This window comes from Equus asinus, chromosome X, assembly GCF_041296235.1.
Source record: "Equus asinus isolate D_3611 breed Donkey chromosome X, EquAss-T2T_v2, whole genome shotgun sequence".
Taxonomy (NCBI): domain Eukaryota; kingdom Metazoa; phylum Chordata; class Mammalia; order Perissodactyla; family Equidae; genus Equus; species Equus asinus.
The window spans coordinates 37145972-37218060 of record NC_091820.1 but is presented as its reverse complement, the minus strand read 5'-3'; the positions used below and the strand labels follow the sequence as shown (position 1 = coordinate 37218060).

The following is a 72089-nucleotide window of genomic DNA, read 5'->3' as shown; positions in this document are numbered from 1 at the left end:
CCACTAGCCAGACTTACAAAGAAAAAAAGGGAGAAAGCTCAAATAAACAAAATCAGAAATGAGTGAGGAGAAATAACAACAGACTCTGCAGAAATACAACAGATTATAAGAGAATACTACAAAAAACTATATGCCAACAGAATGGATAACCTAGAGGAAATGGATAAATTCTTGGACTCCTACAATCTCCCAAAGCTCACTCAAGAAGAGGCAGACAATCTGAACAGACCAATCACAAGGAAAGAGATTGAAACAGCAATCAAAAACATCCCAAAGAATAAAACCCCAGGACCAGATGGCTTTCCTGGGGAATTCTACCAAACTTTCAGAGAGGATTTAATACCTATCCTTTTCAAGCTATTGCAAAAAATTAGGGAAGATGGAACACTTCCTAACACGTTCTATGAGGCCAACATCACGCTGATAGCAAAACCTGACAAGGACACCACGAAAAAAGAGAACTACAGGCCAATATCACTGATGAACATAGATGCAAAAATTCTAAACAAAATTTTGGCAACCAGAATTCAGCAATTCATCAAAAGAATCATACATCAGGATCAGGTGGGATTCATACCAGGGACACAGGGATGGTTCAACATCCGCAAATCAATCAACCGGAGCGGTTTTTTCTCACGGTGGTAGAATTCGGTTGCAGTTACAGCCTGTGGCCACTAGATGGGGGGTCGAGAGCGGCGTGTTGTGAGCTCTCCGCCTTGGGGCAAGATGGCTGCGCCCACTGGCTTTGCTGGGGGGGAGGGGCTGTTACTCACAGGCGCAGGTCTGGGTTCAGATCAGTTCTGTTCTCTGGTCTCCCAAGGCCCTTGATTTATGGGGTCCCCGTGGACGGAAGCTTTCCCCCCGTCAGCGGGTCTCCACTGAATCAGCGGCAGGAGTCCTGGATGATCCCCCGGTCGCGCGGCCCCTGCCCCGCTCCTTCCCGACCCGCGCCGCAGCGATCGCAGACTCTAGCGGAGGGAGCGATGTTCTCTCCTACCGTTCCAGCGCCTCCGAAGGTGTAAGCAAGGTTTATGATCTCCGCCTTCTTGGTATTGTAGGTCTCTAACGAGCTGGCATTATGTTTATTCTCTGAAATTCAGTTCTTCCAATCTTTTGTTGTATTTTGGAGGGGAGAGAATCCCGGGTCAGCTCACCCCGCCATTTTGCTCCCTCAAATATCATTTTAAGCTGATGAATCTCAATTTGTGTATCTGCTCCCATCTTTGTATACCAGTCATGTATATCCAGCTGTGGGTTGACTTCTCCACTTGAGGTGTCTGATAGGCATCTCGGACTTCAGTAATACGAACTTCTGTGCGGTGGAAATATAATGCTCGCCACACATGTAATTTGCAGTTTATTCCTTTAGAAATGCATGGAAAGAAAACGCCTGGGATTAACACTATTGACTGGGTCAAATTACTAAACTAAAGCAATGTAGTAACGAGTTTGGTGTCCTTTATTCAAGGGAAGACAATCCATGGACTAGGGGAGCACTCTTCCCGAGGATTTGGGGCAAGAGCGAGTTTGTAGCGCATTAGACGAGGCAGCGCAGAAAGGGCACAATTGGCTGGGAGGCTGGGGTTTTCCTTATAAGCCTAACAGGACCTACTTTCCAGGGTAAGGTAAGCTAGCTACACCTGAGTTGGAGGACTGGGAGTGGTGCATGTTGGGTTTCCTGGACAGGTGTTTCCTGTAAGTGCAGGCTTAGGTTTAGATTTGTGAGGTGGGCCAGGCCACTGGGGCGGCCTCTATTTGAGGGTCCTGGTAGACAGATTAACATTATCAACTGCAAGTTGCCTTTATGCATTACATGGCACGCAGATACGATAATATGTAAAGATTATGGTATGTTTATATGTAAGTACTGTTTTATGGTTTAGACATACTCATTTAATATCAGAACAGTCTTAGTAAGCAGGTGTTCATTTTATAGCTGAGCAAATTGCATAAAAGAGAGTACATAAAATGTAATATGAAGGAAAAACAGAGTTGTGGACTCTGTCACAGCCCTTTCCAGCGTTATAAACCTTTGCTAAGTCAAGCTGCATGATATGCCCCTGCACAGAGTACTGCTGTTCTGTCAAGTGTAAAGGTGATGGTTTGGACACCCTGATCTACTGCTGTTCGTTTTGAGAAAAGGTATTATTTTGGTATGTGTAAAAGTAACCACTCAAACTTTGTGCAGAAGGTGAAAAATTCCGGCTCAGCCACATTAACTCAAAGGCACATGTGAAAATGATCGCAGCAAGCGATTATAATTTATTGTGCAGGGAAGATTAATCTACCTAGAATCAGGAGCAGGGCATTTAGAACATGATAGCAGCATGACAGGGCTCTTCTTGGGAATTTCTGTGCCCTCTCTAGTAGGATGAGAAGGCGTAGTCTCCTTTGGTGTCCCTGCCATCTACGTGGTGTGCAGTCCCCAGAAACAGCTGTGAACTGGGAAAGGGGAGGTGCGTGGCCTATCTCAGAGTCCGGCATCACTCACAGCTGGACAGAGCTTTCACCCCAGGGTTCCATGGTGGTGGGGGACCAGGAAATAGCAGAAAGACCTTCCGCAGTCTGTCCCTGGAAGCTGCCTGCTGATCAACTACTATAGGGTACAGGGCTGGCCTTAGGGTCAGGTGAACTGTGCAGTCGCACTGGCCCCTGCTTAGTTTTATGACGTGCTGTTGCCATCTTAAGATTTGTAATGATTTTTGAACAAGGGCTCCCACATTTTCATTTTTCACTGGACCTCACAAACTATAGGATTAGCTTATCCTCATACTGTATGTAGTAGATTTAAAAAGACACTTCCTGGAGGCAGAGGCTCTGAAAGTGTAGCTGGTAGCCAGGAATAAAAACAGATGACATTGTCATAGGAGTGAGCTCACGGTAGTACAAATTGCATTGGCACTGGGGCCACACAAACCTGGGGTTGGAAACTAGCCTCATATCTCTGTGTTGCTGTGTGACCTTGAGCAAGTTATACAGCCTCTCTGACCCTCAGTCTCCTCATCTGTAAACTGGAGATAATAGTATCTACTTCATAATCACTTCCTCTGAGAGGAGCCTTTCCTAATCCTGCCCACTCATCCTTCTAGCTGTGGAGGAATGGTCTTCACCTCTGTTCCTAGAGCCCCCTGCTCTTGCTGTTTATCTTCCGGGTGAAAGGCTCAGATGCCCTTCAGGGTTACACTGACAGAATCAAGAATGTGAACCCAGAGACTGGTGGAATTGTCGAATACAGATGAGCTCGTTCACACACACAAGGAGATGGCTCTCTCAGGTATCCTGTTTCTTCTTTGGCCACTCATGCCCCAGTCCATCCCAGTCTGCAGCTTCTTCCTTTATGTCTCTCCTTTACATTCTCATGATACCCCTAAAAGACTGCTCATTCTTCCGGTTAAGCCCTTTCATGTAATTTGTCTGTTTGTGTGTCTGCCTGCTAGACTAGACCGTGAGATGCTGGCTTTTACCAATCCAGCATGCAGAACGATTCCTAAAAGAAAATAAAAAAAACCTGTGAAAATTAACTCCACACCAGGAAAACATTGAAAGTGAAGTTTAAAATACATGTGGTAAAAAACAAATGAAGGCCCCTGACCCATGCCACTAATCCGCTTTTCTCAAAACACCAACTATATTGTACACCAAGACGCATTTCACACCTAACCCTGAGAACACCTCAGCACAAACGTGGAAATGCCTTCATATTTTAAAGTGAATATGATAAAGAATATCCCTTTCCATTTTTGAAATGGCCAATTTGATTTCTGAAGTATTGTTGCTTGAGAAAGATCCGTAAAAAATGTTAAGAGTCTAGCTGTTTAGGTCAGAAATATCTGGGTACATGTTCATATCCTTATCAGAATACGAACCATCTTTACTGGGCACTCACTGTGTGCCAGACACTGTTGGAAGCACTTAACACGCACCATCCATTTTAATCCTTACAACAATCTAGGAGGCATGCACTCTTATTGTGCCTGACAAATAAGGGAACTTCGGATCCCAGGTTACTGAACTTGTCCAGGAACACACAATGAGCCAACAGGAAACCGCAATTCAAACCCAGGAATTCTGACTCCAGCAGCAAGCCCTCCTAGCAATGAGATCTCAAAAGCCACAAAATTGCTCTGAGCCTCAATTTCCACATCTATAAAGGGGGAATAAATGTAGACCCTCTGACCGGAAGTTGTGAGACTGGCTTCAGTAAAAGTATCTACCAACTTGTCCTAGTCTTGGACATCTGTAGAATTATTCAAGAAAAGTAATGTGACAAAAGTAGTATGTTTTAAAGTGTGTCCTCAGAAATATTTCCTTTAGTTCTGTTTCTTTAACGAAGACGAGCCCTGAGCCAACATCGGCCACCAATCCTCTTTTATGCTGAGGAAGATCTGCCCTGAGCTAATTTCCGTGCCCGTCCTCCTCTATTTTATATGTGGGTTGCCTGCCACAGGATGGCTTTGTAAGCAGTGCGTGGTCCCTGTCTGGGATTTGAACCGGAGAACCCCGGGCCACGGAAGCAGAATGCCTGACCTGAACCGCCAGGCCACTAGCTGGTTCTAACATTTTGAATGGCCTTCCCAGTAGGTTTTTGGTCTCTTTCCTGAATTTAACTGTTTTTACCATTTTGGTCTGTCAGTGCAGATGACGAATCCCTTTGCTTTCTTTTGAGAGCTATGGAAGGCAGAGACACTGCTTATCATCAGATGGTGGGGAAGCACCTAAGCAGAGGGGGCACATTTTCAAGGAGTAAGGTACTAGGTGAAGGGGATTCTAGGAAGATGGTGGCAGTGGTGGCTGCATACGTTTTCAACTGAACAAACACATATAAACAGAGAAAAACTAAAAGAGCCCCCGGAAATGCATGGAGAATATTTACAACAATTTGCATGAGAATTTATTGCTGCAGACCCACAAACACAAGTGGAAAAGGAAAAACCACAAAACTTTTTGCTTCAATAAAAACCCACAGTACATTAAAAGAAAGAAAGCCAACATTTTTATTTTATTCATCAAATATTCATTGTATAAGAGGCGACCTGGAAAAGGGGAATCTCAACTCAGGGGCAAGGGCAGGCCCTTCGGAGGGAGAAGGGAGCCTGCAATCAAGGGCCAAGAGCAGGTTAGTGCTGGGTAGTCCAGTCTTGGGGAGAGGCGGCTTCAAAACTCCTAACTTTGGTTGCTGGCTCACAGAACTCTTGGAAACCTCACAGGTAACTGCGGAGCGGGCAGCCCATTCAGGGCAGTGGGTGGATGGTGATGCCTTTTGTGGGTCTTAGGCGGATGCTCACGGAGGGTCACAGCACAGGAGGTGTAGGGGGGCGAGGCGTGTTCCCTGTTTCAGCCCGCTCTCATGGAGAGAGAGGGCTCAGCGCCTCAAACTGCAGCAGCAAGGAGCGCCTAAGGGCATCAGGGCTAGCGGTGGAGATGGAGCCCAGGCCAGAAACCTTAGAGGAGGAGGACAAGGCGCTCTGGCCAGAAAAATTAGTGAGGGAGGAGGAGGGGCTCTGGTCAGGAGACCCAGTCGGGGAGGAGAGGGACAAGGAAGAAGTGGAGGAGGAGGAGGAGGAGGAGGAGGAGGAGGAGGAGCTCTCACCACACTGCGCAGGTAAAGGAAAGAACCTACCAGGAGGTGAGGGTGAGGAGGCGCGCCTACGGACTGCACGCCAACGGGGCTGGGGAGCAAGGCTTGGGACCTCAGCATCAGGAAAGCTTGAGCTGCTGTGCAGGGCAGGCCTTCGAAGGGCGAAGCCCGGGGAAGAAGGAGGACCCTGGCCAGCAGGCCCAGGCAGAGAGGGGCGGCTGCAAGCGGCTGATCTTCTCTGGGTGGCGCGGCTCCGAGGGACAAGGCCTGGAGTCGTGCTGCTGCTGCGGAGGGCAGGGCCTAGCCGGCCGGTGCGGCTTTGGAGGGCAGGGCCTGGCCCGGATGCGCGGCTTTGGAGGGCAGGGCCTGACCCGGATGCGCGGCTGCGAAGAGGAGGGCCTGGCCCAGGAGCACGGCGGCGGCGGACAGCAGGGCCGGGGGAGGGTGCACGGCGACGGCGGACAGCAGGGCCTGGCGCGGGTGCAGGGCGACGGCGGACAGCAGGGCCGGACGAGGGTGCAGGGCGGCGGACAGCAGGGCAGGCCGAGGGTGCACGGCGGCGGCGGACAGCAGGGCCGGGCGAGGATGCACGGCGACGGCGGACAGCAGGGCCGGGCGCGGGTGCAGGGCGGCGGCGGACAGCAGGGCCTGGCGCGGGTGCAGTGCGGCGGCGGACAGCAGGGCCTGGCGCGGGTGCAGGGCGGCGGCGGACAGCAGGGCCTGGCGCGGGTGCATGGCGACGGCGGACAGCAGGGCCGGGCGAGGGTGCACGGCGGCCGACAGCAGAGCCTGGCGCGGGTGCAGGGCGGCGGCGGACAGCAGGGCCGGGCGAGGATGCACGGCGGCGGCGGACAGCAGGGCCTGGCGCGGGTGCAGGGCGGCGGCGGACAGCAGGGCCGGGCGAGGGTGCACGGCGGCGGCGGACAGCAGGGCCGGGCGAGGGTGCACGGCGGCGGCGGACAGCAGGGCCTCGCGAGGGTGCAGGGCGACGGCGGACAGCAGGGCCGGGCGCGGGTGCAGGGCGGCGGCGGACAGCAGGGCCGGGCGAGGGTGCACGGCGTCGGCGGACAGCAGGGCCTGGCGAGGGTGCACGGCGGCGGCGGACAGCAGGGCCTGGCGCGGGTGCAGGGCGGCGGCGGACAGCAGGGCCGGGCGAGGGTGCAGGGCGGCGGCGGACTGCAGGGCCTGGCGCGGGTGCAGGGCGACGGCGGACAGCAGGGCCGGGCGAGGGTGCACGGCGACGGCGGACAGCAGGGCCGGGCGAGGGTGCACGGCGACGGCGGAGGACAGCATCGCGTGGCTCAGATGCAGGGCTGCGCACAGCAGGGCCGGGTGGGGTGCGGCGGCTGCGCAGAGCGGGGCCGGTTGCTTTGGCCTGGCTTCGAAGGGCAGGGCCAGGCGGCGGTGCGTGACTCGGCGGAGAAGCCCGAGAAGGGCGGCTGCTGTTGGGCTGCGACTTGGGAGGAGATGGCGGCAAGGGCTCGGACCACTGAGGCCCGGGAGCCCCAGGAAAGAGACAGCGCTCTGGAGGCTTCGGAGCCCGGGCAGCCTCGTCGCGGTGGCGGCTGGGCTGCCTCCTCCCACGGCCGTCCCTTGGGCTCGTGGTGTGGGTCGGACGCCCGCGGGCCTGGCCAGCGCCCCTCGTGGCCCGCCCCATGGCGGCCGCGCTGCCCGCGTGCGCGGCCTGGATACCTCGGCCCGTCTCGGGCACCACGCGGCTCGGCTCTGCGTGGGGACCACGGCCGGCCTGGAGGGCAGAAGGCCCCCTCTCCTGCGCACAGTCCATGGAGGGCAGCCACGGGGCGTCAGCAGTGACCGAAATGGCGCCGGCGGCCGTGGCGCAGGAGGAGGAACCTGCTGTGCCGCCGCGTGGGGCGCCGCCGTCCGGCAGAGACCCGTCGCTGCAGACTGTGGGGACCGACGCACGGGGACTGCCAGTCCCGCGGGCGCCGCCAGGGGCAGGGGCGACCTGGTTCTCCTCACCCTGCTGTTGCTTCTGCTCCTTCTCCCAGCACGACTGGGTGGCCATCACGCCCAGTTTTCCCTCAGAGACGGCAGAGCTCGGCCGCGGACGCTGCCTGGGTGGAGCCCGGAGCTGGAGGGGTGGGGCGGGCCAGCCCCCCTCCCCCCCCCTCCCCCCCCTCCCCCCCCGGTCGAGTCCTCACCTCTGATTGGTGAGCTGGGTACCACGTGACTCTCGTCATCCCAGACCGCGCCAACCCAGCTCCCTCGGGGGCCAAGCGGGAGGGTGTGCTCCGCCCGCCAGCCGTCGGCCTGGCCAGGTCAATGGTCTGAATTGCCCGTCCTTCCCCGGACCCCTACGGGTGTGGGGGTGTGGGGGTGTGGGGGTGGGTGTGTTTCGAGGCACAGGCCGGGACAGGAAGGCTGTGTATATAAACCGTTTGCGTCACCTCAAATCAGCTTAGCTTGTCAGCACTGCTCTGGTGGCTCAACCTCAAGCGATGGCTTGAAAGAAATACCGTGCTGGCCAACAGGAGCTATCCCCGAGCCAGGTGTCCCTCCTGGAATCTGGTCAGGACACTGGGCCCGTGTGGGATCCCAGAGGGGACGGCCCCGGAACTCCTCGGGGCATCTGGGTGACGCCGCACCGGGGTCTGGTCGGCCGTAGGGTCGGAGGGCGGCCGGAAGGTGAGAAAAGGGATGGGCTTCGGAATGTTCACCACTCCTGCCACGCGCCAGAGGGGGATTTAGAATTTTCCAGTAAGATGCGTCTCCCTGCCTTGCCGCCTGAATACACACTGGGGTAGCCTGGGAATAAGGGTGATACTGTCCTTAAATATGCGTCCTCATTTGTATGAGCTGTGTAGTTGTCCATTGATGAATGTGCATTAATTCGTTTGACCTAGTCTCCATTCTTGGTTCCCGTTCTGCCTTTGATGTGACTATAAATATGCTGTGATGCACAGGGGTGAAGTTCAATATGTGCGCACTGATTTTTAGTCACTGTCACAAACGTCGTTATTACTGCATGTTTAGTGCCCAAAACAGAAAAGCAAAAGCAGGAAAGCTAGAACCTAAGTTCCCACGTTCTCACAGGCAACTACTGGAAATGTTTAATAATTTTTTGGTACAATGGCCAGTCATAAATAATGCAGAGTTCTTTTGTTATGTAAAAATGAAATTATTTATGCATGCATACTGTTTTGTAACCTGCCTTTTGGGTCCAGGAAACACTCTTTCCATGTCAATAAATGTATTTCCACAAGATCATTGTGTAACTCCAAAACATTCCTTTTATGGAGGAAGCTTACACTTTCAAACACTGCTATATTGATCAACATATATGTTGTTTCTGACTTTTCACTCTCTCTGACACATCATTGTGAGACATAGCCTTTTGGCTAAAAATTGTTCATACCCCAAAATGTGACCTTGTTTTGGATAAATTCCCAGTAGAGGAAATTCTCGGTACAGCCCATGCACATTTGTAATAAAAATATTGGTAAGTGCTTCTCCTGAAAGTTGCTGTTAAAGCAATTTTGGCAGAATGGAATGGGATATTTAGTGGAATGGATGAACAACTGGACTGAAATGCAACTCAAAAATAGAATGGAATGGGGCTGGCCCCGTGGCCGAGTGGTTAAGTTCGCGCGCTCCGCTGCAGGCGGCCCAGTGTTTCGTTAGTTCGAATCCTGGGCGCGGACATGGCACTGCTCATCAGACCACGCTGAGGCAGCGTCCCACATGCCACAACTAGAAGAACCCACAACGAAGAATACACAACTATGTACCGGGGGGCTTTGGGGAGAAAAAGGAAAAAATAAAATCTTTAAAAAAAAAAAATAGAATGGAATGGTATTTGGGGCATTAAATAATATGGAGTGGAAAATGGATTTGAAGTGGAATGCAGAATGCAGTGAAATCAAGACTGATTGTAGTGGAAACTGGAATAAAATGGAGAATGGAATACGGACTTGAACAGGATATGGAATGGAAAATTGAATGGAATATAATGGGAAAATGGAATGGAATGCAAAATGGAAATAAATATCTAATGCATATGGAATAAAAGAAAAGTATAATGTTATATGAGAAAAGGAGTGAAATGGAGTATAGTGTGAAATAAAACATTGAAGATAATTGAAATTGAAGTAGAAACGACTATAGAATGGAATAGAATGTGCAACGGCCTGAAATAAAGAGACTATGAAATATGCACTATAAATTTTAAAATACCACAAAAGAATGGAATGAAATACAGAATACAAGGTTATGAAGGATTGAATAAGAATTGAATAAATATGGAAAATGAAATACTGATGAAGTACAGGATGGCTTAAATGAAGAATAAATGAATAGAATGCATTCTGGTCATCCACCATTCCATAATAGAGTGTCGTCAGAACAACATCCATTTGATTATGCTCATGGACTTTGTAGAGCTAGAATTCAGATAGGGTCGAGCAGGCATGGCTTGTCTCAGATGTCTGGGGCCTCAGCTAGGAAAACTTGAATGACTGAGAGGTCATGAGGGAAGGACAGTAATCAGTGACCGCTCCTAGATTTTGGCCACAGTATCTGGGTGGATGGTGGTGTCACTTCCTGGAACAGGGGAGGCTTGAATATCAGAGACACAGTGGGAATCAGTGATCCTGTTCTGACCATGTTAGCCACTACACCCTCTGTAGTTGTCCTAGTCATTTAGGGGTATGGACCCCAACTTACAGCCATTCTCTTAATTCTATAGGTCAACTTTCACCAGTTTCATGGATCCAGTTTTCCTCTTGGGAATCATTTCAGTTTACTCTCTCAGATTTTTCCTTTCCTCCTTTCTGGAATCTCTGGGCCTTAGTCATGATCCTTGACTTAGTAATAGCTAAAATGCCCCCATCTATCTTTGCTCTCTTTAAAGGATATGTACGCGTGTGTGTGTGTATAAAATCTTCCACTTATTGATTTGCTCTTCTCTAAGATCTCAAACTTTATGCTAAGGAAGTCCTTCTCTTTAACTCCATTGGCGTGTCTTCAGCGCCCTCCCCTTTTTCTTTCCCAGAGCTCCTGTTTGAGAGAGAGTGTTTATGGATATATGTGCTCATAGAGAAAAAAATCTGGAAAGGGTGAGTTTTGTCCTCTCGTACTTTATCTTCTGAATGTCTTCAATGAGCATACATTATTCTTGTATTCAGAAAAAAGTACAGGTATTTGAATTTTTAAAACAATTTTAATGTTTAATTAGGTTTTAAGCTGTTGTAAAACAAACAAACAAAAAACAGGCTAGCTTCTATACTACTAGATGGGGTTATAAATTCATAGTGTCTTTCCAGATGGAAAGGTGATGATATAAGACTTATAAAAAGTCTTAAACATGTTTATTTGACGCTATAATTTTTCTTCTAGGCATTAAATCTAAAGAAATACTCATATAGACTCACAATGTTATATGCTCAAAGGTGATTATTATACTGTCATTTATTTTAAATAATCTGAAACAACTTCAATTTCCAGTAGGATACTGAATGTCCATAGAATATAAAGTTAAGCAGCTTTTAGAGGATGTTTTTGAAAAAAATTTAAAGCTGTGGGAAAATGCCTATGATATTACCTAAAAAACACATGATATACTCTTATCTACTGATCTATATTTACATCTGCCTAGCTTTCTACATATATTAGAATTACATTTACTATAGCGGAATTGTTCTCAACCAGGGGCATTTTGCCTGCCCCCGCGCCCCTCACCCCACTCCGGGGAGGGAAATTTGAAAATGTCTGGAGACTGTCACAACTGGGGAGGGAGAGGTGCTACTGGCATCTAGTATGCAGAGGCCAGGGATGCTCTCAATCTTTTCAGTGCACAGAAGAGCATTGTCAATTCTGACAACACAGAATTATCTGACCCAAAATGCTGATGGGGCGAGTTTGACAGACCCTGCAGTAGAGCATTTAGATAATTCAGAAAAGGTTAAGACAAAACTTAAATCACAATCAATCCTACCAGTGATCGATAACTATTGTTAAAAGTTTGATATGTGTATGTGTTAAATTTTCTATGATAATTTTGTGCTTTATAAGCAGCAAAAAGGGTATTTTTTGAAATGAACTAATTCATTCTAAAGGTTCATTCTTCTTCAACACGCTACAAATATTTATCACATATGAAACATTTTAGTCATTGCTTAAGAAATTATATAACTTAAGAATTGTAATTTCAACTCATTTACACGGAAGAGCATTCCACAAATACCAGTCCATCATCTTCTATGTCCTGATTCTCAACCATCTAATCAAAACGTTAATTTCTAAATATTTATATATTTGGTTAAGATAAAGAAAAACTGTGGCATCGTAATCATAATGCAATGTATCCGATATACAAAGGGCGATGTGTTTGACTAACCAGGTCATAGTAATCTCATTACCACTCCAGTGACTGGTTTGCCAATGGACATTTCCCAGTTGTAGCTAATGAGATATAAATCTTAAGTCCCTTTGAGGTCTTTAGGGAAAGGTTTCTCAGCTTCCTAAAAAAATAAAAGAGACACAACAGATTGTTTACATAAAACAACTTAAAGAATGTATATATCAAATATTAGAATTACTAAATGAATTTAGCATGATTGCTGGATATAAGTTCAAAGTTACGAAATCCAGTTGTATTTCTAGGTATCAGCATCAAAAATTATAAAGAAAGATTTTTAAATGCCATTCACGATAGAATCAGAAAACATCAAACACCTAGGAACAAATCTAATAAAAGATTCAAAAGTCCTCGGCCCAGAAATCTACATAACGTTTCTTAGAAAAATTAGAGAAGGCCCAGATAAATCAGAGATACATCATGTTCATGGATTAGAAGACAGTATTATAAAAATTAAAGAGAGATTTCTCATCAAAATGATGTATGGATTCAACCTAATCCCAGTTGAAATCCCAGCTGGTTTTTTGTAAATGGAAATTGGCCAACTGATTCTAAAATATGTATGAATATCAAAGATCTAAGAACAGCCAAAGCCATCCAGAAGAAGAAATTTGAAGGACATTCACAGCCAGATTGCAAGGCCAGCTATAAGGCCATAATAATTAAGATAGTGTGATTTGTGTACAAGAATAGACAAATAGACTAATGGAACAAAGAAGAGAGTCCACAAACAGACATATATATATATATATAGATAGATAGATAGATAGATATAGATAGATAGATAGATAGATAGATAGATAGATAGATAGATAGATATGTGGCCACCTGATTTACACCAAAGGTATCAATGCAGTGCTCTGGGGGAAGGATAGTCATTTAAGTAAGTGGAGCTGGACTAATTGGATATCCATCCATATGGAAAAAATAACTTTGGCCCCTAATTTACATCAGGCACACAAATTAATTCCAGATGATAAAAGCTTCTAGAAAATAGTGTATAAGCATATCTTCGTGACCTTGGGGTAGATGATGATATTTGAAACAGGACACAAAGAGCATGGATAATAAAGAAAAACATTGAAAAAAGTATATATATCTCCACACACACACATCCAACAAATATTTTATGTACAGAATAAAATCAAAGGAAAAAAAGTAAGTGCAATTAAACATTGGTACAATATTTCAATAGGTGCTTCACGGAATGGGACATCCAACTGACCGATAAACAAATAAAAGATTGCCCAAACTCAGTCATCAGGGATATGCAAATTTAAATGACAATGAGATATCAGTAAACATCTACCAGAATAGCCAAAATCACTACTAATATCAAGAGTTGGAGAAGATAGAGAGGAACGGGAACTCTAACTGCTGGTGAGAGTGTAGATTGGTATTGCCACTTGGAAAAGTTTTTGGCAGTCTCTTTTAAAGCTGAATTTATGCATTTTCTATAACGCAGCAACCCCACCTGTAGTAGTTTTCTATTCCTGCATAACAAATTACCACAAACTTAGTGGCTTAAAGCAATGTCCATGCATCAGCTCACAGTTCTATAGGTTCAGAAGTCCTTGTGTGGCATGGCTGCGTTCTCTGCTCAGTGTCTGACAGGGGGAAATCAGTCTTAGAAATCAGTCGGCCAGCGCTGTGGGCTGGATGCTTGTATCCCCCCTAAAATCCGCAAGTTGAAACCCCAATCCCCAATGCGATGGTATTTGGAGGTAGAGCCTTTGGGAAGTAATTGGGTTTGGATGAGGTCATAGGGGTAGAGCCCCATGCTGGGATTGGTGCCCTTATAAGGGGATGAAATGAACAGAGCTCTCTCTGCCATGTGAGGATACAGGAGGAGGGCGGCCACCTGCAAACCAGGAAGCAAGCCTTCACCAGATACCAAATCTGCTCGCACCTTGATCTCGGACTTCCCAGCCTCTAGAACTGTGAGAAATAAATGTTAGTTGTCTAAGCCACCCAGTCTATGGTAATTTGTTATAGCAGCCTAAGCTGAATAAGACAGACAAGCTGTGTTTCTTTATGGGGGCTCTTCGGAAGAATACATTTCCCAGCTCATTCAAATTATTGGCGGAATTTAGTTCCACTTTTAGCTCCTAGAGATTTTCCACAGGTCCTTGCCACATCGATCCCTCCATACAGCCTCTCACACTTGAGTCCCTCAGGAAGTACACAGGCCAGCTTAAATGCACAGCCACCTGATTAGGTCTGGCTCACCCAGGGCACCTCCTTATTTGAAAGTCCACTGATTTGGGACCTTAATACATCTACAAAATCTCTTTTCCCATATAATGCACCACAATCACAGCAGTGATATGTCATCATATTCACAGGCTCCTCTCACACTTAACGGGAGGGGACTATACAAGGTCGAGTGTCATTAGGAGTCATCTTAGAATTCTTCCTACCACAATATGTCCTCTGGCCCCCAGTGATTCAGTCCATCCCACATACAATATTCACTCACCCCATCCCACAGTTTCCAAATTTTTCATGGTACCTTTATAGTATCAGCTCAATTCCCAAAGCTCATCTAAATCTCACCATCTCAGTCATCTAAATCAGGCATGGATGAGGTTCCTGGGTATAATCCATGCAGCACAACTCCTCGGGCACAATCCCTCTCCAGCTGGGGGCCGGTGACACTAAAGTGACAAGCTGTCTTCCCCCAGCACACAATGGTGGGACAGGCATAGAATAATAGCTATAAACATTCTGGTTTAATACAGAGGGGAAATGGAAGGCCGAAAGGAGTTTGAGCCTCAGAGCAGTTTGGAAATTCAGCTGATTTCTACTAACAGTCTGTCCATGGCAAGTGAGGCTTTCTTCTAAGGTGACTTAGGCTTTCTCCTGCATGCGCTCAAAATTCTTCTAGCCTTCGCCCACCACCCAGTTCCAAAGTCACCCCCACATTTTTAGGTGTTTGCAATGGCAGCACCCCATATCAAGGTATCAAAATCTATATTCGTGTTCTATTGGTGTGGAACAAATGGCCACACCCCTGGCAGCTTAAAATAGCACCCATTTATTAGCTCACCGTTGTGCAGGTCAGAAGTCTATGCCCAGTGTGACTGGCTTCACTGCTCAGGGTCTGACACGGTGAGGTGGTGGCGGACTTGCTCTTTGCCTTTCTGGAGGCTCTGGGGAAGAGTCCCTTCCAAACTCCTCCATATTGTTAGCCGAATTCAGTTCCCTGCAGCTGGAGGACTGAGGCCCCCAGTCTCTTGCTGGCTGTCAGCCAGGGGCAACACTAGAGGCTGCCTGGAGTTCCTTGCCATGTGGCCCTCTCCAAATGCTCTCCCATGCTTCGAATTTCTTTTTCAACAAGGGCCTAGGCCCTCTTAAGTGCTTACCTGATTAGGTCTGGCCCACTCCGAATAATCTCCCTACCTTAGGGTCAGCCCATCTGTGACCTCGATTACATCTGCAAAATCCTTTTTGCCATATAATTTAACATAATCATGGGAGTGATAGCTCATCATACCCACAGGTTCCATCCACAACCAATGGGAGGAGATTATACCAAGACAAAGATCGTTGGGCATCATCATAGAATTCTGCCTACTACACAATCAAAGTATACATCAAACAGAAATGCATGAACATGTTCTCCAAAAGACATGAATAAGGATGGTCATACTAGTATTCTTAGAAATAGTCACAAACTGGAAACGATCTGAATGTTTATCAACAGTTGAACGAATAAATACAAGTGTGATGTCCATATAATGGAATACTATGCCGCAACGAAACAAGCAAATATCCCCACATGCAACAAATCGGGACAGATCCCCAAATCAGAATGTTGAGCAAAGGAAATGAGGCATAAAAAAGGTACATGATTGATAATGCTGTTTGCATAAAGTTTAAAAGAACAGTCAAAATGAACATATACTGACATAGGTCAGAATAGTGGTTAACTTTCAGGTGTACTGACTAGATAGGGGCATAATATGGCTTTCTGGGGCACCAGTGATGTTCTAGCTCTCGGTCTCGGTGGTGGTTGCATGCATGTGTTCGCTTTGTAAAATGTCCTCAAGTTGTTGCCCCTTATGATTTATGCATTCTTCTCTTTGTTCTACTTCAATGGAAAAGAAAAAGCTAAACTAAAAGAAACAACCTTATAAAAGGCAAAAAGATTTGAAAGAAATATTCTTCAGACTCACAATGCCTTATAGGCAATTTTAACATAAAAAATGCTTTGAAACCGGAACTTACTTTTCCTGACTCATTTGCCCACTACGCCAGCGGGCCGGCCCCTGGTCCCAAGAGTTTGAGATAAGGGGTCGTGGATGTGTAGTAGTAGAGGACATAATTCTGTCAGCTGATGACAGGCCAATTAAACAAGAACTGAGAAAAACCGCAGAGTCTATCAGATTGATTGAATTTATCGAATTCTTGTTCAGCACTTCAGATCAGCATATGATTTTTCTCCTTTGAGTTATTGATATCATAGATTATTAAAATATTTCCTGATATTACACCATGCTCTCATGGCTAGGAGACTGCCGGGATGTGGTAGATTTTTTATATACTGTTGAATTTTATCCATTCAAACTTTATTGATAAAAAACTTAATCCATGCTAATAAGTGAAGTAGATCCATATTTGTATTTGTGTGCGTGTGTGTGTGTGTGTGTGTGTGTGATGCTGTCTCTTCTAGGTGTTGGAATCAGGGTTTGAACTTTCTTCATTAAATAAATTTGGAAGATTTCTATCTTTTCTTCTAGCTTCTAAAATCACTTTTTTATTCTTTTAGGAATTTGTAATTTCTTAAAAGAATGGGATGATTGTGTTCAACTTTTCTGGTGCATTCAACAGGAATTTTGGTTCCAAAACCTAGTGGAAGAAGAACACTATTTTCTGACAAACGTGTGGCTATTCAAAAATGTGCATTCTAGGGAAGGGAGAGAAATATACTGTAAATAACATGGATGCTGATATCAGACGGACTTGAGTGACTGCCCCAGCTCCACCACCTACTTGGTGTATGACCTTCGGCAAGTCACCGAATCTTTTGAGCCTGAGTTTCTTCATCTGGGAAATGGGAATTTAGTCCCCTCCCTTGCACTGTTTACCCCAGATTCAGCAAAGCGCAATGTTTACATTATTACTCAAGTCAATTAATGTGCAAACCTGCTGGGATCAAGAGGAAAACGTGTATTAATTTACAAAATAGTCACAAGTAACATCAACAAGTGGGAGGCAATAACTGTTTTAGGAACTGTATGTATCTTTGAGCATTTATTTCATCTTCGTGAAATTAAGCTTATTATTTCTATGTATTTTTCTACATAGAACTTCTACAGAAAATTCATCACTTATTCTTTAATTTTCTCAAAATAACATACAGACATGATCTTAAAAGTTAAATAGTAACACTAGCCTTTAATGAAATCAGAAGTCATTTCATTCCAAATTCTCTGTCTCACACACACACCCTACCGGTACACTTCTGCTCTGGCTCCCTGAGACAACTTTCATCTTTTCTGTTTCTCTGGAACTTACCATGATATTCCTAAATCATAGCCTTATACTGATTGTAGCATATCGCAAAAAGTGCCCACAAGTGAGAACTTGTAGTTTCAGCGCTCTCGTGTAAAGACGTTAGAGATCGTCACCCCCGTCTTGTAACAAGAAGACGCCGGAAAAACTGAATCAACGTGGGTTGGTTTCTTTGTTTTTGAACTCATTGGTTGGAGAACTGAGGTTGCAGGGCAAACCACCACCCGAAAGGCAGATGCAGCGAGTCACAACCAAGATCTGCTTACCTGGCACAGATGCTTCTCGAACCATAAACACAGAACACCTAAAGGGTAAATTTGCTAAATTGCTTACAGCTGAGCGTGGACTGGTACGCGCGTAAGGGGGCCTCCACGTGTTCGTGGGCTTTACCTCCAGGGAAAATGTTCCCTGGCCCAGGCAGTGCGGAGCGACGGCGTAAACCCCGGGGTCAGAAGCAGCTGCGTGGAAACTCTGCACCCCACCCCTGCCGCAGAAGCTGTGCAGCGCCGGGCGGGTGCGTGCGGGGTGGATCCGTGACGATGCTCTCGGCGCCCAGGAGGAGCGTGAAGCGCGAGGCCAGGACGAGGAAGTGTCGGTGCTGCTGCTTCCTGCACAGCCTGCAGCTGCGATCCGGAACTCACAGGTGTGCAGGGGCCCCGGCTCAAATTGAACCGCGCCGCAGTGGCAGCCCCCGGTGTAGCGCACGGGGCCTGGGTGCTCGAGGGTGTCCAGCAGGAACGTAGCGCTCCCCTCGCAGCTGAGGCTCCGCGGCTTCCTGAACGTCTCCCAGCGCTCCCGCTGCGCGCCCAGGTCCATCTCCTTGGGGGACAGGGCGGTGCCTATAGCTGTGGCTCTTTGGAGTCGTCTTCCTTGGCCTGCTGGTTTTCTTTCAGTAGTGCTCTCTGCCGCCGCCAGGCTTCTGACCCCGGCATGGACAAGGGGGCGGCCCTGCGCACCTGGCGCTGTGACCCAAGTGGCTGCGCTGGAGGGGGCGGTGAGGGTGAGGCTGAGGGTGGGGATGGGAGTCGGGGGGCAGGGAGCAAGGGGAGCAGGGATCCCTGGGCCGCTCTCCACTGTGCGGTTGGGCGGCAGTTCTCTTCCTCACACTGCCTCAGTGTATGGCATCCTCGGCCATAAACGCAAATCTGGCTAAATCTTCACCCTGCAGTGCAGATTGGGTGGGGGCGGGGGGGGGGGGCTGCTCAGGTTCTAAGAATTTACCGGGCCACCCTTTTGTCTGCACTACCAAGACTGGCCACTTGTTGAAAGTGAGGCCAAGAGACGCCCCCCCAACCCCACCCCCACCCCCAACCCCCGATCCTAAAATAGCTGTACTGGCATAAAATATTGGCGAACTGTATCTGTAGCCCTTTCTCCTAAGAGATCTTTTTACGTCGTCCGTCGACACCTGGACATTGCCTGTATCCATGCTCATTCTGTTACATACCTGCCCTGCGACCATGGAAGTGGTCCTGGAGTTCTCTCGGTCCCAGTAATCTCATATGAGAAAAGGAGAATAATATGCCATATTCCGAGTGTAGTGGGGAGTAAATTCAAAGACATGTTTGAAGTATTTAATACAGCAGAAAGGAATGGGGTTTGTTATATTATTGCTAAATTCATTTTCCAATAATTTCCTAAGTTTCTAAAATTTTCATTGGATTTATTTTTCGTTTTCTTCTATGCCAAGACTCAGGAAGTGTTCTGCATGCTGGACGGGTAAAAGCCAACTTAACTTGATTCTTTCCCTCAGGTATCTCACAGTCTAGTGTAGCAGGCAGACAGACAAACGGACAAACTACATGAAAGGGCTTAACGTGGAGAATTAGCAGTCTTTTAGGGGTATCATGAGAATGCAAAGGAGAGACACAAAGGAAGAAGCTGCAGACTGGGATGGACTGGGGGATGAGTGGCCAAAGAAGAAACAGGATACCTGAGAGAGCCGTCTCCTTGTGTGTGTGAAGGAGCTCATCTGTACTCGACAATTCCGCTAGCCTGTGGGTTCACATCCTTGATTCTGTCAGTGTAACCCTGAACGACATCTATGCCATTCACCTAGAAAGTTAACAGCAAGAGCAGGGGACTCGAGGAACACGGACGAAGGCCACTTGGAAGTATTACTAAGCTTATTTTTCAAATGAGGGAACTGAGGCACAGAGAGGGTCAGAACTTCCCATGGTCACACTGGGAGTTAGTAATAAAGCTGATGCGAACCAGGCAGCCTGAGCCCAGAGTGTGCCCAGTGAGTCACTTCACTGCGTGGAGGAGGACACAGGAGCTTGGCTGGGCCCCTCAGCTATGAAGGTGGCAGCGGAGATTCGAGCCCAAGTCTGTGTGACTTCAAAGCCCCCTACTCTAAACGCCCCTGTTCTTCTGCCTCACTTATGCTCAGTTAAATGGTAGCTGCTTTTCCCACTCTACTTCATTGACACTGTACAGCGCAAAGTTGTTTATTAAACACCTCCTGTACAATGGGGCTAGAGAGAATTATTAGAGACAGGGAGTGGGAGGGGAGTGGGAGGGGAGTGGGAGGGAGGGAGGGAGGGAGCAACACGGAAGCAACTGTTATTCCAACAAACACTACTATCACTGAGGTCAGTAGCCACCAGGTGTCCTCCAGACAGGTGGGGCAGGCAGAACTGCTATACTACTCTCAAGGCCTTTAGAGGAGAAGCAGCTGAATCCTGCCCCCCTTTCTAAGATCAGTTTCTCTCCAGATGAGTGTCTGGGTTTTCACACGCTTGATAACTTCACAACGTTCACTGAAGGCTGAGTTAGGCCTCATGGTCAAGAAAGAAATTGGGATTCTGTGATAGTTTCCTACAGCAGCTGTTGTGCAATAAGAATAGGTTCCTATTGTGATAACAAATTATCGCAATCTTAATGTCTTGAAACAACACAAATTTATTATTTGAGAGTTCTAGAGGTCAGAAGTCTAAATGAGTCCACAGGGCTGCGTCCCCTTTGGAGGCTCTAGGCGAGAATCTGTTTCTTGCCTTTTGCAGCTTCTAAAGGCTGCCTACCCCTTCCTCCATCTTCAAAGCCCAGTAGCATAGCATCTTTTCTCTTTCTCTCTCTCTCTCTCTCATCTCTCGCTCTCTTGCTCTCCCGCTCTCTCTCTCATTGTCTCAGCCAGACTGAGATCAGACCTCTCCCTGCCAAGCCTTCCCACAGCCAAACCCTGACCCATGGGGACAGATGTGGCCTACGGAACAGGGGAAGTTTACCCCAGTGAGATAAATAAGCCGGACAGTCTAGGTCGTACCTGAAGGTGGGCTATTCTGATCCAGATCCTTACAAATCCTGCCCCACCAAGAGGCAGAGTACAAAAGAGAAATACTGAAGGCAGACTATCCCTTGTGTGTGGGGAGTCTTGCTAACTCCTTCCTGGGGGGCCCCCCTTTGCTTTTCTTCCTCTTATTCCCCTTTCACGTCTAAGCTAGGATGTCATTTCCTCTAGGAAAACTTCCATGGCTCCCCACCTGAATCTTGGATTGCTGCCCCACCTATTGTTCTCATAGTACCCTCTGTTTCCTCTGTCATATTCCTAATATCTGTTACTTATATTTTTAAATGTAATTTTAAATTATGACATAGTTTTATTTTCAGAATACTTATTTAACTATATATTTATGAGTTATCTGGTTTTTTTTGGTAGGCGGTTAACTTGGCTGAAGTCAAACTGAAAATTCCATCTCCCATGTGGTGTAGTCACTGCTCGAATAGCAGTTCAGGCTTTTTGGCCCTTCTTTTTTGTTTCATTTTTATTTATTTATTTTTGAAAAATACAAATTATGTATATTTAATGTGTACAACGTAAACTTTAGACATATGTATACATTGTGAAAAGATTACCACAATCAAACCAATTAACATATGTCACCTCCCATAGTTACCTTTTTTTGCGTGTGTCTGCTGAAAACGCCTGAGTTCTACTCTCTTAGCAAGTTTCACGTATACAATACATTATTATTACCTATAATCTCCATACTGTACATTAGATCACCAGAACTTATTCATCTTATAACTGAAAGGATGCACCCTTTGATCAATATATTCCCTTTCCCTTTCCCACCTACCACCCAGCCTCTGGTAATGACTATTCAACTTTTTGTTTAGATTCCACATGTAAGTGAAATCATAGGATATTTGTCTTTCTGTGTCTGACTTATTTCACTTAGCGTAATGTCCTCCAGCTTCATCTATGCTGTCACAAATGGCAGGATTTCTTTCTTTTTTAAGACTGAATAATATTCCAGTGTGTGTGTGTGTGTCTCACATTTTTTTATCCATTCACCTGTCAATGGACACTTAGGTTGTTTCCACACCTTGGCTATTGTGAATAAGGCTGCAGTGGACATCAGGGTGCAGATATCTCTTCGAGATAGTGATTTTATTTCCTTTGAATTTATACCCAGAAGTGGGATTGCTGGATCATATAGTAGTTATATTTTTCACTTTTTGAGGAAACTCCATACTGATTTTCATAGTGGCTGAACCAATTTACAATCCCACCAATCGTCCACAAGGGTTCACTTTTCTCCACATCCTTGCCAACACTTGTTATTGCTTGAGTTTTTGATAATAGCCATCCTAACAGGTGTGAAGTGATATCTCATTGTGGTTTTGATTTGCATTTCTCTGAAGATTAGTGATGTTGAGCACCTTTTAATGTACCCGTCGGCTATTTGTATGTCCTCTTTGGAAAAATGTATATTCAGGTCCTTTGCCCATTTTTAGTTGGCTTATTTGTTTTTTTGGCGATGGAGTTATATGAGTTCCTTATATATTTTGGATATTAATGCCTTATCAGATATGGTTTGAAAATATTTTCTTCCATTCTGTAAGTTGCCTTTTCATTTTTATTTTTATTTTTTGGTTTGATTGTTTCCTTTGCTGTGCAGAAACGTTTTAGTTCGATGTAGTCCAACCTGCTTATTCTTGCTTTGGTTGCCTGTGCTTTTGGTGCCAAATCCAAAAAATCATTGCCAAGACCAATGTCAAGGAGCTTACCCCCTATGTTTTCTTCCAGGAATTTTAGGGTTTCGGGTCTTACATCTAAGACTTTAATCCATTTTGAGTTGATTTTTGTGTATGGGGTAAGGTAAGGGTCCAATTTCATTCTTTTGTCTGTGGATGTCCAGTTTTCTCAGCACCATTTGTTGAAGAGACTATCCTTTCCCCATTGGGCATTTTTGGTTCCCCTGTCAAACATTCGTTGACCCTATATGCGTGCATTTGCTTTGGGGCTCTTTATTCTGCCCCATTGGTCTGTGTGTCTGTTTTTATGCCAGTGCCACATGGTTTCGATGCCTCAGGCTTTGTTATTCTTGCTCAAGATTGCCTTAGCTACTTGGGGGCTTCTGTGGTTCCACACAAATTGTAGGATTATTCTTTTCTATGTCTGTGAAATGTGCCATTGGAATTTTGAAAGGGGTTGCATTGGATCTGTAGGTTGCTTTGGGTAGAATGGACACTGTGGCAACATTAATTCTTCCAATCCATGAGCACGGAATATGTTTCCATTTATTTGTGTCTTCTTCAGTTTGTCTCATGGATGTTTTATAGTTCTCAGTGTACAGATCTTTAACCTCCTGGTTACATTTATTCCTAAGTATTTTATTCTTTTTGATGCTCCTGTAAATGGGATTGTTTCCTTAAGGGCTTTTTGTATAGCTCATTGGTAGTATATAGAAATTCAACTGATGTTTCGTATATTGATTTTGTAGCCCGCAACTTTGCTGAATTCATTTATTAGTCTCAACAGTTGTTTGGGAGAATCTTCAGGGATTTCTAGATATAAGGTTGTGTCACCTGCAAACAGAGACAGTTTTACTTCTTCCTTTATGGTTTGGATGGCTTTTATTTCTTTTTCTTGCCTAACTGCTCTGGCTAGGACTTCTAGTACTATGTTGAACAGAAGTGGTGAGAGTGGGCACCCTTGTCTTATTCCTAATCTTACAGGAAAAGCTTTCAGCTTTTCCCCATTGAGTGTGATGTTAGCTGTCATATATGCTTTTATTTTGTTGAGATGCATTCCTTCTGTACCTAATTTCTTGAAAGTTTTTATCATGAAAGGATGTTGAATTGCGTCAAATGCTTTTTCTGCATCTATTGAGAGGATCGTGTGATTTTTACCCTTCATACTGATAATGTGGTGTATCACATTTATTGATTTGCATATGTGGAAGCACCGTTGTATCCCAGGGGTAAGGTCAACTTGACCATGTTATGTATTGCTTTTAATGTGCTGTTGAATTTAGTTTCCTAGTATTTTATTGAATATTTTTGCATCTAGGCTCATCAGGGATATTGTCTTATAATTTTCTTTTCTTGTAGTGTCCTTGTCTGGCTTTGTTATCAGGGTAATGCTAGCCTTGTAAAATGAGTTTGGAAATTTTCCCTCCTCCTCTTCAAGTTTTTGGAAGAGTTTTATAAGGATTGGTATTAATTCTTCCTTAAATGTTTACTAGAATTCACCAGTGAAGCCATCTGGTCCTGGGTCCTTCTTTGTTGGGCGATTGTTGATTGCCGATTCAATCTCGTTACTGGTTATTGGTCTGCTCAAATTTTCTATTCCTTCATTTTGGTGTTGATAGTTTGTGTGTTTCTAGGAACTTGTCCATTTGTTCTAGGTCATCCCATGTGTTGGCATAAAGTTGTTCACAGTAGTCTCTTATGACCGTTTATATTTTTGTGGTATCGGTTTTAATGTATCATTTTTTATTTCTGATTTTATTTATTTGAGTCTTCTATCTTTTTTTGTTTTTTGAGTCTACCCAAAGGTTTGTCAACGTTGTTTACCTTTCAAACAAATACCTCATAATTTCATTGATCTCTTCCATTGTTTTCCTAGTCTTTATTTCATTTATTTCTGCTCTGATCTTTGTTATTTCTTTCATGTTGTTGACTGACTTTGGGCTTAGTTTGTTCTTTGTTTCCACGTTCCTTGAGGGGTAAAGTCAGGTAGTTTATTTGAGGTCTTTCATTTTCCCTTAATGTAGGCATCTATTGCTATAAACTTCCCTCTTAGAACTGCTTTTACTGCATGCTGTAAGTGTTGGTACGCTGTGTTTCCATTTTTTTCTTTTTCAAGATATTTTTTGATTTCCCTTTTGATTTCTTCTTTGACCCATTGGTTGTTCAGGAGTATGTTGTTTAATTTTCACCTATTTGTGAAATTTCCTGTTTTCCTCTTGTTTTTGACTTCCAGTTTTGTACCATTATGGTCAGAAATGATACTTGGTATGCTTTCAATCCTTTTAAGTTTTCTAAGACTTTTTGGCCAGCCCTGGTGGTCTAGTGGTTCAGAGTGAATGCTCTCACTGCCCTGGCTCAGGTTTGTTTCCCAGTCAGAGAACCATAGCACCCGTCTGTTGGTTGTCATACTGTGGCAGCTGTGTGTTGCTGTGATGCTGAAAGCTATGCCACCAGAATTTCAAATACTAGCAGGGTCACCCATGGTGGACAGTTTTCAGTAGAGCTTCCAGACTAAGACAAACTAGGAAGAAGGACCTGGCCACCCACTTTTGAAAAACTTGGCTTGGAAAGCTCTGTTAATTAGCAACAGAACATTGTCTGATATAGTGCCGGGAGGTGAGAGGATGGCACAAAAATACTGGTCAGGCTTCCACTCTGTTGTACACAGGACTGCTAGGGGTTGGAATTGACTTGACGGTGACAACAATAAAAGACTTCTTTTGTGGCCTAACATATAATCTATCCTGGAAAGTGTTCTGTGAATGCTTGAGAAGAATGTGTATTCTGCTGCTGTTAAATGGAATGTTCCGTATGTGTCTGTCATGTCCATTTGGTCTAAAGAGTAGTTGAGGTCCAGTGATTCCCCATTGATTTTCTGGATGATCTATCCACTGTGGAAAGTGGGATAATGTGGTCCCCTTCTATTATTGTATTGCTTTCTATTTCTCCCTTCAGCTAACATTTGCTTTGTATATTTAGAAGCTTGGATGCTGGGGCATATATATTCGCTACTGTTATTTCCTCTTATGAATTGATCGCTTTATCATTTTATAATAACCATATGTGTTATACGGTTTTTGATGTAAAGTGTATTTTGTCTGATATAACTGTAGGCACCCCTGGTCTCTTTAGGTTTCCATTTGCGTGGAATATCTTTTTCCATCCCTTCGCTTTCAGATACGTGTGTTCTTAAAGGTGAAGTGAGTCTCTTGCAGGCAGCATGTAGCTGGGTCTTGTTTTTCCATTCAATCAGCCACTCTATGTCTTTTGATTGGAAAACTCAATCCATTTACTTTTAAAGTAATTATTGATAGATAGGGACTTACTATTGCTATTTTGTTCATTGTTTCCTGGATGTTTTATAGATCCTTTCTTCCTCTCCTATTCACTTGTTCTCTTCTTTTGTGATTTTGATTTGATGATTTTCTATAGTGGTATGCTTTTATCCCTCTCTCTTTCTCTTTTGTGACTCTACTGTAGACTTTTTCTTTGTGGTGACCACGGAGCTCACATAAAATATCTTATAGTTATAACAGTCTATGTTAAACTGATAACAACTTAACTTTACATATAAAAGCTCAACACTTTTACCACCCCCCCCAAATATAATGTTTTTGTTATCACAATTTACATCTTTTTGTATTGCGTATCCATTAACAAATTATGTCGCTGAGGTATTTTTAATTCTTTTGTATTTTAACCTTTATGCTAGAGTTATGTGATTTACACAGCACCATTACAATATTAGTGTATTCTGAGTCTTACTCTATATTTTCATATGTTTTCATCTTACTAGTTAGCATCCTTTCTTTCAGCTTGGACAACTCCGTTTATCATTTCTTGTAAGGTAGGTAGCGTTGATGAACTCTTTCAGCTTTTGTTTGTCTGGGAACTTTTGTCTCTCTCTCTCTCCTTCAGTTCTGAAGGTTAGCTTTGCTGGGTAAAGTATTCTTGGTTGGCAGCTTTTTTCTTTTAACACTTTTAATATATAATCCCACTCTGTCCAGGCCTGCAAGGTTTCTGCTAAGAAATCTGCTGATAGTCTGATGGAGATTCCCTTGTTTATGATGAGCTTCTTTTCTCTTGCTGCTTTCAGGTTTCTCTCTTTGTCTTTGATTTTTGACAGTGTTATTATAACATGTCTTGGTGAAGTCTTCCTTGCGTTGAACATGGTTGGGGACCTTTGAGCTTCACGTGCGTGGATGTCCATTTCTTTCCCCAGATTTTGGAAGTTTTCAGCCATTATTTCTTTAAAAAGGCTTCCTGCTCCCTTCTCCCTCTCTTCCCTTTTTTGGATTCCGATCATGCGAATATTGTTTTGTTTGATGGTGTCACATAAGCCCCACAGCTTTCTTCATTTCTGCTCATTTTTCTTTTTGTTCTTCTCACTGGATAATTGTAAATGACTTGCCTTTGTGCTTACTAGTTTTTTCTTTCGCTTGATGGTGTCTGCTGTTGAAACTCTTTATTGCATTTCTTAGTTCATTCATTGTATTTTTCAGCTCCAAGATTTCTGTTTGTTGCTTCTTTATGTTTTCTATCTCTTTCTTGAACGTCTCATTTTGTTCTTGTATTGGTTTCCTGGTTTGGTTAAATTGTTCTCTCTCTTCTCTTGTAGCTCTCTGGGCTTCTTTAGAACAATTATTTTGAATTTTTTTTCAGGCAGTTCACAGGTCTCCATTTCTTTGGGGTCAGTTACTAGAAGTTTATTGTTTTCCTTTGATGGTATCATGTTGCCCTGATTCTTCATGATCCCTGTAGCCTCGCCTAGGTGTCTGTGCATTTGAGGACACGTTCACCTCTTCCAGACTTTATGGACTGACTTCTGTAAGGAAATATCTCCATCTCTGGGTGGGGTCATGCTGGAGTATGTTGTAATCCAAGGTCGTATGGTGTGGCACACCAGGTACAAGGCCATATGGCAGTTCTCATCCAGGGGTCATGGTGTCTTGTTAGCTCAGGCAGCTCGTGTTCAATTCAACACCTGCGTGATTCTTGGTGGCAGGTGCTGCAGGGGGCTTGTGGTGGCTGCAGGGGCTGTTGAGGTCCTTAGCAGCACCTCCAGTTTCAGCAGCGAGGGCTGGTGTCCAGTGACCAGGGCTGTGGCCAACTGTGGGCACAGGAGGAGCTGCAGAGGCCTGGACTGTCAGCATGCACTTTTTTGGCTGCAGGTCCTAGGCGAGGGCACACATACAGCAGTGGGGGCCGGTGACAGGGGTTGGGGGAAGGGGCATGCAGGTACACTGCTGCAGAGGCTAGCAGTGGGTACAAATGGCGATGCAGGTGAATGACGGGATCAGGGCCTAATCCCAGTGCACAAGCGCACGTCGGGGCCTGGGCTGTCGGCATGCCATCATGCATCTGCAGCGGTAACTGCTGGCACATGCATGGCAATGGTAGCTGGTGACAGGAGTCAGGACCAGCAGCCTGCGTGTGGACGGCTGTAGTAGCTGGTTGTGGGTGTGCATGGTGGTGCAGGCCAGTGACAGGAATTGGGGCCGGATTTGGGCCCACAAGCATCTGTGGGGCTTTGGTTGTTGGTATATACTCGTGAGGCTGCATGGGCAAGCTGTGGGCACATGCACAGCAGTGGAGACGAGTGACAGGAGTTGGGCTGGTGGCATGCAGGGGCTAGCTGCAGGCATGTGAGGCAGTGCAGGTCAGTGACAGGAGTCAGGGTCAGGTCTGGGCACACAAGTAGCAGCGGGGCCATGGGCTTTCAGCTTGCATTTATGCAGCTAGCCACTGGTGTGTGCCCAGCCATGAAAGCCAATGATGGAAGTCAGGGCCAGTGGCATGCAGGTGCACAGATGCAGGGGCTAGCTGTAGGCATGTGTGGCAGTGAAGGCTAATGACAGCAGTTGGGGCCAGATCCAGGTGCATGTGTAGCTTCAGGGGACTGGGCTGTTGGCATGCACTCGTGTGTCTGCAGAGGCTAGCCACTGGCACATGCATGGCGATGCAAGCCAGTGACAGGAGTCAGGGCTGGCTCCGGGCACCCGAGCAGCTGCAGAGGCCTGGGCTTTTGGCGTGCACTCATGCAGCTGCTGGGGCTAGCTATGGGCATGCACGCAGTGATGGGGGTTGGCCGTGGGGGCCTAAGCTGGTGCCATGCACACTTGTATCCGCAGAGGCTGGGGTTGGCAGAGATCCCAGGCTGGGACGTCTGTGATGGCATTGGCTGGGGTGGCTCTGATGTGTGGTGGGGAGCAGGTGGGGTCGAACTCAGACAGCTAGTGCCTGTGAACCTGAAAACCTGTGGGGCCCTTAGTGGCAAAATCTGCTGGGGGTCTGCAGTAGCTCTGCTGGCCATTGGTTTCCTCAGCGACAGAATTGCTGGGATCCTCTGCAGAGGAGTCTGCAATAGGGTCCTCAGTGATGAAAGCTGCAGGGGCCTGCTCACCGTATCCTCCAGGGATGTTGAGGTCCTCAGAGGCAAAGGCTATTGGGGTCCTCTGCAGAGCAGGCCCCTGAGAACCATGGGTGCTCCCACTACGTCGCTGATCCTTATAGCCCCTGCCCTTCTTCCTTGTTCCTAGCCATCTCTAGACGTCTGAGCTTTGCTGGTCTCTGTGTGGGATGAAACCAAATGTGAGTCCTTCATGCAGTGCCCTGAAAGGCGGGGGAAGCTGGCCACATACCCTGCTTTCCTTTTCCTGGTGAGGGCAAGTCTCTTGAGCCAGGGAGTTCCGTCTTGGCACTGAGCAATGCTGGCATGGGGGATGGCAAAATGATACTGTTTTTCCTATCTTTTCTGTGTGGCTATTCTCAGGTATTTTGTTCCACTGTGTTGCTGAAGCTTCTTAAGTGTACCCCTGAGCTCTCCCAAAGTTATTTTTATTTGTGGATAGCTGTCTAATTGTTGTTCTTTGCAGGAGGATGGAGGCTGGGGTCACCCACTCTGGCATCTTGGTGATGTCACTCAATTCCGTTTCTTTAAGCCTTAGCTAGCCAGCTTGGAGTCTGCCCTCGTATTTGGAGTTCAGAGGTCAGCCAAGAATTTTGCAAATATTATGTGAAGAACTTGGCTTCCTCCTCTCTGGCTATTTCTATAGCAGCATTTACCCGCCTCACTTTCTATCTGCTATGGTTTCCCCCCAACATTGTATTCTAGTTTTTCAAGCAATTAAAACTACGTATTTTCCGTTTGAGATTTTAGTCACCCTGGAGATAAAGACTGGAACCTGCTCTCAGACTAAAATCCATCAAAAATGGTAAACTCACTCTTCTTAAAAATGTCACTCTCAGAAAGCAAAAATAAAATGAGGCATTACAAAAGGAAAAATTGGTTTATACAATCAACGAATGGACAAATGGACTGAAGAATGATTAAAAGGAGAGTCTCTTTTTTAAAAAAATGTCACTCTCCTCTAATTTCTGACTACTTATGTTCACTCATTGTGCCTTCAGGTAAGCGCGTGCCTCTGTGTGGGTGAATATATATAATTGTTACCTGTGGGAGGGTAGGTCTGATATGAAAATTTCAGCCTAGTATGGCTGAACTTGGTGAATTAATTTTTTTAATTTCCTAAATTTAACAACAAAATAATGCCACATTAAGTACAGAAGAAAAGTATTAGCAACAACCTGAAAAAATTCTTGCTAGTTCTAATCAGAAGAAAGCTGGAGTAGTAATATTAATTTCAGACAAAGGAGACTTCAAAGCAAGGAACATTACTGAGGATAAACAGGAGCATTACATAATGACAGAGGGGTCCATAGTCCAAGAAGACACAATAATCCTTAATGTATATGTGTTTAACAATAGAGTATCAAAATATGGAGCCAAAAGCTGATAGAATGGCAAGGAGAAATAGACAAATCCACTATTACAGCTGGAGACCGCAACAACCCTCTATCAATAAACGATACATCCAGCCAGCCTGCAAAAAAATCAGTAAAGGTATAGGTGAACAGAACAGCACCATCAATCAAGTGGATCAAATTGATGTTTATAGCATACTGCGTCTGAGAACATTAGAAAACACATTTTCCTGAAACTCCCATGGAGCATCACTAAGATAGACCACATTCTGGCCCATAAGACACACTCTAACAAATTTAAAGGAATAGAATTCGTACAAAGCATGTTCTCAGACCACAATGGGATTAAACTAGAAATCAGTAGCAGAAAGCTGGAAATCCCAAACTATCCTGAGGTTAAACAAAAAGCTTCACTCCAAAATAACACATGAGTCAAGGAAGAAGTCTCTAGAGAAATTAAAAAGTATTATGAACTAAATAAGAATGAAACTACAACTTAGCAAAATTTTAGGATGCAGTCAAAGCAATGCTTGGATGGAAATTTATAGTATGGAATGCATATATGAGAAAAGAAGAGAGATCTACAGCCAATAATCTAAGCTTCCACCTTAGGAAACTAGAGAAAGAAGAACAAATTGAATCTATTGTAAGCAGAAGAAAAGAAATAATGAGAATTAGAGCGGAAATCAATAAAATTGAAAACAGAAAATTGACAGGGAAAAATCAATGACACCAAAACCTGGTTCATTGAAAAGATCAATAAAATTGATAAATCTCTGTCTAGGTTAACCAAAACAAAGAAAGATTACAAATTACTCATATCAGAAATGAAAGAGGGACTATCACTACTGACCCCATGGCCATTAAAAGAATAATAAAAAATGTTATGAACAACTCCATGTCCACAAATTTGAGAACTTTGATGAAGTGGACTAATTCCTTGAAAGACACAATCTACCAAAAATCATTCAAGGAGAAGTAGGTAATCTGAACAGGCCTTTATCTATTAAAAAAAATTGAATTAATAATTAATAACCTTCCAAAAGAGGAAGCACCAGGCTCAGATGCATTGACTGGTGGATTCTACCAAACATTCAAAGAAGCAGCAATGCCAGTTATCGCTACAATATCTTCTAGAAAATTGAAGCAGACAGAACACTTCCTAACTCATTCGATGAGGCCAGCAGTACCCTCATTACCAAAACCAGACAAGAGTATTACGAAAAAGGAAAATTACAGACCAATATCTCCCACATATATAGATGGGAAAATCCTCAAAAATTGTTAGCAAATCAAGTCCAACAATGTATAAAAAGAATTCTACACCACGATCAAGTGAGATTTATTCCTGGTACGCAAGTGTGGTTCAACATTTGAAAAATAATTAATCCATCACATCGATAGGCTAAAGAAAAAAGTCACATGATCATATCAATAGACAAAATCTAACGCCCATTCACGAAAAAAAGACCTCCTAGAAAAACAGGTATAGAGCGGAAGTTCTTCCACTTGATAAAGAACATCTACAAAAAAAGCTACAGCTAACATCACACTTAGGATGAGAAACTAGATGCTCTCCCTCTAACATTAGGAGCAAGACAAATATGTCCCCTATTACCACTCCTATTCAGCCTTGTGCTCAAATTCCTAGCTGATGCAATAGTACGAGAAAAGAAAAGGTATACAGTTAGTGAAGGAAGACATTAAAGTGTCTTTTTTTCACAGATGACATGATCGTCTATGCAGAAAGTCCTAAAGAATCAACCAAAAAAAAAAAAAAGAAAAATCTCCTGGAAGTAATAAGTGGTTACAGTACGGTTGAAGGTTACAAGGTTAAAAATAAGAAACCAACTACTTGTCTATATACCAGCAATGAACAACTGGAATTCAAAGTAAAAAACACAGTACCATTTACCTTTGCACCCCCCCCCCCAAATGAAATGCTTAGGTATAAGTCTAACAAAATATGTACAAAATCTGTATGTGGAAAACTACAAAACTCTGATGAAAGATATCAGAAAAAAACTAAATAGTTGGAGAGCGATTCCATGTTCATGGAAAGGAAGACTCAATATTGTCAAGAACGTGATCTATAGATTCAATGCAATCCCAAGCAAAATCCCAGCAAGTTATTTTGTTGATACCACCAAACTTATCCTAGAGTTTATATGGAAAGACCAAAGACCTAGCATAGCCAACACAATACTGAAGAAGAACGAACTTCAACACTTACTATAAAGCTACAATAATCAAGACAGTGTGGTATTGGTAAAATAGTTGACAAATAGATCAGTGGATTAGAATAGACACTAATATAGTCAGCTGATGTTTGAGCAAAAAGCAAAGACAATTTAATGAAGAAAGGATAACCTTTTCATCAAATGGTGCTGGAACAACTGGACATCCACCTGCCAAAAAAAAAAAAATGAATCTAGACACAGACCTTAAAACTTTCAAAAATTTAGTTCAAAATGGATCATAAACCTAAATGTAAAGAGCAAAACTATATGACTTCTAGAAGATAACATAGGAGAAAATCTAGGTGACCTTGGGGGTTTGGTGATAACTTTTTAGATTAAACATCAAAAAAACAGTTCATGAAAGAAAAACATGATGAGTTAGAATTCATTAAAATTAAAACTTAGGCTCTGTGAGAAACACTGCTAACTGAATTTTTTTTTTTTAAAAAAAGCCACAGACTGGGAGAAAATATTTACAAAACAAATATCTGATAAAGGATTAGTATCCAAAGTATACACAGAGCTAAAAATAAAACAAACAAGCAACCCAGTTAAAAAATGGGAAAGAGACTGCAACAGATAACTCACCAAAGAAGAAATACAGATGGCAGGTAAGCATATGGAAAAAATGCTCAGCATCAAGTGTCATTAGAGAATTGCAAATTAAAACAACAGTGAGATACTACTGCACATCTATTAGAATAGCTAAGATTCCAAACACTGACGATACCAGATACTGACAAGGACGTGGAGAATCGGGAACTGTCATTCATTGCTGTTGAGTATGCAAAATGATATGACCACTTTGGAAAAGATTGTCTGTCAGTTCTTTGAAAGCTACTGATTTTCGATCCACATCCTTATTTCTGTTGACGTTAAACTGAAACACCCTTAAAGTGTCACCTGGAGTTAAAAAGAGATATGGTATGTAAAATGTCTGGTAGAAATTTAGACAGTCGGTCAACGGGACATACACTTATTTACTGGATGCTATTAGAAAAGAGCAGACTGATACATCTTCAACTATATAACATTGTTCAGATAGATTTGTTAGGGCCTCATAACATCCAATTTCACAGAACCCTAAACATGTTATTCTGCTAGGAATAATTATTCTTTTCTGCCTAGATATTAGCTCAGAGTCAGATCACAGAATCCCCGATTTCAGGAGTTGATGTGATCAGCAACAATTAACTATTGACTAACCTTCTCTGAGTTGACTAAGTTCTCTCCGCCTCAGCTATATCCTGTGTAAACTGGGATTAAGAATAATGCCTACTTTGTAGAATTGTTGTCGTAATTTAAAAATAGAATGCATTTAAAGTGTTCAGCCTAATGTCAGGCCTATGGTGAGTTCTCAGTAATGGGAACACTCGTTATTATTATTAAATTTTATTGGTGACATGAAGGAGGATCATGATTTCTCTGGTTTGTCCCTTTCAATCTAGTTAATATTTTCTCATGCATCTAGGACATATGGTATGACACAAAATACTCTAGGAAAGGCATATGGAAGAATTGAAGGAGTCTCTGCTTTAAAAAGTTGATAGTCTAGTTAGCGCAAGAGATTTTTAAAAAGAGTGAAGAATGAGAGGGAAAATTGGGGAAACAATTCTTCTTTAAATAAGAATACTAGTTAATAAATGCAGCACACAATGTAAAAATTGATTTAGGCCAGGATAATCAATGAACGATAAAATCATTGCATGAAATATTATTAGAGAATAGGATATTGAAGTTATTAACCCACAGATTACTTACTAACTACTAGGGGAAAATATTCCTTTAACTGGAAAGAGTAGGTGGTCAACATTTTAGTCAAGATTGGGGTAAACTGACATTATATGCCTTTTGATGTAAAATATTAAATATATAGTCCCACTCATGTAGTATTCTTGCCAAAATTGTTTAACCAGAATACAATCATGAGGAAACAGACAAATACAGATTGTGGAACATTATGAAAGGAAACTGGGTAGAGTGTTCAAAAGTTCAATGTCGTGGAAAACAAAACAAAACAGGAAGGTTGAGGGATTTGTTCTAGATCTTTAATAAAGGAGAAAAGAGAGGCATACAGCCAGCAGATTGAATAATTGAATCTATTGTATTGGGGGAAGAGAAGGGTCTATGAAAGACATTTGGGGAACATTTGAGAAAATTAAAAATATACTTACTTACATAGTATCATTGAATTAACGTTAATATTTTGGTTTGCTAACGGTAATGAGGTTATATAGGAAAATGTCCTTATTTTTAAGAATTGAATGCTGAAATGTTTAAGAGTCAAGTGTCATAATATCTGAATTTTTCTTTCAAATGGTAGAGCATAAAGTTTAAATAGATAATTTATAGATAGCTAGACATATAAAAATAGACAAGATAGAGCATGTGCGTGCAAAAACGGAAAAATGTTAGCATTTGTCTTTGGGTACTCATTTTAGTCTTTCAGTTCTTTCAAATTTTCTATCGATTGGAGGTAGATATTTGGTTCAGTTGTTAGCAGCAGCTATAATCTAGGAAACATAGAAACCAATTATCTACCAGTTTTCTTAATATTGTATCGGGGCTAGTGAATTGTTATTAACAGCCTCGTAGCTACAACACACGTCAAGGCAGCAAACAAAGAACATATGAAAAAAAAGCCTCACGTATGTTCCATGCAACCTGGACAAATGCAAATATTAATGTTCTCTTCAAAAGAAGAATCATTTGTAATTTAATAGTGGAAATATGTGTTTCTAAATAAATAGGCACATTATTTTCCTTTGGGAGGAGGCATCATCTCAAGAAAACAATTAAATATAAAACTCTTGAACGCAATTTCTACACAGTTATCCCCTAACTGATGTGTGTATGTTCCTAGGAGTCTCAGAATCACAACTAGGGTATTTTTGTACGTTCACTGTCTATCTAGTGCTTGGTCAAATCATGCGTTAGGAAATTACGCGCTTCCTCATCTAGGTGTTCACTGATATACTCAGACCACACACATTACTTGCAGCCACACTGGGGAGGCAAACGCAACTACCAGTCCTCCACTAGTTGGTTGAAGGCCAGATCTACAGCCTCAAGTTTCCTTCATTAATTCATGCAGGTGCTGAAGACAGAGTGAAGACTTCAGTGGAGAGCAGTGATTCCAGATGGCAGGTTAAAAGTCAAAGCTTCAGTTTGCCAGGTGGATTCCCCTGAATTTATAGTTCCCCACAATTTGCAACATTAACCTCTAGGTCAGGAGTTCGCAAGGCCATTTCATGGGATTAGAGAGGTCAAAATTATTTTTATAGTAATAGTAAAAGTTAGCTGCCTCTTCCACTCTTATTCACTCTCTAGTGCACAGCAGAGTCTTCCAGAGATGACATGACCTGTGATGACTTCATCACTCTGACATTTAATGGAATGCGTGTCTGTATATTGTTGTGTTTGAAAAATTTATTGGTTTTAATTTCTAATATGATAAACATCAATTGATAGGAGTCACATAAACAAAATCACTTTCATGTCCTCAAAATATTTTATGCGCATTCCATCCAAAAACCACAGAATACACATTCTTTTCAAATGCCCATGGAACATCCTCCAGGATTGATCACACATTAGGCCACCAAACAAGTCTCAATACATTTAAGAAGGTCGAAATAATACCATGCATCTTTTCTGACCACAAAGGTATGAAACCAGAAATCAACTACAGGAAGAAAACCAGAAAAGCCACAAATATGTGGAGATTAAACAAAATGCTACTGAACAACGATTGGGTCAAGAAAGAAATCAAAGGAGAAATCAAAAAATTCCTGGAGACAAACGAAAATGAAAATACGACATGCCAAAATCTGTGGGATACAGCAAAAGTGGTTCTACGATGGAAGTTTATAGCAATTCAGGCCTACCTCAACAAACAAGAAAACTCACAAATAAAAAAATCTAACAGCCCATCTAAAGGTACTGGAAAAAGAAGAACAAACAAAGCCCCAAGTCAGCAGAAGGAAGGAAATAATAAAAATCAGAGCAGAAATAAACGAAATAGAAACTAAAAAAAAAAAAAACAATAGAAAAAGTTAATGAAACCAAGAGCTGGTTCTTTGAAAAGATAAACAAAATTGACAAGCCCTCAGCTAGACTCACCAAGAAAAAAAGAGAGAAGGCTCAAATAAATAAATTCAGAAATGAAAGAGGAGAGATTACAACGGACACCTCAGAAATACAAAAGATAATAAGACAATACTATGAAAAGCTATACGCCAACAAATTGGATAATCTAGAAGAAATGGATAAATTCTTAGAATCATACAACCTTCCAAAACTGGACCTAGAAGAAGTAGAGAATGGGAATAGGACAATCACCAGTAAGGAGATCAAAACAGCAATCAAAAACCTCCCAAAAAATAAAAATCCAGGACCAGACGGCTTCCCTGGCTAATTCTACCAAATGTGCAAGGAAGACTTAATACCTATCCTTCTCAAACTCTTCCAAAAAATTGAAGGGGAGGGGGGGCTTCCTAACTCATTCTACGAAGCCAACATGATCCTGATACCAAAACCAGACAAGGACAACACGAAAAAAGAAAGTTACAGGCCAATAGCACTGATGAACATCGATGCAAAAATCCTCAACAAAATTCTAGCAAATCGAATACAACAATACATTAAAAAGCTCGTACAACATGATCAAGTGGGTTTCATTCCAGGGATGCAGGGATGGTTCAACATCCGCAAATCGATCAACGTGATACACCACATTAACAAAATGAAGAATAAAAATCACATGATCATCTCAATAGATGCAGAGAAAGCTTTTGACAAGATACAGCATCCATTTGTGATAAAAACTCTCAATAAAATGGAGATAGAAGGAAAATACCTCAACATAATAAAGGCCATATATGACAAACCCTCAGCAAATATCATTCTCAGAGGAGAAAAACTGAAAGCTACCCCTCATAGAACAGGAACCAGACAAGGATGCCCACTGTCACCACTCTTATTTAACATAGTATTGGAAGTCCTCGCCAGAGCAATCAGGCAAGAAAAAGAAATAAAAGGGATCCATATTGGAAAAGAAGAAGTGAAACTGTCACTCTTTGCAAATGACGTGATTTTATATCTAGAAAACCCTAAAGAATCCACAGAAAAACTTTTAGAAACAAGAAAGGAATACAGTCAAGTCACGAGATACAAAATCAACATACAAAAATCGGTTGCATTTCGATACACTAACAACGAAGTAGCAGAAAGAGATATTAAGAATACAATCCCATTTACAACTGCAACAAAAAGAATCAAATACCTAGGAATAAACTAAACCAAAGAGGTGAAAGATCTGTACACTGAAAAGCTATAAAGCATTGTTGAAAGAAATCGAATAAGACACAAAGAAATGGAAATATATCCCGTGCTCTTGGATTGGAAGACTTAACATTGTTAAAACGTCCATACTTCCTAAAGCAATCTACAGGTTCAACGCAATCCCTATCAAAGTTCCAACATTTTTCACAGAAATAGAACAAGGAATCCTGAAATTTATATGGAACAGCAAAAGACTCTGAATAGCCAACAGAGTCCTGAGGAAAAAAGAGCAAAGCTGCAGGTATCACACTCCCTGATTTCAAAATATACTACAAAGCCATAGTAACCAAAACAGCATGGTACTGGCACAAAAACGGACACACAGGTCAATGGAACAGAATCAAGAGCCCAGAAATAAACCCACACATTTACGGACAGCTAATAGTCGACAAGGGAGCCAAGAGCATACAATGGAGGAAGGAGAGTCTCTTCAATAAATGGTGTTGGGAAAACTGGACAGCCACATGCAAAAGAATGAAAGTGGACCAGTCCCTTACACCATGCTCAAAAATCAACTCAAAATGGATTAAAGACTTGAACGTAAGACCCGAAACCATGAAACTTCTAGAAGAAAACATAGGCAGTACGCTCTTTGACATCGGTCCGAGCAGCATATTTTCAAGTACCACGTCTGACCGGGCAAGGGAAACAAAAGAAAAAAATGAACAAATGGGACCACATCAAACTAAAAAGCTTCTGCACAGCAAAGGAAACCATCAACAAAACGAAAAGATAACCCAACAATTGGGAGACGATATTTGCAAACCACATATCAGATAAGGGGTTAATATCCAAAATATACCAAGAACTCATACAGCTCAACAACGAAAAAAACCCAACAACCCAATTCAAAAACGGGCAAAAGATCTGAACAGAGATTTCTCCAAAGAAGATGTATGGATGGCCAAAAGGCATATGAAAAAATCCTCAGCATCATTAGCTATCAAGGAAATGCAAATCAAAACCACAATGAGGGATCACCTCATGCCGGTCAGAGTGGCTATAATTAACAAGACAGGAAACAACAAATGTTGGAGAGGATGTGGAGAGTACACTGCTGGTGGGAGTGCAAACTGGTGGAGCCACTATGGAAAGCAGTGTGGAGTATCCTCAGAAAATTAAGAATAGATCTACCATATGATCCAGCTATCCCACTGCTGGGTATTCATCCAAAGAACTTGAAAACGCAAAGGCATAAAGATACATGCACCCCTATGTTCATTGCAGCATTATTCACAATAGCCAAGACTTGGAAGCAACCTAGGTGCCCATCAGGGGACGAATGGATAAAGAAGATGTGGCACTTATACCTGATGGAATACTACTCAGCCATAAGAAATGATGAAACCCGGCCATTTGTGACAACCTGGATGGTCCTTGAGGGTATTATGCTGAGTGAAATTAGTCAGAGGGAGCAAGTCAAATACCGCCTGATCTTACGCATAAGTAGAAGATAAAAACAATGACAAACAAACACGTAGCAATGAAGATTGGATTGGCGGTTACCATAGGGGAAGGGCGAGGGGGAGAGCAAAAGGGCAAAAAGGGTGATTAGGCTCACATGTGAGGGGATGGATAGTTTTTGGGTGGTGAACATGATGTAATCTACACAGAATTTGAAATATATTACGATGTACATCTGAAAGCTATATAATGTTATAATCCAATGTTACTGCAATTAAAAAAATAAAATAAAATAAATTTTTAAAAGATTTTAAGCGTGTAAAGGGTTTCTGAGACCAAAATGCTTAAGAATCATTGCTCTAGTTCATTCACTAAAAAAAAAAAAAATTCCTGAAAACATCATTTGCCATGTAAGGGGCCCTGTGACATTTGATGGGCGTACAAAGATAGCCCAAAGTGACCATTTATAAAAGCCTACTATATACCACATACTGTAAGTTAGGAGGTTTAGATATTGTCTTCAATTTAAGCCTCCCAACACACCTTCAAAATAGGTATGGTCACCTTCATTTTACAAATGAGGGAACTGAGTATTTAAGACCAGGTCTAAAACCCAGTCGTATCCTATCAGATTCTAAAGCCAGTGTAAATTCCACTTCATGTATGATGCATGATATTCAGTCCTCCTTCATGTTTGTTTCTTTTCAATGAAGCTGAAAACTCAGCAAAATTGGAGTCACTCCGCCTGAGATAAAATTTTAAGATGAAAACTAGATTGACATTTTAGGTAACACCATCTGTAAACATGTGTAACCTTTTTCTGTTTCACCAATACTTCCTCTCAAAGGGCACTAGGTTAGGATACCTAACTACCGCAACTCAGTTTCTACAGTGGCAGATATTACCAGCGACATTGCAGAATTGTTAGAAGAATCAAATGAAATGATGTTAGTAGCAATTGCCGTTAACTAATATTAATTACCAACATTTATTGAGTTTACGTAATTGCTTATAGTAATTCTGAGGCATGTACATTTTAAGAGCTAAATTTTATTGACTGCCTATATTGAGCCAGGCACAGCTCTAAGCACTTAAATATATCATCATTTCGTTTAATCCTCACAGCAGCTCAAGATATGGCAACTATTATTATCTCATTTACGGATGAAGAGAACGAATTAGAGAGATGTTCAGAGAATTTCCCGTGGTCACACTGGAAGTTAGTAATGAAGCTGATATGAACCAGGCAGCCTGACCCACGTGTGTGGCCTATGAGTCAGTTCACTACATGGAGGAGGACATAGGACTTGGCCAGGCCCGTCAGCTATGAATCTGGGGGTGGAGATTCAGGTAGCCCCTCCTGCTAGTCTACTTCATTGACATTGTACAGTGAGCAGATATTTATTACCCACCTACCCTGTGCCAGACTGTGTACCCTGGGGCAAGAGAGACAAATCAGGTACATTTCCTGCCTTCGGTCCAGGAAGAGAGACAGAAACATGTTGTATTACATTTGTCTGCTCCGGCTGCCCTGAAAAATCACCACAGACGGGGTGGCTTAAACAACACATTTCTTTCTCACAGTTCTGGAGGCTAGAAGTCCAAGATCAATGTGTTGGCAAGTTTGTTGTCTTCTGAGGCATCTCTCCTTGGCTTGCACGTGGCTGCCTTCTCACTGTGTTCTCACGTTGTTTGTCCTCTGTGTGTGTTTGTGTGTGTGTGTGTGTGTGTGTGTGCGTGCGCGCGCACACACCCCTAGTGTCTCCCTGTGTGTCCAAATTGTTTCTTCTCATAAGGACACTAGTCAGATTGGATTAGGGCCCACGCTAACGGCCTTATTTTAACTTAATCATCCCTTTAAAGGCCCTATCTCCAAATGCAGTCACATTCTGAGGTACTAGGGTTTCAACATATAAATTTTGGGATGACAAGATTCAGCCCGTAACAGACGTAACACAGAGTTTTAAAAATAAGCTCTTTCCCTTAAGTTCAGGTTGACTTTAGGCCTCAAATACGATGACCTGAGGAAACAGACATTTGGAAATCACATCTCAGGAATTCTGAAGATGCTGCTGCAATTTTGGGTGATTTGAAAACCAATTTTGAGATACAATAACCTGTGGGCCCAAGAATACTATTATATATATATATATATACATATATATATATGTATATATGTATATGTATATAGACACATACACACACACACACATATATAAAATGTAATCCTCAAAACAGTACATCCAAGAGGTAAGTAATGGTCTTATTCACATTTCAGAGATGAGGAATCATAGATATAAAGAAGTCTAAGCAAATTATCCAAGGTTATTTAGCAAAAAGAAAGCCCCCCAACACAGAACCTGGAATAAAACCTATATAATATTCTGAATTCACAGCCAAATCCTTTACTACTATGTTACTTTGCTTACAATGGAAGAATTTCTCTCTTTGTTTCTCTCTCTCTCGAACAAGGAATACCATTAACATTATCAGGTCACGCAATTATTCTCCTGTTGCCCCATTTAAGAAAAAAAGAAATCTATGTTACAGAGAATGTGTAACAAATTGTCATTAGAAGTAATTACACTCTATCAAGTAGGCCACGTGTTAAGTACAAAATGAATCCCCAGTGAATGAGTCAACACTTGTTCCTTGAGTACCTACTTTGCTTTGCACTGAATTAGGCATCAGCAGTGTAAGAGTAGGTTAAATCTTACTCTCTATATTCAAAGATCCTCTAGTCCAGTTGGAATGACAGTGCACGTCCACCTTGTGCACTGGTAAAACTGAAGGCAGTTTGGTGTAGGGTAAAAGGCATGGGCCCTTGAGTCAGGTATATCTTCACCTACCTTGTATTAATCTGAGACTCAAGGCAAGACTCTCTATTCTTCTTAGCCTGTTTGTTCATCTGCAATTTAGGGATGATAAAATATGCCTCTAATGGCTCTCATGAGCATCAGGTTATTTCTGGCACACAGTATATGTAGGGGAACTGCTCTGTGCCAAGCACACTGACAAGCTCGTGTATGGGCCATGTAAGTAAGTTTCAACCGCAGTTTGATCTGCAGCTGAGTAGAATGCCCTGTTATCCTCCAGGAATGTGGAAAGACAGGCTGAGTTCTGAGAAGCTGCTGCAAGACCATTTCTCACCATCTCCCTATTTTGAGAGAGGCCACCATAGGCAGTTTCTTATCACCTCTCTGGTTCCAGAACTTTTCATCTTTCTTCCTTCCCTCACCTTAGGGTACAGCTGAAGCTTATAGAATGGCCTAATGTCTAGCTGCAATTTGGAAATGGCTTGTGAGCAACAGAGTCCCATACCAGTGATGAAGCCTATCATCTGGCTTATTTTGTTTTGATGTCACCCTGTGGAACAAGGGAAGTGGGAGCTAACACCATGTTGATATTACTTTTCCTGTCTATGTAGGTAATAAACTGAGTCTACCTGGGCACATCGTTGTTACTTACTGGCCAAATATGTCAGCTCGTTTGACAGCAAGCCTTCGGTAAATGTTAGCTGCTACTTCTACCATACGTCATTTGAGCATTAGGGATTAGCACAGTCCAGGTATACAGCATCTGCCAATAAATGGAAGGAATTGTAATTTAGGTACACTTTGCTATTCCTAAGGAACTGTGTGGAATAGTAATTGCCCTCAGTGCAGACAGAATATCTGGAATTCTAGTGTTCTTCATACAGATTTGATCTTTATCTGAGGATATGATTATCTAGCCCTGAGAAAGAGTGTTAAGAGTATAGCCATTGGGGTCAGAAACATCTGGGTACATGATAATAACCCTAACCATACAAAATCCATCTTCATTGGGCACTCACTGCGTGCCAGATACCGTTGGAAGTACTTAACTGGCACTGTCTGTTTTGATCCTTACAAAAATCTAGATGGCATGCACTCTTATCGTGCCCTATTGAGAGATGAGGAAACATAGGTTTCCAGGTTCAGTAAGTTGTCCCGAACAACACAGCAAGTCAATGGGAAAACTAGAATTAAGACCCAGGATGTCTGACTCTGAAGCCAAGCTCAACTAGTTATGAGATCGCGCAAAGCACAAAATTGCTTAGCACCTCAATTTCAATGTCCATCAAATGGGAATAAATATAGGACTTCCCACATATGGAAGTTGTTTTAAAAATATGTCATTAAAGAACAGAGCATGGTGGCTGACATATGATGGCTTTTCAATAAAGAGTTGCTTTTTAAAAAGAATTTAATTCCGGTAAAATACATACAACATAAAATTTATCATCTTAAACATGTTTAAGTGTACAGGACAGTAGTATTAAGCATGTTCACACTGTTGTGCAACAAAACTCCAGAACTCTTTCATCTTACAAACTGGAAACGCCATCCCCATTAAACACCACCACTCCATTTTCCCCTCCCCCGCAGCCGCTGTCAAACAACATTCTACTTTCTGTTTATGAATTTGACTACCCTAGACATCTCATATAAATGGAATTATATAGCATTTGCCTTTTGGACTGCCTTCTTTCACTTAGCATAACGTCTTCAAGTTCATCCATGTTGTAGCATGAGTCAGAATTTCTGTCGTTTTTAAGACTGAATAATATTCCATTGTATGTACATACCACAATTTCTTTATACATTCGTTCATCGATGGACACTTGGGTTGCTTCCACTTACTGGCTATTGTGAATAATGCTGCTATGAACATGGGTGTACAAATATGTCTTCACCTGCTTCCAATTCTTTCAAATATTTACCCAGAAGTGGACTTGCAAGATTATATAGTAATTCTATTTTTAATTTTCTAATGAACCAAGTTACGGTTTTCCACAGTAGTTGCACCATTTTGCATTCCCACCAGCGGTGCACAAAATTTACAGTTTGTCCACATCTTTGTCAGCACTTGTTATTTTCTGGGGTAATAGTAGCCCTGCTAATGGGTGTGAAGTGATATCATTGTGGTTTTGATTTGCATTTCCCTAATGATTAGTGATATTGAGCATCTTTTCATATGCTTGCGACCCATATATATATCATCTATGAAGACTTGTCTTTTCAAGTCCTTTGTTCATTTTTTAAATTGGACTATTTGGAGGTTTTTTGTTATCGAATTGTACAGGTTCTTTATGTATTCAGGATATTAACCCCTTATCAGATATATGATTTGCAAATATTGTCTCCCATTCTGTAGGTTGCTTTTTTCACTCTGTTGATTGTGTCCCTTAACGCTCAGGAATTTTTAATTTTGATGTAGTCCATTTTACTTTTATTTTCACTTTTGTTGCCTGTGCTTTTCAAGCTGTAGAATGGCCTAATACCTAGCTACAGTATGGAAATGGCTCCTAAGCAACAGAGTTCCATACCACTGATGATGCCTGGCATCTGGCTTACTTTGTTTTGATGTCACCCTGTGAGACAAGGGAAGTGGAAGCATATCCAAGAAATTATGGCCAAATCCAATGTCATGAAGCTTTCCCCCTGTTTTCTTCTAAGAGTTTTGCACTTTTTGCTTTTACGGTTAGTTCTTTGATTTGTTTTGATTTAATTTTTGTGTATGTTGCGAGGTAAGAGTTCAACTTCCTTCTTTTGCACATGGATACCCAGTTGTCCCAGTACCATTTGTCGAATTGACTGTCCTTTCCCATTGACAATTATTGGCACCCTTGTCAAAACTCATTTGACCACAAATGCAAGGGTTTATTTCTGGGTTCTCCATTGTGTTCCATTGTCTGTATGTTTGTCTTCATGCCGGTATCACATTCTTTTGATTAATGTAGCTTTGTAATATGTTTGAAATCGGGGTGTGTGAGTCTTCCAACTTTGTTCGTCTTTTTCAAGATTTTTTTTTGCTATTTGGTATCCCTTGATTTGCATTTCCCTGATGAATAGTGATGCTGAGCATCTTTTCATGTACCTGTTGGCCATTTGGGTGTCTTCTTTGGAAAAATGTGTATTCAGTTCCCCTTCCCATTTGTTAGTTGGATTGTTTTTTCCTTGTCGTTATTGAGCTGTATGAGTTCTTTATATATTTTGGATATATATATATTCTCCAATATATGGTTTGAAAAATTTTTCTCCTGTTCTTTTGGTTGCCTTTTCATTTTGTTGATTGTTTCTTCTGCTGTGCAGAAGCCTGTTAATTTGATGTAGTCCCACTTATTGATTTCCACTTCTGTTGCTTGTGCATTGGGTGTCCTATCCAAGAAATCATTGCCAAGACCAAGGTCTAGGAGCTTCTTCCCTATGTTTTCTTCTAGGAGTCTTATGGTATCAGGTCTTATGCTTAAGTCTTTGATCCATTCTGATTTAGTTTTTGTGAGTGGTATAAGACAGGGGCCTAATTTCCTTTTTTCTGCATGTGTTTATCCAGTTTTCCCAACACCATTTGTTGAAGGGACTATCCTTTCCCCATTGGATGTTCTTAGCTCCCATGTCGAATATTCGTTGGCCGTATATGCAGGGGTTTAATTCTGGTATCTCTGTTCTGTTCCATTGGCCTGTGTGTCTATTTTTATGCCAGGACCATACTGTTTTAATTACTATAGCTTGGGTGTATAGTCTAAAATCAGGAAGTGTGACGCCTTCAGCTTTGTTCTTCTTTCTCAGGATTGCTTTGGCTATTCAGGTCTTTCATGGTTCCATACAAATTTTAGGATTGTTTTTTCTATATCTGTGAAATGCCATTAGAATTTTGCTGGGGACTGTGTTGAATCTACAGATGGCTTTGGGTAGTATGGACATTTTGACGATATTAACGCTTTTTATCCATAGACATTGGATGTCTTCCCATTTGTTTGTTTCTTCTTTGATTTCTTTCAACAAAGTCTAGTATTTTTCAATGTACAGATCTTACACTTCCTTGGTTAAATTTATTCCTGAATATTTTATTGTTTTTGATGATACTGTGAGAGGGATAGTTTTCTTTATTTCTTTTTCAGATGTTTCATTATTAGCGTATAGACATGCAACTGATTTCTGTATGTTGATTTTATATCCTGAACGTTTACTTAATTTGCTGATTAGTTCCAATAGATTTTTGGTTGTGTCTTTGGGATTTTCTATATACAAAATCGTATCGTTTGCAAACAGTGAGAATTTTACTTCTTCATTTTTGATTTGAATGCCTTTTATTTCTTCACCTTGCCTAATCGCTCTAGCTAGGACTTCCAGGACTATATTGAATAACAGTGGTGAGAGTGAGCATCTTTGTCTTGTTCACCGTTGAGTATAATGTTAGCTCTGGGTTTGTCATATAAGGCCTTTATTATGTAGAGATACATTCTTTATATACGAAATCTGTTGAGGTTTTTTTTTATCACGACAGGATGTTGAGTTTGGGGAAATGCTTTCTCTGCATTTATTGAGATGATTGTGTGATTTTTATCTTTCATTCTATTAATTAGGTGTAGTACATTTATCGATTTGTGTATGTTGAACTACCCCTCCATCCAAGCAATAGATCCCACTTAACCATGTGTATAATCCTTTCAATGTGTTGTAGACTTTGGTTTGCTAATATTTTGTTGAGAATTTTTGCGTCTATGTTCATCAGGGATGTTTGTCGATGGATGTCTTTCCTTGTACCGTCCTTATCTGGCTTTGATATCAGGGTAATGCTGGCTTTGTAGAATGAGTTTAGAAGTGTCCCCTCTTCTTCAATTTTTTGGAAGAGCTTGAGAAAGATTGGCGTTAATTCTTCTTTAAATGTTTGGTAGAATTCCCTAGTGAAGGTGTCTTATCCTGGGGTTTTCTGTGTTGGGAGGTTTTTGATTATGGATTCAATCTCTTTACTCATTATCGATCTATTCTGATTTTCTGTTTCTTTTGGATTAAGTCTTGGTAGGTTTTGTGTTTCTAGGAATTTGTCCATTTCTTCTAGGTTATCTAATTTGTTGGCATATAATTGTTCACAGTAGTCTCTTATGATCCTATGTATTTCTGTAGTATCAGCTGTAATGTCTCCTCTTTCGTTTCTAATTTTATTTATTTGAGTCTTCTCTGAAATGATGTTGAACATCTTTTCATGTGTCTGTTGGCCATCTGTGTATCTCCTTTGGCAAAATGTCCACTCAGATCTTCTTCCTAGTTTTTAATCGGGATGTTTATTTACAAACCATCAAAAAATCACATAGATATACAGAACAGATTGGTGGTTACCAGAGGGGAAGAGGGGTGGGGAGAGGGGGAAAGGGGTAAAAAGGCTCGCGTGTATGGTGATGGATGGCATCTAGACTTTTGGTAGTGAACATGTTGTAGTCTATACAGAAGTCAAAATAGAATAACGTACATCTGAAATTTATATAATGTTATTAAAACAATGTTTCCTCAATTAAAAAAAAGGACATGGGTCATTGGGCATCATCATAGAATTCTGGCTATGACACAATCCAACTATATATGCAACACCAATACAAACATGTTCTCCAGACACACAAATAAAAACGTTCACAGCATCATTATTGATGGTAGTCACAAACTGCAAGCAATCTGAACATCTATCAACAGTTGAATGAATGAATACAGTGTGATATATTCATATCATAGAACACGATACAGACATGAAACAAGAAAATACCCCTACGTGCAACAACATGGGCAGATATCAATAGCAGAACACTGAGCAAAAGAAGCCAGGCATAAAAACATACGTGACTGATAATTCTATTTATATAAAGTTTAAGAACAGGCAAAACAACAAAAACAAAAACAAGAAACCCTTATGCTGACGTAGGTCAGAATAGTGGTTAGCCTTCACGTGAAACACCTAGATAGGGGCATAACGTGGGTTTCTGAGGCTCCAGTAATGTTCCAGATCTTGGTCTTGGTGGTGGTTACAGGTATGTGTTCACTTTGTGAAATGTCATCAAGTTGTTGTCTCTTATGGTTTGTGCACTCTTCACTTTCTGTGCTGTACTTCAATTAAAGAAAATCTAACAAAAATAGAGGGGGAAGACATGTATACCATGTGAGAAGAATTGACAGAAACACACTTCAGACTGAACGTGCCTTATTGTAAGCCTAAAGCCTCAAAGGCTATAAAAACTAAAGTTGATTCTCTGACTCATTTGCCCGTAAAACACGACCTGAACAGACATGAGGCTCTTTTGTCTTTATCTATCCTTCTTGGCATGAATGTTTATGTTTCCCTGCAGAAATATTGTTTTACTGGATTCACAGTGCTACTCCAGACCCTGCTATGGCTCTTAGTGAAGTGTGGTGTATGAATTCTGAAACATCCGGTCCCAAGAGTTTCAGGTAAGGGATTGTTACCTAATTAACATAATTAACATAATTCTCTCAGTTGAAGGCAAATCAAGTAGACAAGAACTAATGAAGACTGCACAGAGTTTATCAGAGATGGGCTGAATTTCTTGAGTCTTTTTTCAACATTTCAAATGACATGGTATTTCTCCTTTGACTATCGATATGATAGATTATTAAATTACTAAAATATTTCTCAATATCACACCAGCCTCTCGTGACTAGAAAACCTGCCAGGATGCAGTAGATTTCCTACATACTGTTGAACCTTATATACTCAAACTTTATGGATAAAAACATTAAACCTATGCTCCTAAGTGAGATAGATCCCTATTTCTGTGTGTGCATGCACGCATGCGAGCGTATGCATGCACGTTTGTGTAAGTCTGTGTGCTTGTGGGCTTGTGTGCATGTACTAGCTTTTACAGGTTTTGGAATCAGGGTTTAGGCTGTCTTCATTAAATAAATTTGGAATATTTCTATCTTTGTTTCTAGCTTCTAAATCCATTTAAGAAGGCTTAGGAATTTGTGATTTCCGAAAAGAATTAGATGATTGTATTCAGCTCTTCTTGTACTTCCCTCAGGGATTTTGGTTCCCAGACCTAGTTGAAAAAAATAACACCGTTTTCTAAAAAAGCTGTGACTCTTCAAAAATGTGCATTCTAGGACGGCAGAGAAGTACACGGGGAAGAAAATGAATGCTGGTATCAGAGAGACTTGGGAGACTGTCCCAGATCCACCACTTACTCAGTGTATGACTTTCAGCATGATACTGAATCTCTTTTAGCCTTAATTTCTTCATTTGTGAACAGGGAATATAGCCCTCTCTCTTTAACTGTTTCCCAAAGATTTAGCAGAGAGCAATTTTCACACTATTACCCTACTCAATTCGTGTGCAAACCTGCTGTGATCATGAGCAATACATGTGTGAGGGATAAGAATTGGCCACCCCAAAATGTGTCTCTTTGGCTTGATTATTTTTAAGAACAAATGACTCTGAAAGAAACCCTGACCTTCCCCCAACTGCCTAAAAGAGTTTAACATACACAGCCTGTTCCAGGAAGGAGATAATACCATAAGATAACTATAGTATAATGTAAACTAGGTATGACAGACAGGGAAGAACAGAACAAAGGCCTTTCAATCAGTCCTCCCTATCTCTCATTGGCTTTGCAAGGTGAGGTCAACATTTGCTCATCAAACATTTGCTTTTCCATCTTCATGTAAATTGCCTTCCTCCATGTAAATTGCCTTCCTCCAAAATCTCAAACTAGTACCCCCAATGTCCTCCATTGTCCTTAGCTGAAGATGGTATTTAAGGTAGTGGCTTCCGCCATTTTGGGGAGTTACACAGTTTTCCTGGGCTTCTCCCATGCATACATGTTATTAAACTTTCATTGATTTTTCTCCCATTATTCTGTCTCATGACAATTTAATTCTGACACCAGCCAGAAGGACCTAGAGGGCAGAGGGATAATTCTTCTTCCCCTACACTTTGGTGATGAGGATTGGATAAAACATCACTGGCTAGACGCTGCTCACTCCTGGACTCCTGCAGCTGAGAGATCCTAGACTTCTGATGAGAGCTGGGAGCAGGTAAGAGTTCTTACCACGTCAGTCTCCCGAATCTCTGCCTTCAGTTTTCAGTGGAAGTGAGAGTGGTGAATTTGTTTTTCCTTTTCTAAATTTAGATTAGCAGGGTAAAATATTGGCAAAGCTAGCTTCTTGGACTCAGCAACTCTGGGAAATTTTGTTGGAGTACTCTTGGTTTGTTGACCCTTCTCCTCCCAGAGATGGTCACTATTTTTCCTTGTCTTTGTGTCACTGTCACAAAAAAGGAAAAGCCATAGGGCAAGACACAGGCATCTCTATAAGCCTGTTGTCTGGGCTTGTCCCACAGTAAACTTTGCTGTGAGTTGACATGTGCATGAGGTGAAAGCTGTTGCTAACGGGGATCTTGGAAGCCAAAGAGGCCATGACATTGGTGGGCATGGGTTGGGCACTTAAGAGCCATCAGGGCACTTGCCATCTCAAGAAGACTCCCATGATAGGATAAGTTGGACACAGAATGGGGTAGATGACAGAGGACCCCCGCCAACCTCAAGAAAATTTCCGTGCAATGAAGTACTCTAAAACACATACAACCCCCAACGCTGCAGAACCTCCCTCCTAGGTATTCGTTTGGCTCCAAGAGACTCAAGGCTTACCTAAAGCTGTTAATGTGCATAGAAGATGAAGTTTGTTTTCTTTTGTCTTCTTCTATGTCTTGAGAGCTTGGCTTTGTGACCTTTCTGGTCTTCACCATCAGGAGGATGCACAAACCAGTGTGCATCTTGGCGGCCAGCCACACAGAGACTAGGGTTCCAAGGTGTATGTTCTTTGGCTGTATCAGCTCTCAGGGGAGTTTGTCATCAGGGATCTCAGTCCATTAGGGGCCTTTGGCATCTCAACCTTCATTGTCGGTTAGTGCATTCTGCATGTGTAATGAAGGCCTTTGCTCTCTTACACTTTTTGGGGAGTGAACATTCTGGATCTTGTGAGGGCTGCCTCCTTTGCACTCTCATTTGGGGACACCTCTTGCCTCCATGCGTAAGCCATAAAAGGCTTATTGGTTTGAGTTGCTATTAAGATCCTACTCATCAAAGGCCAGACAATGGATCTTTTAAATTGGAAAAACTTCTAAATTGGAAAAATGTTTAGAGAGCTCTCGAATACAGATGCTTTATTGGTACCTATAAAAATAGCAAATTTAAAAGACAATGCAAAGAAATAATGACTAGTCTCAAGAACTTAATAAAATTTGGGGTCTCAGTTTCCTCTCCTGGTCTTACAGATGCTAATGAAAACATTAAGTTAATTAACAAAAGAAGAAAAAGAAGTCCAGGGAAAGTCAAGGGACTGTTCTCTACAGGGTAAAAAAAAAAATTAAGGACTTTTTAGAACATAAGGTATATAAAGCAAATATCGAAAGGGGAAACAGGGGCCGGCCCTGTGGCCAAGTGATTAAGTTTGCCTGCTGTGCTTCGGTAGCCCAGGGTTTCACTGGTTCGGATCCTGGGCACGGACATGGCACTGCTCATCGAGCCATGCTGCTGTGGCATCCCACATAGCACAACCAGAAGGACCTACAACTAGAATATACAACTATTACTGAGGGGCTTTTGGGAGAAGAAGAAGAACAAAACAAAGATTGGCAACAGATGTTAGCTCAGGTGCCAATTACAAAACAAAGGTTGGGGGGGACAAAGATGAATCAGAAAGGGAAGAGTCTTGAGACTCATCCCAGCAGGACGGAAATCTTAAGATGGTTATTTTTTAAAAATGTGATAAAATGGACATTAATGGGGTTAGGACAAAGGTTTAATACATCACTGCCTAACGTTGGGTGGGCTGAAGGGACCCCTTACTAGTCTCCCCAAGATTAAAGGGCCCCAAACAAGTCTGCTCTATTTAAAAAGCCAGAAGGCAGAAATCAAAAGGAGAAACCTGACCAACAATCGCTTGGTGCAACAGTTAGGATGGTTAATCAAATTAAAGATTAACAAAAGGGCCGTGGTCCCTTGGCTCGACCTCTTGCTGTGGACTCAAAGCCTTCTGAGTAAAATGGGAAGAATAACCAGGAAATGGAGAAGGGAAATGTCCAAGTCTCCCTCATGCAGGAATCCACAAGCGTTGGTACCAAAACCTAGTGTTGGGACCCTGACTCAGGCTGCAACTAGAATGAAAACAAACATAAAAGTGTAAGGGTTGATAGGATTATAAAGGTTAGAATGTTTGAGCTAATATTATGTGAAGAGGTTTTATCAACTTGGCTTGCGTGTGTTTTGAAAATGGATATTTGTGTGGGAATGCTTCCCTTACCCAATATTATAAGACCGAGACTGGTTGATGAAGTCCTAATAGAAGCTATGATTAGAGGTATCAGAGTTGATGGACTTCAGATAAAATTTTGTAGGAAATTGGTATATTTAAATGGGCTCTATATGAAGTGATTACATCTCTTTTGCATGATTGTATTATAGATTGTACTGTAGAGATAGACGTTGTGTCTCACTGGGGAACGTTTCCCTGCCTGATATTGTAAGACAGCACATAAATCTGCCCTTCAGACAGTGTTAATTAAACACACTAAAGGGAAGTCAATAGGGTTCCCTGAGCCCACACAGTATCAGATAAAAACTAGAGGCTAATATCAGGTGCTAGTAAAAAAGATAATAAAAGCCCTCCCTCCAAGGAAAGTTGGTCTAGGGTTAAATTGTGCACTTAGAAAGAGGGGCTTTGTTAAACGTTTTGTGCAGACGTTCTAACGGTGCGATACATTGTCCTGAAGTTTTAGAACATAAAAATCTTTTCATTTGCCTCTTACATTAAAAATCTCCCTGATATAAAGAAACAAATCCAAGAAAAGATAATTCAATGAGCAGATCTGTCTTTTGATATCATTCAGGCTACAACCCAAGTATTTGAGAAATTTAAAGCAACTATCGTTGTCTTACAAAAAGGAAGAGGAAATACTTGAAAATTAAAAAAAAAATCTTAAATGTCATCTCTACAAATACTAGTAAAAAGATTTAGCAGGTGAGCTTAACTCTTACCAATTTCTAAAACAAACTTTGGATACAACTGTTCTTTCATAACTAGTGAACCTCATTTTACTGCACCTGATTCATGATGGTAATTTTAAAACAATAGCTGTGGAATCTCTATGTATGTGTGTCCATGTTATAAATGTGTGATATTTTACCTCCGGATGGTATAATTTCTAAAAGAACTCTATTTAATTGGCTTAAAGTAAGTACTTATATAAATTATTTCTAAATTTAATAGAAACTAACCCAAATGATTTTCAAGTTAACATGATATAAAATAACCTCTGATAAGTTAAAACGTATTTAAGTTGATTTGTGTGATGACTAAAATGGACATGTTCTCAGAGTTATCAGCATTGGGTAAGATACAGAGATGCAGCCTGCGTTTTCTAGTCAAACAAACTCATGTTTTCTCAATTACAAAATTTGTCGGCAAAAAGAATAAGTTATTTTGTCGAATGTCTCATAAAGTTTTCATGAGTGATCTAAACATAATTCTTGGGGGCAAATGATTAAGATGTAAGTGAGATAAGAGCTTATAGATAAACTTTTAACGATAATTGTATTTTATGACATGTGTATTTAAAACAACTTCCAAAATCTCTTTGGTAACTTAAAATTGAACTTTTGCTCAGATAAATTAAATGATAGAAAATTGATTGAATATCTAGATCACTTACAAATAAGATAAAATATTAGATAGTAATTACTAAATATGGGTTTATCTACTTTTGGCTTCTTATTACAGAGAAACTAAAAGATGTTTAGGTCAATTAGTAGACACGTCTTGTATTTTATTAAAGGGTTTTACTATGAAGTAGCATGTTTCTAGAAATGATAAAAAGTATTTATAAACTTGCCAAGCCACAAAATGCTAATGTAAAAGACAGTCCATAATTGCTTATGTCATAGTTTTTACTTAAAAGTTAAGGTTTCTAAGGGTTAAAAAATTCTAATGTGTGATTAAAGCTACTAAAAATTAATACGGAAAACATCTTTGAATTCAAGGAAAGTAAGATGTATGTTTTCAGTAAAGAAGGTATAAGAAATAAAGATATTTTTGCCTGTTAAATAGGTTATAGAAGGTTTATGGGGGAAAAAAGTCTGAGAAAAGAGTTTTATACACGGTCAAGCTGGCTCAGACTGAAATGAATTTCATTACATAAATGAGTTTTAATATCAGAAGTAAGCTGGTGCAAATTAGAATTTGGTTTTCTCTCTGTTTAAAGGATAATTTTCTCAAGCCTTTAGTCTGCTCTGGGTAAGGAAATTACAAAAGGTTCCCTTCTTTTTGATTAAGTCTACCTAAAAGACAGAAATTCTATGATTTGTCAAAACAATTTCCCATGCTCAAAAACGCTGATGTCTCTCTATTAAGAGAACTAAATTATTTTTTTTTAACTGTTTAACTCTGTATGTTTGCCTTTAACATCTTCTCTTGTCACTTTAGTTAAATGGATAACTAAGAATTGTTTCATAGGGACCTGTGATATTATGTGGGTAAATGTTATTGATATAAGCGTCTTAAAAATTATGTAATATTCCTAAAATTCTGATCTGTCCTGGTTATCAGTCATAATTCTAGTTATTATCTTAAAATGTTATATGTCATAAAAATAACCAAGTTTCTTTATCAATTGCCATTTTTAAGTTTTTTTGTCATTTACAGACTGCTTTGTTTTACTTTGCTTTTGCAAATATGTTTCGTCTTCAGAGAAATTCATGGAAAGGACTCTGACACTGACTAGAGAATGCAGGTTTCTGATAAACTTTCAGATCATAAAACTGAACTGGGTAAGAAATAACTGAACTGTAATGGAGAAACTGATGACTTCATGAAACTGCTAACAGAAGATCGAGATCAAGAGTTCATTACGTGGGACTGAATGAACTGGTGAGGATGATTATAATTTTTATGAATTTTCACTTAAAATATTGCTGATTTTTTAATGTCTTGTTATTTGCAGATTTAAGAAAACCATTTTCTCTTTTATCTTAAGCTAAGTATGACTTATAGCAATTTGGTAAATTATAGTTTTGTCAGCAGAATTGAAACGTTGATCTTTTTCTCCCTACCTGATCCCTCCAGAATTTGGAAACTCTTAGAGAGTGAGTATTCTTATTTTCATGGTTATGTAGTTATTTCCACACGTTCAATAAGAATCCATTCTCCTTATAACAGGACACAATTAGAAACATTGCTTATATTACCAAAGCTTTGATTGGAATGTCATATTTGAGAGAAACGTGCATAGACTTGGATGTGACCAAACAGCTTTGAGGGACAAGGATTTACTTTATGAGACAAATGAAGCCACTTGGAAATATTGGCCTGGTACCTTGCTTACAGGATTCCCAGCAAGCTTACCAGGTGAGCATGGAAGCTCACTTCCCTGGCAGGTGCAAAGAAACTCAGGTTATTTGGGGGACCTCAAGAAGAGAAGAATCCACCCAAATCTAAGGTATTGCAGGCGGAGTCTGATGACAAGCCCTTTGGCTTGGCTTTCCTGGCCTTGAGAGGCCTTTAAAATTCAATCTGGGATTCCTTATAAAAAGTTCCAGCAAAGCAGGTTTAAAAGAGCCTATGTGATCAATTGCTTTTCTTGCTGTGCTTATGTAAATAATTGGACCAATGTTATTGAAACTAGACTTATTTTGCAAACAGGTTTGTCTTAATTGGGCTATATTTGGTAAAAATGAGGGTGATTTTAAAGGGAAAAAAATTATGTTTCAATAGAAACCTATATTACACATTCTAGTTCTGTTAATTGTCCTTGAGCTTATTGTTTTCTACCTGGATCTTGTAAACTGGGCTGGATCCTGAATTCTTCTAGTCTCCTGAAATAGCTAGCTCCAAATCTGCAAACTAACATTTTCAGTGTTTTTCATCATTTCCATTTGGAATCCTTGAGTACTGAAACCGCACTTCTTCCTGAATCCTTGCGAACTGAAGCTTGACAACATAGTAAGCTTAAGAGAGATCACCACGATAGCATGCCTGTTGCTGTGTAAGCCACTCAAGAGATGCCTGAACTTCCGATGGCATCATCAAAGACATTTCAAACTGCAAAAGATGCTTCGACCCTGACGTCTAGAAATCTTGACTGGCTGCCCCATGGGCTCAGAAACTGGTTTATAATTTGCTCCAACCATTAACTTTGTTTTTTTTTTGTTTCCATAGAAATGCTTCTTATTAAATACCTGCTTGCTTGCTTACACTATATACGCCTAACTTTGGGAGCCCACCCACATCACCACCTTCTAAAATGAATTTAACTAGACTGACCTATCGTCAGGACTAAGAGACTGGTTCAATGAGATGGCACAATCTACCAACTCAGCTTCTGGACTGTGAAACTTCTTAAACTTTCAAAGTGGGGACTGTGGGGGATGGGATTTACCAGCACAAAATGTATCTATTTGGCTTGACTATTTTTGAGAACAAAAGACTCTGGAGGAAAGTTTCACCTTCCCTCAGCTGCCTAAAAGAATTAAAGATAGAAGGCCTGTTTGAGAAAGGAGCAAACACTGTGAGATAACTATAGTATAATATAAGCTAGGTGTGACAGACAGGGAGGAACCTAACAAGGGCCTTTCAATCAAAGTCCTCCCCATCTATCATTGTCTTGGCAAGGCGTGGTCAACATTTGTTTATCAAACATTTGCTTTTCTACCTCCATGTACGTTGCCTTCCTCCCCTTTGAAGTCCCAAACCACTACCCCCAACATCATCCTTTGTCCTTCGTTGAAGATGGTATTGAAGGTAGTGGCTTCCACCATTTTTGCAAGTTACTCATTTTTCCTGGGTTTCTCCCACGTATACATGTTATTAAATTTGTTTGATTTTCTCCTCTTATTCTGTCTCATGTCAATTTAATTCTTAGCCCAACCAGAAGGACCTAGAGGGTGGAGGAATAGTTCTTCCTCACCTACACATACATATCAGTTAACAAATAGTGACAATTGACATCAATAAAGGAGAGAGAATAGCTGTTTTAGCAATTGTATGTATTGAGGGTGTTTATTTAATCTTCTTGAAATCAGGCTTAGAATTACCATGTATTCTCCGATGTAAAATTTCTATAGACTATTTCTACATAAAATGCACAACCTATTATTAAATTTTCTTAAGTTATATATGTGTATCGTTTTAAAGGCTAAATAATAACACAAGTGTTGAACAAAAACAGAAATCACCTGATTCTAAATCCTGCGCCCCTCCCAAACCTCACCCAATCCCACCACACATAGCCTCCTCCTACTGGCTCCCTGAGACAACTACTTTCAACGTTTCTCTACTTCTGTTGGTACTTACCATGATATTTGAAAATCATAGGCTTATAGTGATTGCGGCATATTTCAAAAATGGTCACAAATAAAACTTCTGGTTTCAGCCCCAACATATAGAGAGGGCAGAGATCACCAATCCCATCCTTAAAACAAGAAAACGCTGGAAAAACTGAATCCAACTATATTTTCGACTCCTCACAGAACTGAGCTGGCAGGGCAAACCACCACGTAAACTCTGGAGCAAGAGTGGAATCCAGAGTGTCAAAACCGAGATCTGCCTCCCTGAATCAGAATCCTCTGTAGTCATAATCTGGTAAGAACATTTAAATGGTAAATAAGATGAATTTCTTGAGGCTGAGTGTGGACTAGCAGGAAAGTGAGAATCTGCTCCCCCTACCCACCCCCTGCCCCATACTGCACTCTTAGGGGGCATCCACAACTTCATGGACTTTCACTCCAGGAAACAGATTTTCCTGGTGGAGATCTGAGAAAGATGCCCTTGTTTTTGTGTCTGGGAGAGAGAAAGAGAGTAATCATTGTCAAAATACCGCCAGAGTCTTCCATGACAAAGGACTACTCTCCAGGGAAAAGGCTTTGCTAGACCCTTATCCTAGGTGGAGGAAAGCTATTGCTCCCACCCCAGCCCACTCTAGCCCTCCTGTCTCACCTAAGGGAAACAGAAAAGTGAGTAGGGGCCAAGGCTTCCGGGAAATAATGTGGGAATACTGCAGCCAGGGAAAGGATAGAGGTCACGGGGAGAAGGTAATGCCCCTGGAGAAACACTTGTGAAGGTTGCAGCCCAGCGACACAGTCCCTCTAAAAGACCGGGATTTAGTCATGAAGCTGTGGAATTCTCTCCCTCCCCCACACCTTATCACCACATCAATGGGCTTCTAGAGAAATACCAGTGGGTTATAACTGAAAGCGCTTCAAAAACACAGATTCTCTCTGAGCAGGAGTGCTTTGCGAAGCCCAAATTCAAAAGAGGGGACCGAAATAAGGCCACTAGAGCACTGGAGACCTCTGGCAGTTATACTGCAGCAAACATAAAACACAGCCTAGCCCCTAGCCAGATTAACATAAATATTCACACTAAATGCCTAGTTACATCAGGTCCTAATTACCCAAAAGAAATTTTCTGGCTTTCAACAAAAACATTACAAAGCAGGCCAAAAACTGAGAGAATGGAGAGAAAAGGCAAGCATTAGAACCAATCTCTGATATAACACTCATTTTGGAATTGTCAATCAGGAAATTTAAAATAACTGTGATTAAGATGTTAAGGATTCTAACGGAAAAATAGACAGCACACAAAAGCAGATGGGTAATGTAAGCAGTCTAGGGAAGGACAAACTATTCCTCTACCCTCTAGGTCCTTCTGGCTAGTCTAAGAATTAAATTGACATGAGACAGAATAAGAGGAGAAAATCGAATAAATTTAATAACGTATACGTGGGAGAAACCCAGGAAAAGTGAGTAACTCCCCAAAATAGTGGAAGCCACTACCTTCAATACCATCTTCAACGAAGGACAAAGGAGGACGTTGTGGGTAGTGGTTTGGGACTTCAAAGGGGAGGAAGGCAACGTACATGGAGACGGAAAAGCAAATGTTTGATAAACAAGTGTTGACCACGCCTTACAAAGACAACGAGAGATGGGGAGGACTTAGATTGAAAGGTCCTTGTTAGGTTCCTCCCTGTCTGTCACACCTAGTTTATAGTATACTATAGTTCTCTTACGTTATTAGCTCCTTCCTGGAACAGGCCTTCTATCTTAAATTCTTTTAGGCAGTGAGGGAGAAGGTCACAGTTTCTTTCAGAGTCTTTTGTTCTTAAAATAAGCCAAAGAGACACATTTTGGGGTGCCAAATTCTGATCCCCCACAGCAGAGACATGGAAATTCTGAGAAAGGATTAAAAGGAAATGCTAGAAAATAAAAGCACAGTAACAGAAGTGAGGGGCTCATTAGTAGATTCTTCATGACCCAGGAAAGAATCAGTGAACTTGAAGCTAGGTCATAGGTCAATAAAACTTTTCTAACAGAAGTGCAAAGAGGATAAAATCAGGAAAAGCATGTAACTTAACATCCCGCCATGTGAAATTGGAAAAAGTTTGATGCGTTAATCCAAATACCAAAAAAGGACAGAAGGTAGAAATAACAGAGAAGAATGAATATTGGAAAGAATATGGGTCAAGAACTCCCAAAAGAAATTATAGATAGCAAATCACAGATTCAGGAATCATAGTAAATACCAGCAGTATATATACTAAATACACACACACACACACACACACACACACATGCATGCACATCTAGACATGTTATATTCAAGCTGCATAAAACTAAAAACTAATAAAAATGTTGAAAGAATAAGCTGGAGGAGGAAAACACTTTACCTATTGAGGAATATGGACAAGGAGTACAGCCGACTTCTCATCAGGACCCATGCAAAGAAGAAGAGAGAAGAATGAAATATTTCAAGTGTTGATTGAAAAGAAAAACCACCCACCTGTAATTCTATTTCCAGAAAGTTATCATTCAAAAGTGAACACGGAATAAAGACTTTCTCAGACAAGTAAAAGTTAAGCAAGGTAATCTCCAGGAAACCTGCCTTCCCAGAAATGATAAGTGATGTTCTTCAGGCAGAAGGAAAATCATATAGGTCAGGAACTTGGGTCTATCTGAAGAAAGGAAGGGGGTCAACGAAGTATTAAATGGATGTAAATAACATCTTCTATGTTTCTTATTCTTGTGTCATCTAAAACATAACTGTTTTCTAAAAGATAATAGTGACCACCTATTGGGTGATTATAGCATGTAGATAAGCGAAATGATGGACAGAAGCGTCCCAAGCAACGGGAGGGAGGAACTGGGAATGCTCTTTTATAAGGTACCCTTACTACACATAAAGCCGTACAGTGTTATTTGAAGGTGGCCTTAGATTAGTAAAAGTGTATATTGTAAACTCCATGGCAACCACTAAGAACAATTTAAAAAGAATTAAAAGTGATATGCTAAGCGAGGGAATAATGGAGTCATATGAAAAGCTCAATTAAAACCAGAGAAGGCAGAAAAAGAGGGGCAAAAAGAACCAAATCCTACACCTAACATCATACTCAATGATGAAAGGTTGAAAGCTTTTCCCCTAAGATCAGAAATAAGACAAGGGTGAGCCAGGCCTGATGGCCTAGGTGTGTGTTAAGGTTCGGCGCTCACTGTTTTGGTGCCCTGGGTTCACTTCCCAGTCATAGAACCACACCACTCATCTGTTAGTGGCCATGTTGTGGTGGTGGCTCACATAGAAGACCTGGAAAGACTTACAACTAGGATATACAACCATGTCCTGGGGCTTTGGGGAGGGGAAAAAAAAAGAGGAAGATTGGCAACAGATGTTAGCTCAGGGTGAATCTTCAAAAAAAAACTCTGTCGTGTTTCTATACACTAACAATGAATTTTCTGAAAAAGAAATACGAAATTGATCCCATTTACAATAGCATCAAAAGCAATAAAATAGTTAGCAATAAATTTAACTAAGGAGGTAAAAGGTCTCTACTCTGAAAACTAGAAGACATTGATGAAAAAAATCAAAGAGGGCACAATAAATGAAAGAGTACCTTGTGTTCATGCATTGGAAGAATTAACATTGTTAAAACATCAATACTACCAAAAACCATCTATAGGTTCAGTCACTTCCTATCAAGATTCCAAAGGCATATTTTATGGAAGTAGGAAAAACATTCCTAAAATTTATATGGAACCACAAAAGACCTCCAGTAGGCACAGAAAACCTGAGAAAGAGGAACAAAGTGGAAGCCACACACTTCCTAATTTCAAGCTGTACTATAAAGTTGTAGTCATGAAAGCAGTATGGCAGGGGCATAAAAATGGACACATACACCAATGAAACGGAATCAAGAGCCCAGAAATGAACCCAAGTATATTACACTCAATGAATATTTGACAGTGGAGCCAAAATACTCAGTGGAGAAAAGACAGTCTCTTCAATAAACGGTGCTAGGATAATTGGATATCCACATGTGAAAGAGTGAAACTGGACCCATACCTTCAACCACTCGCAAAAATTAACTCGAAATGGATTAAAGATTTAAATGTAAGACATTAAACTCCTAGAAGAAAATATAAGGATAAAGCTCCTTGACATGGGGCTTGGTACTGAGTTTTTGGATATGTCACCTAAAACACAAGCAACAAAATCAAAAATAAATTGGACTACATCAAACTAAACAGCATCTGAACGACAAAACACACCATAAACAAAGTGAAAAGAAAACCTACAGAAAGGGAAAAATTATTTGTAAACCATATGTCTGGTAAGGGGTGAATATCCAAAATAGATTAAGAATTCATTCAACTCAACAGCAAAAAACAAATAATCCAATTACAAAATGGCAAAGGACCTGAATAGACATTTCTCCAAAGAAGATATATGAAAGGCCAACAGGTATATGAAGGAAGCTCAACATCGCTAGTCATTAGGGAAATGCAAATTGAGGCCACAATGAGATATCACCTCACCCCTACTAGAATTGCCATCATCCAAAAGACAAGAGATAACAAATGCTGGTCTGGATGTGAGAAAAGGGAACCCTTGTGCACTCTTGGTGGGAATGTAAATTGGCACAGCCACTATTGAAAACAATTCGGAGGATCCTCAAAAAATTAAAAATAGAACTACCATGTGATCCAATGATTCCACTTCCGGGACTATATCCAAAGGAAACGAAAACACTAACTCAAAAAGATAGTGCACCCCCATGGTCGTAGCAGCATTATGTACGATAGGAAAGACATGGAGACAGCTTAGGTGTCCGTCAATGAACGAATGGATAAAGAAGTTGTAAAACATATATATACATATATATATATATATATATATATATATGTATGTATGTATGTATGTATTCACACTCACAATGGAATATTATTCAGCAATTAAAAAATGAGGAAATTCTACCACTTGTGACAACATGGAGGGACCCTGAAGGTATTATGTTAAGTGAAATAAGTCAGATAGAGAAAGAAAAATACTATATGTCTCACTTGTATGTGAAATCTTAAAGAAACAAAAACTCATAGACAAAGAGATCAGGCGTGTGGTGAGCAGAGGCAGAGGGTGCGGGAGTGGGAATTGGAGGAAGGTGGTCAAAAGGTACAAACTTCCAGTTGTAAGATAAATAAGTACTAGAGGTATTATGTACAACATGATGACTATAGTTACCACTGGCGTATGATAGATATGAAAGTTGTTAAGAGAGTAAATCCTAAGTGTTCTCATTACAAGAGAAAAAAAAAGTTTTCCTTTTCTTTTTACTGTATCTCTAAGAGATGATGGATAATAACTAAACTTATTTTGGTAACCAGCTCACAATATATGTAAGTTAAACCTTTAAGCTTTACACCTGAAACTCATACAGTGATGTATGTCAATTATATCTCAATAAAACTGAAAAAATAATAATTTCCATGGAGAAAAGTGATCCAAACATGTGCTATCTACAAGAGACATACTTTTGATTCAAAGATACAAATAGCTTAAAAGAAAAAGGATGGAAAAACATGCATCATGCAAGCAGCAGTCATAAAAAGCTCTGGTGGCTATACTAATGGCAGAAAGTTAGGCTTTCAAAAGCTAAAAATATTACTAGAAATAAAGGGTAATGTTTTATAATGAAAAAAGTTCAATCATAAGGAAGTTATAACATTTATCCACCTAAAAACAAAGCTCCAGAATATGTGAAGCAAAGGCGTACAGAATTGAGGGAAGAAATAGAAGAGTCAACAATAAAAACTGGAGACTTCAGTAGTATACATGCAATAATGATGCAACAGCCATGCATAAGATCAATGAGGAAATAGAAGGTTTGAACAAAACTATACGCAAATTAGATCTAACAGATATCTATCACTCTAACCAAAAACATTAGAATACACATACTTCTTGAGCATACATAGAAAAATTCCAGAATACACCATAAGTTAGAGCTTTGGTAAATTTTAAAAAGATTGAAATCATGCAAGGTATGTTATCTGATCACGGTGGAGGAAAAATGGAAATTAATAACAGCAGGAAATTTTGGAAATCTGCAAATATATGGAAATTAAACAACCCCCTAACAAGTAGCTTATGAGTCAAAGAAAAATTCAGAACAGAAAATAGAAAATACTTTGAGATGAGTGAAAATGAAGACACTATATACCAAAAGTTATGGGATGCAGTTAAATAAGTGCTTAGTGGCAAGTTTATAGCTTTAAAAGCTTATATTGAAAGAAAGATGTCAAATAAAAAACCTAACTTTCCACCTTAAAATAATGAAAAGAAGAAGAGGAAACCAAACCTAAAGCAAGCAGACAAAGGACATAATAAGGGTTATGGAGGAACTTAATGAAATAGAGAACAGAAAAACAATGGAGAATACAAATAAAACCAAAATAAGTTTCATTGCAAAGATAGACAAAACAGACAAACTTTAGTCAGACTGACGAATAATAAGAGAAAGATGATACAGATTACTAAAATCAGATTAAACGAGGAGATATTACTCCAGACCTTACAGAAATAAACAGAATTATAAGGAAATAATACGCCAACAAATTACATAACTTAAATGAAGTGAACAAATTGCTAGAAAGACACAAACTACCAAAACTGACTCAAGAAGAAACAGAAAATTTAAATACACTTATAACGAGTAAATATATCAATTTAGTAATAAAAAAAATTTCCCACAAAGGGAAGTCCCGGTCCAGATGGCTTCACTGGACAAGTATACCAAACACATAAAGAAGAAAGAAGCAATTATTCACAAACTCTTCCATGATATAGGAGAGTGTGAAACACATCTTAACTCATAATATGAGGGCAGTATTTCCCTAACAGTAAAAGCAAAGTTATCACAATTTTAAAAACATAGACAAATTTTAATATAGATGGAAAAAAATCTGTCCTTGAGTAGGTGGTGGTTATTTTGACGTTCATTTCATCATTATCCATTATATCCTACACATCATCTTTTATATATTTTTCTGTCCATGCATTATATTTCCCAATGAAAAGTTACGCATAGCTCTTATGGCGCTACGATGAGGTGATCACAGGGAGGTACTGGGAACAGAAGAGAAGATCTAACTCAGATTGTAGACAGGAGGGGACGAGATGGTCAGGAAAGCCTTCCCAGATGAAAATGTCATTTCCTACTGAAAATACCTGCTGGCCCTCCCCTGCCCTTGGGATACAGCCTCTTGAGAACAGCATACGTGGCCATGCACGATCTGTCCCTGGTGCCCTCTAAAGCATTAAGTCTCACCACTCCCGCTCTGTCCTCGCCCCTCCAGCCATACTGAACTACTTGATGCTTGGAGCTTCTCCAACAAACTTGGCTTTTGTTAGCTCCCAGGTCTTTAGTCACATGGCTCCTTCAGCTGGAACTGATTTTCCTCCCTGATCTGGCTAATTCCACTTCATCCTCCACCAGAAAATAGGCTTTACGAGGGTGCTATTTGTATCCGTTTTGTTAAGACTGCATTGCCAGCCCTTAGAATAGGGCTTGGTACAGAGTAAGCGCTCACTAAATATTTGATGGATGAAGTGGAATTCATGAGTCCATCCCTTAGAATTTAGCTCAAACACTTCATTTTCCAGAAAGTCTCCCCTGATCTCCCCTAGGACAAGTTTCAAGCCCCTCCTCTGGGCTTCCATCGGGCCCAGTGCTTCCGTCTACCACAGCATCTATCACATAATACCGTCCTTGCCTGTATGCCTCTCTAGACTAAGCTCCCGTGGGGCACAGATTAGAATGCTTTTATTCTTGTCAGCACTCTCCAGTTCCCTGGCAAATGTGACAGTCCCCGGAATGGTGTGGGCCATCAGGAAATGTTAGTTGAATGTATGGAAAGGAGGCAGACATAAAATGCTGAACCTTGAAGGATGTGTAGAAAGCAGCAAGACAGCTGCTACGAGAGCCTGGTATACTCAGGAAAGTACAAGTATTTCAGCGCTGTTGTCTCCCTTACAAAGCTGTGAGCTTTTTGAGGACAAGGACATCAATGGCAAGGGTAATGCCTTGTATCTCAGAACTCATTCAACCAATTTTTTTTGAGGATCTGCTGTGTGCCAGGGCTTATTCTACGTATCTAGGATGCACTGGTTAGCACAAAAGACAGAGTCTCTGCCTTCATGGGACTTATTTTAATATGGGAGGCAGACAGTAACAAAGGAACAAAGAAATGTAAGCCAGCAGTACCCTGTGAAGAAAAAGTAGATCTGGCAAGACGGTAGAAAATTATGGGAATGCTATTTCAGGTAAGGCGATTCATATCTCCAAAACCTAGCACAGTGCCTTGCATACAGTAGGCACTCAATGTATGTTGAGTGGGTGATTTAATAATAAAAGATAGATAACGGCACAAGAGATAAAGCCCGGCAAAAGGAAGACTATCCCAAAATATTAAAATAGAACACAGGAAAGAGGGTACATTTCACATACCAAGTGAGATTAGGTTTCCATAATTCTCCAGCGTCACATCCCTGTAGAGAGTCCTCTGGGAAGAGTCAAATTGAGTCCATTCCTTCTCTTTGAGAAAGCAAGACAGAGAAAGGAAGGAAGATAGATAACATTAAGAGGTTGCTTCTGAAGATGTGATATAGAGGAAAAGCCAAGGGTTTGGCTGCACAAACTTCTGCTGAAAGCTCAGAAAGACCAAAAGTTCAGAGTATTCAGTCCCACAAAAGCCCTTTCAAGAGACTAAAAGGGTGTCTTGCAGATTTTTCTTAACTACGCTGGAGGGCCTCTGGGAAGCTCAAGGTTGCTGTCCCTAGGTCATCCCAGCAGGACCCCCAAGAAGAAGGGATTGCCTTGAACAAATATATGGGTGGGGCTTTTGTGTAAAAGAGTGAATGCCAGTGAAATTCACACAAGCCCCACAGGGTTCTGGAGAAACTTCCATCAGCAGGAACACGGCAAGCTTGGACTCAAAGGGAAAGAGAAGGTACAAAATGGAAGAGGCTGTTGGACCTCTAATATTCTACTGGCAGAGAGCAGGCAGATAAGGACTACTCAGCTGCAAACACCTGCGACCTTTCATGAAAAAGAAAGGGTGGCTCAGAGGGCGGAACTAAGGTTCTGGAGGGCAGAACCCAGAGCTACCAAGGATTATTCCAGGCTTTAAAACTTCATCAGAGAGTTCTGTCTGGTGTTTTCCCGGCTGGATTTCCAAAGTGCTCTGGGACTCGAACTGCATTCTGCCTTCCATTTCGCTCCATATTAAACTAGAATGTTTATAGCTGTTATCCTCTGCCCGTCCCACCACAGTGTGTTGGGGGAACACAGCTTGTCACTGTAGCGTCACTGGTACCCAGTGGGAGAAAGATTGTGCCCCAGGAGTTGTACTACATGGATTATACCCAGGAACGTCATCCATACCTGATTTAGATGGTTGAGGCGATGCGATCTTGGACTTTGAGCTGATGCGATTCCGATGAGCTTTTGGAATTGAGCTGATGCCATAATACCATGAGACATTTGGAGACTGTGGAATGGGGTGAATGAGTTTTGTGTGTGGGACAGATTGGACCACCGGGGGCCACAGGGCAGACTAGTAGGCAGAATTCTAAGATGACCACTAATGACCCTCGCCCTTGCATAATCCTCTCCCATTGAGTGTGAGAGGAGCCCGTAAATTTGATGCGACATCACTCGTGTGATTATGTTACATTAAAAGGGAAAAGAGATTTTGCAGATGTATTAAGGTCCCATATCAGTGGACCTTCAAATAAGGAGGTTATCTTGGGTGGGCCAGGCCTAATAAGGTGAGCCCTTAAAACGGCCTAGGCCTCTTCTGAGAGACTCAAGTATGAGAGGATGTACAGCATGGTCCATGTGGTAAGGAACTATGGGTGGCCTCTAGAAGCTCAGAGTGGGACTGAATTCTGCCAATAACTTCAGTGAGCTTGGAAGTGGATTCTTCCTCAGTGCCTACACAAAGAAACACAGCCTGGCAAACACATGATTTCACCTGGTGAAACACTGAGCAGAGAACAAAGTCATGCCACTATGAAAATTAGTAAAGGGAAACCTCATCTAAAGTGGAGTCAGGAAGCCAAACAGAAAATGACAACCCCAGAAACTCAGCCTGTGAGAAACCATCACCACCCTGAACTCTTGCTTTTCTCCAATGGACTTTGGTTTAAAATAACCGCACCCAAGTTCCTCCTTTGTCTGTATGAAATAACATTCCTCTGCCTTGTGCGTTGGATTTCCCTGTGGTCCACTGTAGCAGGCACATCCAAAATCGCAATTCTTTGGTTATTCCTGAATAAATTTGTTTTGCTGGTAAAATGACTGGCTGTTTTATTTTTAAGGTTGACATAAATGGTGTCATGAGGTGGGATCCAAAGGAGGTGACCCCTCGAGAGACGATGCGCCCTGGAGCCAAGCAAGGTACTCACACCGAGGCCCTTGAATTCATTGTTTCCAGGAGTCGCTGCCTGCTTTCAGGTTGGTGAGTCCCCTCTTGGATTTCGGGCTCCACGCCCCTGGGGTTCTGAGCCTCTGACTTTATTTGGGATCCGGAGAGGCTTTGTCCTCTCGAGGGAGGGACTTTGTCCTTCAGGTTCAAGGTTCAAGGCTCAAGGCATCATCCTTGGTGAGTATTCAATTGTTTTCTGAAGGCAGCACAGCTCCTTTTGGGGCTCGAGCTTGCTGAAAATCCAGGTGTTTTTCTTTGGTTTCCAGATTCCTTTTGGAATCAGGGATGAGAATCCGGCAACTTTCTTTTGTTTTTAGATGCTTTTGGGGATGAGGGCTAGGACCTTAGCAACTTCCTCGGGTTTTCAGAGGAAATTTCAGAAATGGGACCCCGATCACCTAAATGTTCGGAGGGAAACCCTCCTTCAGGGACCCCAGCTGAGTTTATACTTGAGAACTTTGGGCCCCCCGCATGCACGTTTCTAACTAAATGGGCCAAACTGACCAAGAGTAGTTTGGAATTACAGTGGCCATTATGGGGAACTTTAGATCTCCCTAAACTCATTTTTCTTAAAAAACAAATTGGAAGACCGCAGCTCTAAAATTAAGCAGAACAAGTGATACGTTGATTTTAATTGGTACCTGGAGGCTTCCAACTGTGCACAGAGCTCTAAAATTGTCTCACTGCAAGATACTGTATGTAAACTAGCCAAAACAGCTGAAAAACTGAGGGAGAATAAAACGGCTTCTGAGGCCTCTCCTTCCCTTCCCCTGTTTTCTTTGTCTTATGCTCAGGCCCTACCTCCAATGCCATCTGCTTCCTTTGCTTCTGCACCACCTCTGGTGCTGAAACTCCGGCCATGCGAGCGAGTAACCTTAACTTCGTCCGTCTGCCGTCTGCCAGAAACACAATTTGCACCCAACTGTGCCTTTGAACTTTGTACCTGAGACATGGCTGAAATGTTTAAAACGAAAGCTATAAGGTCTCTGTGTCTGTCTACATGTCATGTATGTCTAGGCACATATGTGATGTTTTTTTTAACCTCTGGGTGGTATTGCTAAGATCGATTTGTAAAAGAGCCCTATTGAATTGGCTTGAAATTAAGCGCTTATAAAGTAAGTATGCATAACCTCAGAAATATAACAGAAACTTACCCAAATGTTTTCCAGTTTACACGATTGAGGATTAATCTTTAGTAAATAAAAGCTAGCTTAAGGTTCTTGGTTTAATTGAAACAGGCATGTCCTTTAGAGTTATCAGTGCTGAATATAATGCAGACATACAACTTTCATTCTACCTGGGTTTATTAAGCTCATTTTATCTCTGTTACAAAATCTGTCAGCAAGAAAGTAACTGAAGAGGATGGTTGGCTATTTAATGTCAAATCAGAGCATGATTGTTAAAAGCAATTAATTTAAATGAATTTAAATAAGATCAAAGTTTATACTAAGTTAAACTAAATAAGGGATGGTCATTGGATATCTAAATCATCTCAAAATAAGATGAATGTCAATCACTTAACATAGGTTAGTCTTCTCTTGGCTTCTTATTGCACAGAAGCTAAAGATATTTGAATCTTTAGCGAACACATTTTATACTACACTGAGAAATTTTCTATGAAAAAGGACGTTTCTAGAAATTCGTAAAAGATATTTCTAAGTTCACAAAGCTGAAAAATGCTAAAATAGTTCAAAATTGCTTACTTCTTTGTTTTTCACTGAGAATTAAGGATTCTAAGGGTGAAGAATTATAATCAATACACGTACTAATAAGGGAAACATCTCTGTATGTAAAGAAAGTAAGATGTGTGTTTTGATAAAAGAGGGTATAAGGAATGGAAATGCATTTTGTTGAGGGAAAAGAAAGTAATTTTGCCCTAAAGAGAGGCTGGTTGTTTTGGAAAGGGGAAGAGGGAAACACAGGACAAAATCTGCATGTGAAAAGAAAGTGTCTAAGGTTTGTGGAAAGGAATCTGGGGAAGGGAATTTTAACGTGTGGTCAAGCTGGGGAATATTAAAGTGAATGTATTCAAGTGAGTTTTAATACCAAAATAAGCTGATGCCAAATTAAAATTTGGCTTTATTTTCTGTTGAAAGGACAAGGTATTCCTGGGCTCTTGGTCTGTTTTTGATAATGGATTGTGAAAGCTTCTTTATTTTTAAGTAATATGCCTAGAAAACAGAGATTTTGTGTTTTATCAAGAAGCTTCCTGTGTTGTTCCTATCAGGTCTTTAATTACTTAGGAAAACTGAGTCTTCTTAGCATTAAAGGAGTTAAGTTTTGCTTACAACCATGGAACCTTTTTGTATTTGCCTTTGAAACCTCTTATTTTTACTTTGATCGAATCGAGGCTTAAGTATTATTTCATAATGATCAGGGATCCTATTTGGTCAAGTATCCAAACCTTTGGATATTTTTGAAAAGCTTCCCCAAATATTCAAATTCTAAGTGAAGTCTTTCTGACCTGGATGTAACTTTGGAATTTTTCAGAGGGCACCTAGGACACCTCAAAAGATTCTTTCCTTCTCCTTATAAAAGGAGAGACATTATACTAATTAGGCTTACTTGGTATGTCAAATTACATGAGAAGTGTGTTCGAATAAGCAATAATAAACTTTTTTAGGTTATACTGTATGGGCGAATGTTACGAAAAAGTGTTCTAGAACTTGCATAAAATACATGAAAATCTGATATGTCCTAAGCTAACGTGATTACCTATAATTGTAGTTGGTATCGAAAACGTATGCCACAAAAGTACCCAAATTTACTTGTCAGTTGCATTTACCCATTGCCTATTGTTTTAAGCCTTTTGTTAGTAACAGACACTTATTGTTTTACTCTGATGCTTTTACAAATACGTTTCATTTTCAAAGAGATTCATGGAAAAGACTTTGATAGTCCTCTGGAACACAGGTTTTAATAACTTTAAGATCATAACACTGAAATGGGTGGAAATTTCTGGAACTTGGCTGGAGGACTGATTGCTCTGATGTTTTGTTTCCCAAATGTAAGAGACCCCCTTTTCTCCTCTCCTTCAGGCTATCTACAACTTAACAGTAATTTGCTAAAGTGTATCTCTGCAAAAGGGGTTGAAACATTTCTCTTTTTCTCTCTACCTGATCCTCCCAGAATTTGGAAACTATTAAATATTCTTTTCATGACACTGTATGTATTTGCATGGGTTCCCTGAAGGTCTGTTCTTCTTGTAACAGGGCATAATTGGAAATACCGGCTACATTAGCAAGGCTTTGACTAGAAGGTCATATTGAAGTAAGATGTACATAGATTCAGAAATGACTAGACACCTTTAAGGAACTGCTTGGAAAAATTGGCCTGGTACCTTGCTTATAAGGTTTCAGTAAAGCAACCCCCCCAAAAAAAGAGCTTATATGGTTGATCACTATTTTTGCTGTATTTATCATAAATAATAAATGATTTATTATGAAAATAATGATTTTCTGACGCTTACAACCTTGGACAACTATAGACTTTGAATAAGAGATGCCTTGGAGTTCTCCCTCCTAACCTTCCCTGTTACTCAAACGTGGCCTAAATGGTTTCCAACCACTATGCATTTTCCCTCCAACGGGGGGCGTGAAACCAGAAGGGGTCCTTCCTGGCACTGAGGCACAAAACCACTATGCACAGAGAACCTGACTCTTGATCAGCAATGCTTTCAGAGAAAGATCTTGATCAAAAGGGGAAATGTGAAAAATAATAAAGAGAATCCTCATTCAAAATGGAGTCAGGGAGCCAGAAGTTGGAGCTCCCAGGCAGTGCCAATGGAGGTCAATTACGGGAAAGACAGTCAATTACAGATCCCAACACAAAGAAGTCATCAACAGGGGAAAATCATTAATTACAGGAAGAAGTGTACATTGCATCCCAAACAGAAACCGACTACCCCAGAAACTCAGCCCTTGAGAAACCATCAGCACCATGAACTCTTGCTTTTCTCCAATGGACTTTTGTTCAAAACAACCCCTCCCAATTTTCTTCTTTTCCTCTACAAATTAAAGTTCCTCTCCCTTGGTTGATGCATTTGCCTATGGTCTGCCATTGCGTGCACGTCCTGAATTGCAATTCCCTGGCTATTCCAAAATAAACTCCGTTTTGGTGGTAAAATAACTGGCTGCTTTATTTTTAAGATTGACACCATACGTGGACTTCTGACCTCCAGAACTGTGAGCTAGTGAGTAGACGTTGTTTTTAAGTGGCTAAGTTTATGGCAGTTTGTTATGCGGGAATAGACAATTAATATAGATAGAATTG

General features: G+C 41.2%; 1 pseudogene; it reads right to left on the bottom strand.

Moving 5' to 3' along the window:
• Window positions 1–17232: 17232 nt before the first annotated feature.
• On the bottom strand, window positions 17233–68678 carry LOC123282381 (uncharacterized; annotated as a pseudogene).
• Between the last annotated feature and the right edge of the window lie 3411 nt (window positions 68679–72089).